The sequence below is a fragment of the Brienomyrus brachyistius genome, chromosome 2 (assembly GCF_023856365.1).
Source record: "Brienomyrus brachyistius isolate T26 chromosome 2, BBRACH_0.4, whole genome shotgun sequence".
Classification (NCBI taxonomy): Eukaryota; Metazoa; Chordata; class Actinopteri; order Osteoglossiformes; family Mormyridae; genus Brienomyrus; species Brienomyrus brachyistius.
Window position 1 is genome coordinate 13,248,773 of NC_064534.1, and position 70,892 is coordinate 13,319,664.

The 70,892-nt window shown below is 48.9% G+C and overlaps 3 protein-coding genes across 3 annotated transcripts in view; 1 reads left to right on the forward strand and 2 right to left on the reverse strand.

Annotated features, from left to right (window-relative positions):
- The first annotated feature begins 1,266 nt into the window (after window positions 1-1,266).
- Window positions 1,267-40,381, forward strand: bmp1a (bone morphogenetic protein 1a). The gene is made up of 20 exons (XM_048981531.1): window positions 1,267-1,701; window positions 14,866-14,979; window positions 16,024-16,158; window positions 17,701-17,818; window positions 19,126-19,304; window positions 20,823-20,928; window positions 25,766-25,890; window positions 27,278-27,393; window positions 28,614-28,716; window positions 31,081-31,197; window positions 32,048-32,193; window positions 32,624-32,819; window positions 33,640-33,765; window positions 36,362-36,522; window positions 36,675-36,855; window positions 36,960-37,085; window positions 37,278-37,405; window positions 37,971-38,184; window positions 38,324-38,574; window positions 39,449-40,381. Exons 1-20 carry the CDS (start codon window positions 1,557-1,559, stop codon window positions 39,581-39,583), a joined length of 2,922 nt encoding a protein of 973 aa, XP_048837488.1. The 5' UTR covers window positions 1,267-1,556; the 3' UTR covers window positions 39,584-40,381.
- Window positions 40,382-50,213: 9,832 nt separating this feature from the next.
- disp3 (dispatched RND transporter family member 3) lies at window positions 50,214-62,530 on the reverse strand. Its single transcript, XM_048981517.1, is given in 22 exon segments — window positions 50,214-51,928; window positions 52,253-52,425; window positions 52,632-52,745; window positions 53,558-53,717; window positions 54,867-55,012; window positions 55,495-55,621; window positions 55,706-55,887; window positions 56,158-56,288; window positions 56,861-57,024; window positions 57,294-57,430; window positions 57,725-57,877; window positions 58,007-58,168; window positions 58,444-58,605; window positions 58,831-58,922; window positions 59,012-59,151; window positions 59,576-59,736; window positions 59,920-60,054; window positions 60,370-60,506; window positions 60,753-60,972; window positions 61,796-61,964; window positions 61,966-61,986; window positions 61,988-62,530. Coding segments are annotated over 22 exon segments (3,411 nt in total). The 5' UTR covers window positions 62,159-62,530; the 3' UTR covers window positions 50,214-51,574.
- A 7,821-nt stretch (window positions 62,531-70,351) lies between these two features.
- Window positions 70,352-70,892, reverse strand: part of si:dkey-32e23.4 (dynamin-1-like protein) — a 16,718-nt gene continuing 16,177 nt past the window's right edge. The window contains 1 exon segment of the mRNA XM_048981692.1: window positions 70,352-70,892. This exon segment is cut by the window's right edge and continues 1,448 nt beyond it. The gene's annotated coding sequence lies outside the window, so the exon portion shown is untranslated.

Consider the following 70,892-nt stretch of genomic DNA (forward strand, 5'->3'; position numbering starts at 1 on the left):
GGGTGATGATTTAAAAAGCATATATCCCTAATACTCGTGAGATCAGTTAATCCGAGGCATCACTTAATAAAGACATCAGAGAAACACTGCACTTCCGGGGGGTGGAGCACAAATAAAATAATATAGTATTATGTTATTACTCATGTATTAATTAACCACAAACTAAGTCTTAGTCACATACTGATCTCATGCTTGTTCATCATTAATGAATCATGATGCATCCTTTATCTCAAGCAGCTACTATATTTACTAAATCTATTCGTTCTGTAAATCTTTGTGAACTAGCAAAGGAACAAATAACGAATGTAAAATACTTCTCATGTTTCTACATCATTAATGAATTATGACATCTTTAATCTGAAGTAACTACTATATTTGTTCATGATTTATACTTCAGTAGTAACTGAGTTATTAAGCGACATCTGGAGCGAGACCCTCTTGAATAAATGTGCCCGTGGTTTGCACAGATTTGTCTTAATTCCTGTTTAAGTCCACTTATCCAAGTGTGTTGGGGATAGATTCATATCCTCCAAAATGACTTTTTAGTCGGATTTACTAAAATAAATATATGTGCACTCGTTCCTCGTTTATAAGTAACCTTTATGGAAAATAAACTTTTAAGATGATGTTATGATCAAGGGTCGTCAACCTGTCCGTACACGGGCAAACTTTTTTAGGCTACCTTTTTGAAATCAAAACAGTAGTAAAAACGGCATTTTATTCAAAATGCCCGTCAAAAGCCGGTAATGCTGTTTTACCCTTGGTCAGGCCACGGTAATAAACAGAGGTAGTATGGAGAGAGAGCGGCTGGTTACTGGGCTGTCCCGGAACTTCGCGAAAAGAAACACAAGCAAAGTCCAGTCGGTAACCTGCCGGCTCTATACTCAGCGTGTCAAGCCCCGCAATACCCGAGTCTCGGGAGATTAAAGGTTCCCCGTCCCATCAGACATCATTGCGGCCCCCGCGATGGGCAACTTCGTAAATCAAGTCCGCCGCTCGGAAATTGATCAAGTAAATGTTTCTATTTGGGGAATGTGGGGGTGGCGGCGGGTCCCGTCCGTACTAATACAGGGCCGCTTTGTATGACCTCCCCCCCAATACCATTTAGATGCATTACGACACCGCCGCCTTCCTCACACTCTCCAAACGTTTTACCTGATATAATAAGCCCGTGGGCTGGGCTCGCATATTTTTGTCGGCGAGTCAAAACTAGTCCGGGGGCTACATGGTGCGGGGACCCGAGCCGGGGAGAGGAGAAGCCGAGCGGTGCCGTGTTGCGCTGCGCTGCGCTCCAGCAAAGTTTGCGAGCGCTGCCCTGGCCCCATGCCCGGTTCCGAGAGCGAATCGCTGCCCCAGAAGCAGGACATTGTGAAGAGGCTGAGCTCCGCTTTTTAAAACCCGCCCTCCGGAGAGATCTCATTTCCCCCAAAACCTCCCATTTTTCTCTCTCTCTCACTCTCTCTCTCCCTATCCCTCTACTAATTCCTCCTCTTCTTTCCCCCCCTTTTTTAATTTCTTGTCTTTCCGTAAAAAAGCGGCCCCCACTTCGCAAAGCCATGGGCATCGCGACGAGGTGCGCCTTCCTCCTGTCCTGCCTTCGCCTGCTTTCGGCGATCGATCTGGACGAGGTCGAGCCGAGCTACTATGTGGAAGTCGCGGCTACTTCGGATGCCATAGATTACAAGGATCCCTGCAAAGCTGGTAAGCTTCACGGACCGTGTCCGGTTCTCTTTTTCCCATCTATTTGCAAGCATCACTGGCGACGAGAGCCGCCGTGCGTTTTGTTATTTTATGGTCACTGAAGAAGTGACATCGGCGAATTTTGCCTGCCATGCAAAAAACCGAAAACGAAAAGCGGAGCGATGAAAACATTTCGATCAGATCCTGCTCCGCTTGTTGTTTTTAATACTCCGGAGTTTCAACCACTCCGGAACAAACCTTTTTTCCCGAGAAATCACTGCATTGAATCTGATATTAGTTGTCGTGGCTGAAATAGTTAATGGTTCGGGGGAGTGGATTGTGATAACAGTGAAGTAAACGAGATGTTCTGTTCCATAGTTTAAAGCAAGAAGAAAAGTTTCCGACACTGCATTTCCAAAGTGCAAACGTCAAGTCTGAACTATTTTATAGCTGTTTAGACCCGTCTTTCCCCGGGAAAACACACGTACACGGATGTCAGACTCCGCATCGGAGATCCAGTCCGATTTATCGACTATAAATATCGATCGCATAATAAATTATAGACACGTATAGAAAACAACTTTACAAGAAGCCCCTATGGCATTTCTCGTAGTTATAAAAATCTAATATCAATAATGAAAAAATATACCGGCCTTAAAATTGATAACTAGGGAGATATTCCCGGAATAGAGTAACCTATGATGGCTCTGCCGTCAGGCTGTTTGACACAGATTTCGACTGTAAAAGTGCGATGGCGTGTCTTTGCCGGTTCCGCCGACCCAGGTCGCCCTGCTTCCGCGGTTCCCGAGCACCAGGACATGTGGGCTGCGATGGGGGCGGGGGGGGAGGCACCCAGTGACGGGTTTAATTTCCGTAGCAACGATCCGTGGTCCCCCAGTGGCCCGGTCTGCATGAGGCTAATTGACTATACTTAAACTCATTAAATCTGGACTGGTAGATATGCAGTCGTTATTTTCACACTCGCCCGCAGCAGTTTGATCCGGTTCCGAATAATGACTTGGAGTTTGAAGTGCGCCCGAGTCCGCACTGTCCCCCATGGTCGATGCTGGGGAGAAGCTCGGTGCCGCTTAGTCTCGGCCGTCAGAGTATTACAGCATTTAATAAATGCTTCCCGGGGCCACTATTTCTCCCTTCTCTAGTGATTCAGAAGTAATTTCCACGCCGTCCCCCTTGACAGGGAGATGCCTAACGAGATGGTCCACTTTGCGCAAAGGGAGATTCTGGTCTCAGTCTGTTAGGGGCCCCTTCCCCTTGTCTGAGTTGAGCTTCCTTTGGCCTGAATTTTTGTCCTCATTTGTAGGCAATGAAAACCTAATCTATTAACGTTTCTTTTTTTTAAGAAGGTTGAACAATTCTGGGTACTTATTTGATAATAAGTCAACCGATGGCCCAGATATGGGGCTTCTTTGTCTACAGTGAATCAGGATTATTATAGTTTTCAAATTTACATTAATTTTTGTTTAGTTTCCATTTGGATTTTCATTATTACTTCGTTTTTTTAAGTGTATGAAAAGTTTTAATTTTTATTGTATGAACATTTCTAGTTTTAGTTTAGTTTTCATTTAGTTTCAAGTATTAATTTTAGTTTCCAGTGCTGTGTTTTGGTACCACCCTGGAAGTGATTCCCATGTTTTCAACCTGCACATGAATCCACTAAGGAGAACGTGTGAAGCATTTTGTTTTCTTGCTTTAACACTCCCTTCCAAACTCCTCTCCTCTTTCCTGTAACACCATTGTGCTTTTATAACCATGAAGGACCAGGCTTGTTGATGCTCCCAGCCCCTGACTGGGATATGCACACAGCTGATGGGATTTGACCGATTTGTAGAAAGGAGTGCTTACCTGAGTGTCTCCCAGTGAAGCCCATGGGGGAGATGTGTGGCTTTATAAGTGATGCACCTACTTGATAATCTTGAGAAAGTTCCTCTTCATGTTTGTGGAGTTCAGGTGTATTCATAGAGTATAGTGAGAGTTGGCTGCATTTGCTAACCATGGGAGAGTTGGGAGTGAATCGCGGAGCTCGTGCTTTGGTCAGAACAGTTTTTCTTGGATAATCTTAATTGCCCCCCCCCCAAACATTAATTAAACTTCTTGTGTAAACTTTTAAATTTGTGGGATTCTTCCACTTAAGGAATGCACTACTACTGGTGCCATCTACAGTAAGATACCTGCTTCTGTCAGAAACAGGGTCATATTCAAAGTAGCCCTGTGGTCATTTTGTATGCAGAATAGATTTACAATTTGTTGGTTAGTCTCAAGTAGACCCTGAGTCCACCCTTCACTTATCAAACACATCGCCACCTTCTGGGCGCTTAAGATCTCCATCCACCATGATGGATTTTATTAGAATCTTTTTCGTCGTCTAAAACTTTTTTTTTTTCCCTGCGTAATTCTATATGGTTTTAGTTTCTATTGTATTGGACATTATAGTTTTTCTTTTGTTTTCGTTGGTAAACTGCCATTTCTATTTTTATTTCGGTTCAAGAGAATATTTTTCTGCTGATAGTTTTCGTTTTTTTGTGACGTTTTTCGTTCACGGTCATAACACTGCCGTGAGTGTCCCGTGGAGCGGTGGCGGACGAAGCTGATGTAGTACCGTAAGCAAACTCCACCACATAGGAATCTTCAGTTTCTCTGTGTTTCAGAAGGTATACATTGGAGCGTTGCGGGTGTTAAGTCAATGCCCCCTCAGAAAATGCTGCTAGCAGTGTTACCTGTAGGCTTGACTGTCCCTGCCATGGAACATCGGCCACATGTAGAATAACCTCTTACATTCCCACTGAGCTGTTCCCTATTCACACTTACCTCCCTAAAGCTGAGTTTTATTAATAAGGATCAAGTTCTTTTTGAAAGCTATTGGTAAGGCGTAAAGCAGGAACATTTGAAAAGTACTAATGCATCTTAAAGCTATATGTGTGGAGAGATAATGGTTTCGTTTTGGTAGTTATATTATGGATTCTTACCTCTCTGTACGCTCCAACGCTTCATACAGTCAATACTTAGTCATATTTGCTCTGATTTGCTGTGCAAACATCTAATCAGTCATTCTGCTTGTGTTTCTTCAAATGTTCAGGTATAAATAGGTGCCTCGGAGTTGCATATTCAAAGATCTTTTTTATTGACGGCGTGTTCTGTACTGATGTTTTTCTGAGCGGAGAAGAATGTGTTGGATTGTGTGGTGAAGTTTGTCCTTCTTTTGGATCCCCTCTGACAGATTGGGTCCATGTGGTGCTGTTTCTCCCCATCTGTTCTGGTGATTTGTATGGCGAGGCTGGGTTTTGGCACAGAGATCGCGGGCAGCAAACGTCAATAACAGTGTTTGCTGTCATTTAAAGGTCATGGGAGCCCCTCTTCCATGCCCTTCTGCACTCATTGTTTGTGTTTCCCAAAAAAAAAACCCCATCTACTTCCATCATGTCATTCTTGCACAGAGAGGGGTAGAATGAGAGAGTGAGAGCCGACCAGGTTAAATAAGGTATGTTCCTGCAGTAAAAGGTGTTACACTGAGATTGAATGTTAAGGCTGACAGTGTAAACAGTGGATGATGTCTCTGGCATTTTCCCCGTGGGACCTGTGTGGACTCCTCTAGACGCTGAGGCAGGTTGTCATGTGTCTCCTTCACCCCAACGTCTTCCACATTAAGAGTGTCCCATTTCACCTTGGCCTGATTCAGCCTGTCGTCTCAGACTACAGGCCTTCATCTGTTCTGCAGATGGTCGCCACGCTGGTAAAGTGTTTAAATCCCTAATTTCTTTTAAATGACTACGCCCCTGCCCGACACCCCCAGCAAATCCCCAGACCCACTGAACTCCCCTGTTCTACCCACTGGCGTCCAACCCCCACCCTCCCGACTCGCTCTATAGTGCCCCATGCTCAATAATCAAATCCAGGAGAAGGTTCTCACCAACCTCTGTCTGATCCGTGAGTGCCTGTAAGCTCACTCAGGGCATCTGGTCTCAGTGCGGGGGGAGGGGAGGCACAGGATGGTGGGGTGTGTATTTGGTTCGGATTATGCTGTGCAACAGTTCACATAACATCGTGGCTGCATCTGGTAAGAACGTGTTCGCTCAGTACCGCCTCTGTCGTACCCGTTGCCCTTTCAGGTCCAGCTCAGGGTTTTAGCAGCGGTTGCCCTGGGCTGTGCCTGGTGATGTTGATCCTCGGAAGGAGCAGAGGCTCTGTGGCTGTGTAATGCGATTACGCGTCAAATTAAGCAATGCGCTTCCAGGATGGTGAATCCCAATATGCCAGGTAGCAATCAGCTTCTAAAGTAACTGTGTTATGAGTCCGCGTCATTTTTATCAGTGTTGTTTAACCTGGTGGTGATTGTGTTTATTACATCGCTCAGCAGGCTCTAAACCCCCACTGGATAAGTGCTGGTGGAAAACCAGTGACTTTATGTTTAATGCACTGCCACTTACACTGCTGCACTTTGCAGTCAGCTACATTTCTGCTGAAAACATTCTTGCACAATGGCTTCACGGAGAGGAACAACAAATGTGCTCCTTCGATCCCTTAACTGCTTTGGTGCTTGCAGTTGATATCACTTCGTAAAAGGAATCTTTCTTACAGTTGCCCGTGATACATAGATTTCTGAATTGCTACACGTGGAGCATGTGTTCACTGAACTAACAACTCATATAATTATACTATTCTCACCTGCATATTAAGGAAATTGCATTCCTCCAAGCAAACATGTAGTTATAAGTGATCTTACATAGACTTAGTCTTTGTGTAGTGCCATCTTGGGCACGAGAGAGCTCTTGAGAGGAAGGTATTTCAGCACGGAAGGATGCTTGCTTGTTGATGGGAACAGTTGCAGAAAAAAGTCTTCACGTTTTCAAGCTGCAAGATCACAGGAGAATAACTCGCTTTCCCCTTCGAGGATATCTGCGCGTACAGGTGCAAGTTTCACTAAAGGTTGATGTCTTGAAATGTCAAACTGTTTGCCTGTTTTGTCGTCAAACTTCATAGATACAGAATGTGATAGAATAGAAGCCTTAGGTGAAGGCAAATGGCAACCAATATCAAGCAGTATTCCTGTGTCTGTTGAGGATACATGTTAACATTTTAAATCTGACCCAGCAGTGTGAACGTGCATGTGTGCCTAAATTCGTGCGCTATTAGACCAAATGCTAAGCTCCTTTCCATCCATACCAGGCTCCAGTAATGTGCTGTGGGGGATATCTCGTTGTGGATCATCCCGTCAGTCTTGGTGACCCCTGTGGGGCTTTGTTTTGGTCCCACTCTTAGCCTCTCTTAGTATCATTTTGTCACGGAGATGATAGTACCGTTTGCTGACTGACAGCACTGGGTCCAGTGAGGCTTGGTGGCACTGACACAGCGTTGGTGACCTGGATGGGGGGCATAAATCCCTTGAGTGTAGAACTGTCCAGTTGTGCAATGCAAATTTAAGTAGGACGTCTGCTCTTTCTGTCATCCAGGTCATATTTTGACACACCGTCATTGTCTTTAGACGGTCAGCGGCTCCCTCAGCGGGATATTATCATCTAAGTAAGAGGCTTTAAGTGTCCACAGGGTGACAGAAATCATATTATATCTGCTTATTGCATACGCTGCAATGTTTGGTTTTTTTGTTGGTATTGGTAGTGGGAACCTGGGGACCGGTGGCGAAACTCGGAGGTGTATTTTCTGCAACAGGGACATTATCAGTACTGCAGTGTAAAAATGCCAGAAGCAGTGAAACAATTGTGGGCTTTCGGAGGTGAAGGTTGAAAGGATGACCCACAGTGTACAGCTCACTCCTACGTATCTGCAGCTCTAGCGAACTCGGGGAGTAGAAATCTTTCTGCGTTTTGTAGGAGAAAAGATGCCTCCTGAAATCGTGATGGAGTGGGGGATGATTGATCTTGTCGATGTCCTTTTGATCTCATTGACATCCCGGGAATCCATCTGGATCTCTTTTCGATTCGTTTGATGTTATCCACTGCCTGGACTGCAGAGGCAGCTCATCGCTTCCAGCCTGTGGTTCTGTTTTCCTGCCGATCTTCACGGGCCAGATTGTGGGTCACCCTAACAGGTGAGTCTCCGTTCAGATGTGTCCCTCCCCCATGTTGGCTGCTAGCCACCAAAACCAGGGAGCGATGTTGCCTTTGTGGATCTGGGTACTCAGTCTCTTCACATGTGCGATAAACAGGCGCCTATGTGGCTCCAAAGAGCGTCAGAAGGCTTTGAGCTGCGCTACCACTTGATTGACGAGGCAACACTTGCACTCAAGATGTTTGACGTGACTGGCTTCTGGCCCCTGCAGTGAACCATTAACCTCCTAGGGATCTCCAGTCAGCTGTTATCTGACAGCGGCTTCCAGCATGCGACCGGCAGCTTCTTAAAACAGCTGTGGAAATTGGCTCTGAGCTGTTGTGTTGCGGTTTATTATTTTATTTTATGAAGGCACGTTTGAGGTCCGTGATGTTGCTTCTCTTCTTTAAAGCCCCTCGTTCTCACATCCGCAAGCAGGGCTGTTGTAGTGCTGTTCTCGACAGTGTTTGTTTTGCTCTGAGGCGACTCGGCGCAGACCTGGGTAATTAGGATCTGTGAGTACTGGGCTTCTCTGCGTCTTGAAAGATGTGCATGGTTCTTTTTAATTAGTCTGTGAGAACCACTCGGACTTTAAAGTGCTAACAGTGATTACAGAGGCCTGGCGTATTGCTTGTTTGAATCACTCAGTTCATGCCCAATTATCCAAAGATAAGCCGAATGCTGGGCTGCCATTCTCCAGCATAATCACGTCCGCTGTGTATGTTGTGATATTGTCTCGCTGATGAATTCTTCAAATGGATGGACATTACTGGTTACTTGGAAATTTTTAAGGCTTTATGTAAACCCTGTCTGCTCTAGATTTCAGAGGAATCTCTGTGCGTTTTCTGGCTGCGAACGACGCTCTTGGTATCAATAGCGTAGCTTGCAGTCTTTTGCAGAAACGTGTTCGCAGTGTATAATCTGTTTGGAGCTGAACTGCCGGTTCAGAACACACAGTGTTTTCATAATGTGGTATCTTAATAATAAATAATTATAAATAAAAGTCAAGAAGGGGAATGTTCGAGTTTTTATTTTTTTAATTTTTTGGCCTAGATCTTACTGTTTGGGATTGTTATGGTAAACATTTGCTGTAGAAACTGTTGCAGCTTATGATTTAACCATGCGGTAGAGCAGCATTTTTCATAAGGCTTCTCCATCTGTAAGCCCTGTTCTCATTGGCTTCTGAGTTGGCGGAAATTCTTTTTAGACCTGGACCCAAGTATTTTTAGTTAGGATAATGACATTTCTGAACTGTGTATGGTCATGGCAGACCCCCCTCCCACCCCTTACCACCACCTCGTGTGCAAGAAGCTAACAGCACACAGGCATTTCATGGCTTCAGCCCAACCCGTCGTCAGGTTCCATCTAAATATAAATGAGATGTTTACATGTGAGCGCCCAGGTAAGTCAGGGTGTGGCCTGGGCATTGTCATGCGGGCCTAGAGGCCGGGCCAAACTGAATGGAGCACCATTTTAGCTTTGGTTCAGCGGTCTGTTCTGAGAGAGAATTATAAACACTTTGGGGGTTTATAGCCAATTTGCACTGGGCCAGTGCCCTTGTAGCCAAGCGCCAAGCGGTGGCTCTTCATCCTGATTGGCTGACACAAAAATGGCCAGAACATGACTGGCATCTTCATTACAGGCTGTGTCGTGAATCAGGCCGCTGGCTTTTTGACGCCTGGCTTCATAATCGGGCAGAAGACGCTGATTGATAGGAGGACGGGGAGGCAGACGCCCAGAGGTTGGCTTCAGGGTTCTCAGTTATTATTCGCGAGGATCTTCTGTCTCGCTGTGTGACCAGACCACTCTGTCACACCATAGTTAGGGGCTTCTCCAGGCCACCTGGTGTGCAGAGGAAGGCCTGGCCAGGCACCTCTTTGACAGCAACAGCTGTGTCCTTTGCATATAGGTACAGCTGGACGGTTTATTTCAGTCTGAAAGTGTCATCAGGTGAAGGCAACACGGCTTTTTTTCCTTTTATTTATGGTGGTAATAAATATGAAGGAAAAGCAGCATTTTTTCTGGGAAATGTCTGGGTGTGTCGTCCATAAATATTCAAGGCTACGACTCTGATTAGCAGATAGTGGCCAAAGTCTGCTACACAAACCTGATCCTGAAGCGTGGCGACTCCAACATCTCCACCCACGGGGTTTTGCGATGGGCACCATGTTACCCTGTTGTTATCTGGTCCAGTATTACACTGAAAACACGCCGGTAATGGAGCAGCACCGCTCTCATGCCTCACGGTCTTCACGATGTCCGTTGTAAGAAAGCAAATTCGAGAAAGCTAGGGTTTCTCTGGGCCTTTAAATTCCTTTGCCAAGATCTCCATACAGCGCAGATTTTGCATTTCTGTAACCCGTATAAGCCCTCGTGGATAAACAGTGCGGATGCTGAAATGCTGCCGAATCCACGACATCAGGGGCCTCGTCACAGCTGTCGAAATTTATGTAACGGGCAGATGGGGCAGCGCCAGGGAGCCTTATGCCGCGTCTCTGCGTCTCTCTATCCGCTATCTGACACTCAGCTAGTTGGCTTTTTCGCTCTTATCTCCTTCGGTCGTATTTAGATGTTTCCTGAAGTGTGCCTTGGAATATTACGCTTTTGATTAGTGACATCCATACGCTTCCGACTGACAGTCGTTGGTTCTTTTGTGTAATATTTCGTCCATCGGTCGCTACGTGTCTGTGTGGGTGAGCAGGGATTAAATCCAGATCCCCCAGTTTCATATGACTCGCCAGGAAAACTATGAAACCCTATGAAACACTAATGTTGCCTGTCGGAGGGCTGCTTCTCTTCAGCCTTGACCATCCTTGTGTGCTAGACTGAAAGTGTCGCCGTGGGAATGCGTACCTACATCTCGCTCACTCCTGTTATGAGGGGCCCCTACACGGGCCACTGAGGGGCCCCTTATTTTTATTTTATTTTTTTTGTACCTGAATATTGGTGTGTTTACACTCAATATCACTCTGAAATTTAGGGCAGTGCAAATTTTGGTCTGCAAAATGCTACCTGTCTTGTACTCTTCGTATAGTATTGAATTGCAGGTAGACACTGCTGGTCTGTAGCCTAACCAAGACTGGTTGGCTTCTCACTCTAGGAAAGTTCTGTCTTAATTGCTTTAAGCCCCATCGGTTTCATCGCGTTTGCTCATTGACAGTTTCACAGAACCCGTTCTTATTTTGAAGAAAAAAAACAAATGGAATAGATAAAAAGGAGGAATTTGAACTCTCTGCGCCTGTATAAATATTGGGTCTCTGACACCGTAGTGAGAGCCGCCTGAGGATCATCCCGCTCGTCAGTAAGTTCCCGTTCTAGGGCCGCTTCCCAACGGCCCCTTTTTTTCCATGATGCTGGAATGCGGGTCCAGCGATTCGCCTTTTGTGGGAGTGCAAATTAGAGGATCCCATTAACCTCTCTGGCATTCTGAAGCGTGTCTCCAGGCCTGCCTGCTCTCTCAGGCTGAGATTTACACCTATTCTTGCTGCCTTTTTCAGGAGCCTAATCCTGCTTAACCCAGCCATTCGACAACAAGCCCCCCTTGACCTTTGGGGATGGCTTTTTATTATATGTTTTTCCCCAGACGGGGACATGGTGGTCTTCTGCCAGCTGCATATTTTCCCGTTGATCTGGAGAGCGAGAAAAACAGCTTAGCCAAGTATTTTTATGTCTCTTTACTGCTCTTTTGCTTTTTCTGTCCCTGGTTTTCGGATTTCTTTGTGGTGAAATATCTGAGAATGATCATTATGAACTTTGGGAATACTCTGTAGTAAAGAATTTCAGGAATACTCTATAGTACAGAATTTCAGGAATTTTCTATCTTACACAATTTCAGGAATTCTCTGAGGTAGAGAATTTCAGGAATACCCTATAGAAGAGAATTTCAGGAATTCTCTATATTAGAGAATTTCAGGAATACATTTTGCAAATACTACTTTATGTACTTCTGTGCCTTGTATGCCACCTTTATGGACCTGACGGCAGGATGGACAGGGATGCTGTGCTAGATTTGGCTCCCAAAAGTTGTCTATTTACCCAGACAGTACCCTGGGCTCTCAGACGACAGCTGCTCATGGAGGGCTGTGTGTGTGTGTGTGTGTGTGTGTGTGTGTGAGATAGAGAGAGAAGTGCAGGCATTCTCCTCCCTTTCCTGGCATGGTGGCGGTATTTGACGTTTCACGCCTCCCCTCCCTGTCCTCCCTCACCAAGCTGGCTTCCCTCCCTCTTCTCTGGTCCAGACATTGGGTTCCCCCCCCCCCCTCACCCCCCAGGCTGTAAATCCCACGGATATGCTGACTTTTGGGGCTGATCTGCACCATGGCGTCAGCCCCCACCTGGATGGCTTCCCAGGGGCTGTATTTATGGAGGGATCTCATAAAGCGTGCCTGCGTGTGTACCCCCCCCCCCCCCCCCCCCCCCCCTCGGAATGGTATCCACGCTGTGGGAATGGCTCCGTGTATCCGGCACTCGCGTCTAGCTGAATCAAACCACTCAGCAATCAGCCACACACTTTCTTTTTATTTTTCACTGCAGAAGGACATAAAAATCAGCCTTCCCTGCGGAGCCTCTGCACACAATGAGCGTTTGTCGACATTCTGCGAGCGCGGGCAGAAGAGAGCGCTTCCGCGTGGTCCGCCGTGGACCTCTGACCCTGTTCTGCAGAGATCCCACTCTTCGGGGGTGTTGTGGTCACGTTTCAGTACAAAGCATGCTGGACTTACACCCCCAGTCTGTAAAAAAAAAAAAAAACAATAATTTGATGCACTAGCACTGCTTGGGTCTTTCAGCTGATTCAACATTACTAACTATATATTATAATTTAAAAAATGACTCTGACGCTCTTTCCATCCATGTAGGTCACACAGTATAATTATTCATGTGTTTAAAATGCGTATATAAGGCTGATTGCTGCAGAGTGTTATTCAGGATCACCCCACACTTCACCTGGCCAGATCCTGCCCGGTCGCTTGCCACGACACCCAAACCCAGTGCTGTCTGAAGGATTTGACTGACCTGTTGCCTGTTGTTACACGACTGACACAGATAAACATCTAAATGTGATTCTGCGGCTGCTGAGGCGCCCATAACGCTGTCTGATTAGGAGGATAACGTTTCACCTTTGCTGTTGTTTACTTAATGGACAGTTACCAACATCTGGTGCTAATCTCTGAGAAAAAGGATAATTTAGAGCCTGGAATAAAACTGTCGGGGTTGGGGTTCAGCGGGTTCAGTGGGGCCTCTGGTATTGTTCTGTGAGTGGTGGATGCTTCTTTGGGCTGGAGTATGGCTCACATGCCAGCCAGAAGGGGGGGGCGACTCGCACGGTCGACAGCATCAGTCTTCCTGCTTATCCTGTGAGATACCATTTCCCCTTGAGCCCTGGGACTACCTGGCTGAGAATGGTAACTCGTGCTAAATTCTGCATTCGGTTCTCTTCTGCTTTCGGTTCTCTGCCTTCTTTTCTATTCTGCATCCTGTTCTATTCTATTCCGTGTTATGTTCTCTGCATTCTGTTTTGTCCTGCATTGTCTTCTCTGCATTCTCTACTTCTCTGCCTTCTGTTCTATTCCGTACTCTGCTCTCTTCTGTCCTGCATTAAGGGTTACCACGAGCCACTTCTGTGGGAAGACGTCATGCTGTTCTTCAAGAGCTGTGGTCGTCTGAATTTTTATACCACGTACCATTTCTGAAAATCTTATGCTCTCCGTGTACCAGTGTCAAAGTTGTCAGCCGTGGCGGGGGAGGGGGTGGCAACTAAATTTTTCAACCAAGGTTTGCCAGACAATCTATTTGGGTGGGCAAGTGATCAGCCTGTAGCACCTCCCTAACTGTTTGCCACCGTTATGACTTACACTTAAATACACCATTACTTTCGCCTGCTACTGTATGAAGCTCATGCAGCACCGTAGTTTGAGAACCATTGTTCTAGAGTATAAATTTTAATGACTGGCAGCTGATTCACCTTGTGAGGGGAATTACACAGGAAACACTTACTGACTAAAGCAATTAAGAGCTGAGGTACGGGGGGGGTAAAGAGCCCACCCCTGCAGCCTCATGCATTATTGACCACGATTTCCCTGAGAAATTGTAGGCAGAGAGGCCAGTCCCATTTTTTGTCCTTAAAAAAGCTTCCTTTTTTATAAATTCTTAAGGAGAGCTGCGATGAAACAGGGGGCCGCTTCCCGCTGGCCGCAGTAAATGAGACCTGATTATCTGACGATGGTGTTTGACAGGGATTTTCGCCTGTGACTCTTCACTTGTGAACTGTCCCACCATTGGATTGGGTGGGGCGGAAACAAGGAGCCAATCACGACGGGTGTATTTTGAAGCGGGAGGTGGGGTTTAGTAAATGGCCAGCCACTGTTCTGCCTGCCTCCTAAGTTGGTTGCTAAGTGCTACGTAGCCGCACTCTGATTGGATGGTTAAGGTCACATCTGACTTGTAACCATCCAATCAGAGTGCGGCTACATAGCACTTGCCAACCAGCTTAGCAGGCGTATTGCCAAGAAATGGTTAACCTGTGTCATCACCTTATCAAGCGTTCTGCTCTCACAACCTTAACTCTTTCTGAAAAGAGTCCAATTTTCAGTTTGAACTCTGAACTTCAAGGCGAAAATATTTCCTCGCTGTTGCTTGGTAAACGGCAACAAATTTGACACAACCTACCAGGCAGGTCTGAATGGTACCAAAAGCTGTCACTGCGACGTTCCACGTCTGCAAGCTAAAGGAGAGACACGGAGGCGCTGAGGGCTTTCATTATATAAGAGGATATTGCAGGATATTTGCACTAGCATGAGGAAATGACAGGCTGCATAGTTATTAGAACAGATGGCGATGATCACGGTCGTGCGATGGAATGCCGGCTAACGGCAGCCTCAGGAAAATGTCACGCATTTCAGTCCAGTGCTTCAAAGTAGACTGCTCGTGGTGAGTGTGTAATCAGGTGGTGTTTTGGCATCACTGGAGTTAATGAAGGCGGTGGTGTTAATGTGCAGGTGCCCTGTTGGGGAAATGCGACTCCATGCCTGTAGTGCCATGGAGGAGCTGGTGAGCTGTAAATGCAGCGTGGCCTGTAGCCATGCGTCCGTAAGGTCCTTCTCTCCTGTCTGTCATCACGCCCAACAGCTGCCTTTCTGGGAGACATCGCTCTGGATGAGGAGGATCTGCGCATGTTCCAAGTGGACCGCATCCTCGACGTGGCCCAGCGGACCATCCAGACCCTCAATCGCACCTCTGCAGGTGAGAGCAGGAAGTTCTGTGTCTGCCCCTGAACCCCACGCCTCCACACCCCACTGTCCGTCACACTGCAGCTTCACTTACAGCGAGGTGGGCAGAGCAAACTGCCCCTGTGAATGTGTCATAAGCAGGTAAGGGAACGAGAGGGAGGGGCCAAGGCCATCATTGCTCAAGTTCGGTCCAACCACGTGCTTGGAAAACCAGATGGGTCCATGTGGAAAGACCACTCCCACTCCCCATAGTCCAATGACTTCCCAGACGTGTGGATCTAAAAGAGAAGGCTCTCCACGTTGTGTGTCCAAATGTTCCACGAAGGCCTGCTCCATGCCAGCCGGTGAAATCAGCAGCACCTGTTCGTGGCTTCCTTCCAGAAGCTCGTAGGTGGTAGCCCCTGTTGTGGACCAAGCTGTTTATCACCATCCAGCCCAAATCGTTAGGAGAAGACAACATTTATCGATGGATTACACAACACACCTCACGCTTATCACTCATTATTCCACATCTTGAGGCAGAGGGTCCACCGTGAGGGTCTTAGCTAGTTGCGGCTCAGCGCATGGCCCATCTCCCATCACCGTGGTTGCGGCTGCTGCATTTCCTGCACGTTTTCTATACTGTATGTCTTCAGATTCAGGAGGTGGGTAAACAAGCCCTATCAGAACATGAAGGAATGTTTTTCATGTTTATCTCGCTTTCTTTTTCTTCATCGTGGGTGTAAACTAGAGAGTGAGCCAGTGTTTATTGTCAATATCTGTGGTGTGTGTGTCTGTGTGTGTCTGTGTGTGTCTGTGTGTGTAAGTGTATATCCCAGACAAAGGCACATACAATGTATCGGCCTGTTGAATATCTCGCATGCGCTGTCATAAACAAAGTAATAAATTGTGCCTTATATTATACACTAGTGTTGTATCGACTGGCTGCCACACAGCCCGACCTCCTTAAATGAGTGTGTGTTTCTGCTACGGGGTGGGCTTCTCTCCATGAGGCAGGGTTTGAGTCTATGCAGAATCTCTTCGCCGCCTCATTCCTCTGCTCGTGTCGTCCATCCAGCTAATGAGACCTCTCAGGACAGCCCGGCACCAGGTGGGTGGTCCTTACCCCGCCGGAGGAGGGCGGCGACTTCCCGACCAGAGAGGGTGTGGCCAGAAGGAGTCATTCCCTATGTGATCAGCGGCAACTTCAGTGGTAGGTAGCGGGGGTGTGTCACGTGGTGTCCTACACTTCACATTCGAACCCCGGCATGTGATCGTCGTCCCTCATTGTTTCTTACTGTATCATTTTTAATAAGGATATCAATCTAGAGTAGGTTTTTACATGGCAAACAGTGCGGAAATGTATATTACCTGGTGGTAAAGCAATTAATGGAACAAAGACTAGTGTAGATAAGACCTTCCAGCTTCCGGCAACAGACATGCCTACTGTTGGTTAAGGAGGGTCCGGTAGAGAGGCAGGCGTCTGTCTTGCTTTATGATGGCTGTAACCAGCCCTGTCTTTAGAGCAGATGCCCAGTGACGGCCTTTTTTCGGCGGCGGTCACACCTGTCATAGTGTGTTAGTCTGCTTTCCATGTAGGGAAACGCATGCATCCATAGCAGGCAGCAGATTCAGAGCACCTTGTGAGAATGAAGAAGAGCTGCACGTTTACATCCCGTTTCCCATGATGCATAAAATGCTGAAGGTCAAACTTAGGGTCCGTTTGGAATCATGTATTTACACAGCATGTGGTGAATTTAGCTAGAAACCTACTACTCAGCCGTCAAAGCAGTGCTAGCAGTTAAGCGTCCATGAGAACAGTATGCATGCATCCAGACACGCTGAGCTCTCCATCCTGCATATTACTTGACCCGGATGTTTACCAGTGATGTAGCTTGACCCCAGAAAATATTAAAAACTATGAACGGAAGAAAATGCATATTGAAATCAATTTACATAAATGGGTTATATTTTCTACTTGAATTTGTACTGAGGCATGGCTTCCTCTGGCCATCTTGACAAAATTCTCCGACCAACAGTGTTCGTTGTCACTCCAGTAGTCTTGTTCCATAGTGTAGCGTCCATCGGTTGTGCACTTTGGAATTTCACCAAGAGTAGTATGTTGGTTGTGTGCTATTTGCCCATCGATACTAAGGATGCAGACATGCTGCTCATTTTGCATACTATATTTCGCTTACTATATACAAAACAAATATGCAGTTTTGCGTGTACCCTAAATGTTGTTTTATATTTCTCATTAGGGTATGTGTCTCCATGCCTACCTATGGCATAGATTCTACTCTGAAGTGTACATCAGCCTTTAGTCTTTAGCCCAGGCTTAATAATAAAAGGTTCTCATTTATGACCAAAAATGTGTAACCAAAAAATGTGACTGACAGGAATCTTCTATGCGTCTGTGGTGTAGCAGATCTGTGACACATGCGGTCTTGTTCTGTCAGGTCAGGTCTCTTATTTTATTTGCATATTAAACAAAAAATGCTTTTCATGAGATATTGACTTTGATTGACTGTGGTATTTAGTAATTTAGACAAAACTGTATGTGTTTAGCGAAAGGAGGTTTAAAATACCTCTGAAGCTCGGTTGTTTCCATGGATTCAGCTGGTCTCGTATGGCATGATCAGCGGGGACGTGTGTCTGCGTGACGATGGGGCCGGGGGGGGAGGGGGCTGCCAACGTATCTCTGCCATGTCCTTGAAACTCTAGCCCCGTGGCACCAAGCTTGTCCCTCCCCCAGGCAGCCAGAGGGCGATATTCCGGCAGGCCATGCGGCACTGGGAGAAACACACCTGCGTGACATTCATCGAGAGGACTCAGGAAGACAGCTACATCGTCTTCACCTACCGGCCATGCGGGTGAGTCATGCGGGTGATCCGTGCGGGTGAGCCATGCGGGTGAGTCATGCGGGTGAGCTGCTACTCTCTGCAGCGCCCCTTGCTGTCTCTTTATCTCTGAGCTTTAAGTGCGTCCGCTTCCCTGCCCTCGCCTTGGCCCCTGCTCACCCTCCGTGCCCGAATCACACAGCGTGAGCTGCACTAATTGCTTTGAGTTTGTTTTTCTTCCTTCCTTCAATCATGACTTGGCTCCCAAGTGACACCCTCTTCCCTTCAAACTCCCCACCGCCCCCCCCCCCCCCACCGCCCCCCGCGCGCCATTCAGTGTTCCGTATTCGGGCTGGTCTCTGGGGGGGGGCGAAAAAAAGTGAAGGCAGTAGAACAGAGTGGGGCGGGGGGTGGGGGGAGTGGATGATTTAAGCTTGGCCCCGCGGCGACTTCCGAAGGGAAGCCCATGGCTCGGACGCGATGGTGACGGCACGAGCTCAGGCAGCAGCTGCGAGCGGCGGGGAGGTCCGCTGTGCGAGGCCCCGGCTTCGGCCCCATCTGTCCTGTGCGCCTCGGGAGAGGCCGACCGGGCTGGCGGTAAATTACAGGGTGGCAGGGTGGGCCCACAGGGGGGAATGGGCGGAGCCTTCCTGCTGATGGCCCTCCCACACCGGCTATCTCATTTGAAGTAAGCCCCCCCCATGGCCATGTCCCTCCACCACTGGCTCGGGGGGGGGGGGGGATTGCTATGCTTTTTATTACATCCCTCACGCTACAAAACCCTTGAGAGAAATCTTTTATTTTTTCTTACTCCCTAAAAATAGGCATATTTGTCTTTCCAGGGCGTCGCTAAATTTATCGTAACCTATGAGTGTGAGCACCCAGTGGAAATAACAGCTCTGCTGTGTGTTTTTTTGTTTGTAAATAGAAAGCCCACATTAACCGTTTATAGTGCAGTGAGCATGCAGTGAGCTTGCAGTGCCGCGCTAACTTATCCCCCGTATCTTTAAATACATGTCAGTTGCATGGTTCCTGTCAGACCTGCTGCAGACTGACTTTCAGTTGGTTTGTTGAAACACCTGCAAAATCAGGACAGGACTTCATCCCCTGAGGTTTTAGTGAGCTGGGGTCTGGGGCGGATAGCTTGTTGCCATGCTGGACACTAACTTAAATCCAGGTTCATCTTTACTGCCGGATAGACGGAGCCCAGAAGAGTTTCGGCCCCCTGAACCTCCTGGACGCAGATCCACTTCTTTAACCTCCGCCATCTGCTGCCCTTTGCACCACCCTCTGTTTCTGGCATCTCTCTTAACGGAGAGCCTTACCTCCCCCCTCCCCAGGTGCTGCTCTTACGTAGGCAGGAGGGGCGGGGGACCCCAGGCCATCTCCATCGGGAAGAACTGCGACAAGTTCGGCATCGTGGTGCATGAGCTGGGCCACGTCATCGGCTTCTGGCACGAGCACACCCGACCCGACCGGGACGACCACGTCAGCATCATCCGGGACAACATCCAGCCAGGTACCTCGTGGGGGGGGGGGGGTAGGGGGCGGGCCCACCAGGAAGCCTGACCTAAAGTTCACAGTGTCCTCCTGTCAACATTTGCTACATTTGCACATTTATTTGCCTCCGTCTCAAAGGGTAACTTGAATCCTGCTCTCCGGATAGTCGAGGAGAGGGAGCCTGTTTTATTCTCTGTGAGGTTGACCATAAAACCAAAAAAAAAAGAGGCTGTAGTACTCAAAATAGGAAACCCTATCCAACCTATGCCCAATAATTAGAGCCATATACAATTAAGAGCAGGAATGTAAGTACTATGTCTGAAGTTCCAAGGGGGCCTTTATTTTTGCATGTGCTCTGCAGGTTGATGTAAAGGAAAAAAAAATAACAGTCTGCCTCAAGGGAAAAGGCAAACTTCTAAATACATTTTGCTTTTTTTTTCCCCGTCCCTTCAAGAACGACGTTAAACTGATGCAACTTTGAGCCCACAGTCAAAGATAACAAGTGAACGTGGGGAATGTCTGTGACGATAGCATCCTATTTAACATCCATGTGGAGCCGATATGCTACAGGAATGACAACATTGTTTGCTGATATCAGCAGCTGCAGTGTTCCACTGCATTGCACTGCTTTGGTCTCTCCTGTTGGTCTTCTGTTCCAATCAGAATGTCTCCAGAACTAGGAGTTTAAGGTCACAGTAACATTTTCTATGAAGACCCTTTTTATAATGCACCATACATACCTTCAATATGCATTCTAGTGCATTCATATAGTGTTACAAACATGGCTGTAAATATTTATCAAAAGGCATAACACATTATAGTCATGGTTATTATGCATTATGACTGCTCTATGAAGCTTTCGTCTATGCACTATAAATATCCACGCAATGCATTCGTATTAGAATTGAGGATGCTTTGTACTGCATTATGAAGATTTTTTTTAGTGCCTTATAGATGTGACCTTCATAGAGCAGTCATACTGCATAATAATCATGGTTATAATGTGTTGTGCCTTTTTACAAATATTTATGGTTGTGTTTCTAGTACTTTATGAATGTGCTATCATGCATTATGAAGGCATGCATGATGCATTATGCTAACTGCTTTAAGTGAAGTGTTACCAAGGTCACTTCTTGTGTTGCCTTCTAGCCGCTATCATTTGTATATTGCTGTGGCTTTAGCATTGGTAACAACAACACACGGTGCACTCACTCGCCCTGTTAGTTCCTTGTGTATGCGTATAGCTGTAAGGTTCAGGTAAGGTCTTTGAAATGCCTCGCATATGCTGATAGTTGGCCCAGGAGCAGTGCGACAGTGAAGCCCGAACAAGAACTTACAAGTTCCGGTTCAAACCCCAGAGGCGAAGCTGAAGCAGAGCTAGATCGGATCTGCAGCATTCCTTAGAAGACGTCGAAAGCAGATAACATTGGTGAAGCCCAGGGTGTCATGGGACAGAGATGGTGATGATTATTCCAGGCTGAGGGCCCCGTTCTGATGCAGCATCATGCCGAAATGTTCTTGTGTATCTCCTGCGCAGGACAGGAGTACAACTTCCTGAAGATGGAGCCCGGGGAGGTGGACTCCCTGGGAGAGGTGTACGACTTTGACAGCATCATGCACTATGCCAGGAACACCTTCTCCAGGTAGGATGCCAACATCAGTGTGGGGCACCACTTCCGCTGGAGGGACAGGGCTACGCCGGGCGAGAAGGTCAGCAAGCGGCATGTGGCTGTTCTGCTGAGCTCCCTTTGGCTGCTGAAATGCGCCATCTTTACTGCCCCTCCCCCCTACCGTTTTATTACGGCTTTTTGTAGGGATTGGGTTATTCCGGCTTTCCACCTTTAGGCTGCCTTGTCTGTAGCCGTCTCCCTAATTGGGAGACTTCACGCAATGCAGCCTCGTAATCCTCTTTCATGGTCGCTTTCCATAAGTTCATCGTTAATAAGGCTCTGCATGGGGGGGCTTGCCTTCCCCTCACTCCCTCCCCAAAGGCCCAGTCGATGCGCTGCATGCCCGGTCAGACTCATTACCGCACGCCATCCTACAGTCGAGAAACTGCTGTCTCTCTCTCCTCCTCCTTTTAGTTTTTCTCTCTCTCGGTTCCAACCCGCCCGGGCGTGACCTGTTACACCGAGGCCAGCGGGTCTGTGGGGTGTCCCCCGGGAGGCCTGTGACAGTCTTTGAAGTATCTGCCAAATGGTTCTTTGATGGATCAGAACAGCATAAACCTAATACCCTGCGCGGCACATTTCGCGATTCGATCCGGTTCGGTTTCCGCTCCGAAACCTGACTGCTGCTGCAGCTCAGTGCGAGGTGAACTATCCCACTGTGAAAAAGTGTACAGTTTCAGCAGCCAGGCAGTTCTCTTTGGGTCTTTCGGCAAACACAGCATGGGCAGTGCCGGCTCTAGACCAGCTAGGCCCGTCCCACTTTCCTGCTTGTCTTTAATGAGGTTCTGAAGACCCGGATTGTCAGACCACTTTCCAGAGAGGGCTGCTTTTGAGGTGTCGATGGGAGTCAAGGTCACCTCAGCCTATGGTGCTCTGGCGCCAACCTGCTGCCTCTTTCAACCGCCGGGCTCCTATTGCCTGGGGGGGGGGGGGCTAGTAAACGCACACGCTGGCTGATTACACCGTCAGCAGTCCCCCTGGCATATCATCCTGCCTGTTTCACCTCTTTCATCTTTCATTAGCCTGCTTGTTAAAGAAAACGCTTCCTTTTCGTCTTCTGTGAATGGCCTCATTATAGCGCGACTCTGCCTCGTCTTCCTTGACCGGAGCTAACGGCACCCAACGCGTCTCTTTGTTTGTTGACTGCCGTTGAGTTTCGCAGCGTGTTGAGAGCTATGTTGGCTTGTTTTTTTTTTTTTCTTTTTTTCTTTTTTTGTTTTTGGCATGGAGAGGAAGCAGATCCGGCACACATACGAGGCTTGACTCACCCACAAGACGGAGGCTGGACAATGCGAGCTTCTCACCGCCTCGGTACATCCAGTGCCGACGGACACGTTTCTTGGACACGGTAGAGGGGGGGTGGGGGAGGGGGGTGGATGAGGCAGCGGAGGGCTTTACTCTCACTGGTCTGCGAGACAGGTTGTGCGTGGGTATCGCTTCTCATGTCATGTGACCAGATCTGAGCTCTGCTCCTCGTCCCATCGCATCTCCCAGCAAAACCGCCGCCCGCTTTTGGCATGCGACGGATCGGCGGACTCATGTCGTGTGATCACGTGTGGCAGATCTGATACTCTTTCCTTCCGCGTCTGGCGGGTGGGAAATGCCTGGGACACTGAGAGCTTGGCTGCATAATAGAAAACGGGCCGCTCAGCAGTCTCCTTTAACTCGGCCGTCAGTGGAACGCTGGGTCCTCGGCGTGCCACGTGATGGTTTATCAAACCGTTTTATTCCACTGTTACCTCATGCAGTTGAATTGTAGACAAATTTAAAAGCATGAGACTGGTGAAACAAACGCAGGAAATGCGGCCTTTAAGGTTAACGGATTCATTTTCTGCGATTTGTTTTCCATTAGACATCCCAGATCAGGGTCTCTGAGTTCCCTAAACGAGGGACATGAGCATGTAGGTCAGCCCTGAATGGGAGGCGGTCGCTCTCTGCGCCTTGTGTCCTCAGTAATCTAATGCCGCGGTTTCCTGCTTGGGGTGGGCAGGGCCCTGGGATGGTATCGTCATCGTCACGACGCTGCCCCCAGGCCGGAGAGCCCCCGCGCGCCAGCTGACCTTGCCTCTCCGTCTGCCCTCACTTGAAGGTTCTGGAACTTTCTCACAGATGGCAACTGCGTCAGTTGCTGAAATGTTCTGTGGCGTGAAACCGGTTGTTTGAGGTTTTGGGACAGCAGCCTCGGCGACGAGGACCTTGATTCGGTTCTTTTTTGAAATTCACTTTGAATTTATACATTCTGCATGGGTTCCCTTGGTGCAGGAGCAATAAAACAAAAGTTTTAGTTTTGCTGTTGAGTTTTCTTGGTACTGGGGTAAAAAAGAATCCTGTCAGCCCATTATGGGAGTGTGGAGTGGTACACTTTTAAATTTTAATTATTTTTATGTATATATATATATATAATTGCCTCATTGTTACAAATCAAAACTCCCGGTTAGCCACAAGTCTGGTGCTGGGATACAATGTGAGTGCAAGCATCCGCGTGTGCGTGGGGGGGGGGGGTTGTTGGCCCAGATTGCAGCGATTACTGCACCATTCAGATATGAGAAACAGCTGTCTGTACTTGGGGTGGGGGGGTTGTTCTCTCCTCCCTATTTTTCTGAGGTTTTGTTTTCTGATTCTGCCGGGCTGCCTTCCTCCCCCTCTTCGTTTGCAGCCTCTCTGTCTGGTTTGCTGCCCCAGGCCAGCTCAGAGTTCGTTTCTGAATGTAGGATTCTAGGGAAGTGCTTTCTGCAGAATAGATCCTGCAAGATGCAAAGAGGCCGAGATCTGCTGTAAAAACCATCCAAACCGACTGCTGTTAGGAATAATTGTTTTGGTTCTTTTATGACCGAATAAATTTTTTTCATTCTGCAGAGGAAATGAGTGTACATCAGGCAAAGAAGAAAAAAACCTATAAGTGTCTTTTAGCAGTATGTTTGAAAATGGTATGTCTTTCATTGCTGATGCATTTGTGAGTTTCCCCAAGTTTTTAATTACATATTTGTCAGCGAGTCAAGGGTCAAAACTAGCTCCCAGACGCGTTAGAAAGCTGAGCGCATTTCATCAGAAGGCGGCGTGCTCTTCTGTACTCCAGAAACAAAGAAAAACATTCAGTACACGTTCCCTGGAGCGCTGTTTGCCAAAGGAGTTTGCCAGCAAGGAGGGTTATTATAAAAGAAGCCCCCACTGTTTGCGTGTGTGCTTGGCGCTGTCAGCATGCCGGGCCTGGCCATGCGGAGACCCCCCTCACAGCGCAATTACACAGGCGCATGCTCTCGCTTCTGTCACCCCTTTATTTGGGACACAAAGGGGTCATGCAGCGGCACCTAAATATAAGCTTTGTCTCTTGCCTGTTATCAGTGCTGTCACACTTATTAATCGCTAGTCAGTCGTACTGTTTCGCCTTTAAATGCCTTTGAGTTGTTTTTATTTATTTGTTTATTCGTTAATTGTTTCTGTTAGGCTTGTTAGCGGTTAGCGGTCTTTGATTTGTGGCATTTCCCCATGCTCGCTCTGGCCTGTGTGGCCACATGCTCTGGCTGCAGGTGTTCTGTGTAGGTTTTGTACCATAAAATCCAGCCCCCACCTCAAATATCCAATCCTGAGAAACGTAACAGACAGCCACCACTGAGGGGGCAAGAATTACAGCTTCGGATCACGTCACCCGACCCTTTTCAGGTCCGCCCATACGTTTTCCGGGCCCCCACTACCTGGCGTGGAGCCAGATCAAATAAAGATCGGCCAGCGCGTTCTTTGTCTGCGTGGACGCGGGCCGGAGCAGCGTTCGCTGGCAACCGGCACCGGGCTTCTGGGAGTCGACGGGCAGCGCTTAAACTGTTAGCTCAGGCTACTCTGTTTGCACATGCCCGCCGTTGACGGGCGGGTCTCCATGGGAACGGAGCTGGAGCAAGCCTTCGCTCGCCGCTGCGGAGAGAAAGGAGGGACGATAAAGTAGCAAAGTGTCAGGCGAGAAAGTGGAGTGAAAAGACCTGATGGGGTTTTTTTTTCTGTACTAAGTGTTCTGGGCCCTTATTCAAGGAAAAAGCTGCAGTTGTTCGAATGTACTTGAAGTTCTAATGACTGGATAATAAAAACAGATCTGTGGCCACTCTCATCCTCAGTACATTTTGTGATTAGGTTCCCGGTACATCAGGAATTATCAGTGAGAACTGGAAGCATGATAATGTTATTGGGATGAGTATGTTTTCACCGCAAAGACACACTCTTGATTGGCGGCTTCAGTCAAAGATGCGGCTGGCATTCCTGTATGTACCACTAGGGTACCCTTGACCTCCCTAGGTGCATTGTTTATGATTGCAGTGCTGTTTTTTTGGGAGACCCCCCCCCCCCCCCCCACTCCAAACGAAATGCTCTGCATAGCAACGGGCCAACCCCGCCTACAGTTCATCAGGAATGCACTGGATCCTGACACGATGGCAGCGTATAAGAGCGATACCATCCTGTTTTGTTTATTTGAGGGATTCAGAGGCCGGCTTCCTCCTCTGCGACTTCGGGGGGGCAGCACCCTGCGGGTGGCTGCTTTGAGGGAGACTCCGTGTCTCACTCCCTCACCATTAAACACTTTTACCCACTGGCCCCGGAGCATCTTGGCTTCCTTTGCAGATACGGCTGTTTGCCTCCCCTCAACTTACACTGTTACATTGGCCTGATGTCAAAGTGAAACCCAACCCCAGCTGGGAGTGCTGCCCACATACCAGTCAGGATGTGCATTTCCCAGCCCCCTCTGTCTCATGAAAGGTGTACCTTGGTGTGAACTTGGCCTGTGCCCCCTTCCCCCATGTTAACCCTTCGTTCTTCTCATGTGCAGGGGTATCTTCTTGGACACCATTTTGCCCCGTTATGACATCAATGGAGTCCGGCCACCAATCGGTCAGCGGACAAGGCTGAGCAAAGGAGACATCGCTCAGGCACGCAAACTCTACAAGTGTTCGAGTAAGGGCCCGCCCTCTCTCCTCATCTCTTCAACATTCGGGATTTAATGGATTTTAGACTGAAAATCTGGGGACTGCAACCACTAAGGTACTATCTTCCTCTCATCCCACCCCCCCGCTGGTGACATGCCCTTATTTGGTAAGGGCTGTATGTCTCCGAACAAAGGATCATCTTGACTCCTGAAGCAGAGGTTGCCCGTCCTGAAATAGCTGTTTGTCTGCCATTGATGTAGTGCGGTTTCCTGGGTTACAGTTACTGTGCCTCTTTGGAGGAGTGTAAACAGTGCCTTGGGATGGGAAGTTTCTCATCACTTATTCCCAGAAGAAGGTAATGGAACAGCTGTCTCTTGAGAACAATGGGATAGGATCGCTGACGAGGCCTCTTCTTCATACTCCAGTCAAGATGTCAGCCCTTATGGGAAGCTGTATGTCCTGTGTCAGGCCTCTCCAAGTGTGTGATAAGCAAACAGATGCCATGTTTAGACTGGGAATAACGTGGCCTTAAAATCTTACAGGGAGGTCCAACAAAGCAAAGTGAGTAAAACTCGATGAATCTCCTCTAGACCAGCCACCCACAGGGCTATGGGGTGTGAAGGTGATGCACGCGGTTACACACGTTGAGTCAGAAGCAGTTGCCTTGGCACCTGGAGCTCCTTCTCCATGTGACTGGAAAGAAGCAGCGTGGAAGCCGTATCTGTGGGAGACCTATGAGGGGCTGGATGATGTGGCTCCAGCTCAGGGGGAGGCCAGGGGGTTGGTGTGTCCCATGAATCTGCTCTCGGCCTCCGGTGGAACCGGACCGCTCATAAATGTTTGTTTACACACCCGGCCTCCTCCTTCCTGAGTTCTCGCTGGGGGAGCGGCGACAGCGGTTGCGATGCTTATCACAGCTGCGGAAACCCAGGGGGCGTGAGTGACAAGTGGCTGGCGAATAATTCCAGAAGCGAATCCGGGTGACGGTTCGAGCCGTCCTGATCCGTCCTCCGGGGACTGCGCTGTCCTGTCATAGATCCGAGCATCCAGAGCTCCATCGCGGAGCTTCCCCGGGGGCTGCAGGAAAGAAAGATAAATGGAATCGCAGATTAGGTTTTACCCAGCTGGTCCAAACGGACGAGTGTTTATAGTACAGGGTGTGCTAGCACCCTACTCTTCTGCTCATTCCCCGTCCTTGTCTGCAGGATTATTGTCAACAAGTGATCATTCAAGGTGGGTTCCTTAGTTGGGAGGCATTCATTTTCATAGTTAAACAGCCCGCCCATATAGCAGTTAACAAGTCTGAATGCTAGGGATCATTGCTGGGTTTTACGAACTGACAACCATTTTCCTCCGTGGCCCAATGGACTAGCGGTCTGCCTCCCTCACACCCTCCGTGTCCCATGTCTGGCCAGGGTGTGGAGACAGCCTGCAGGACAGCAGCGGTAACTTCTCATCTCCCGGGTTCCCCAACGGATACTCCGCATACCTGCACTGCATCTGGCGGATATCGGTGACCCCCGGAGAAAAGGTGGGCAGACCCCGCGCTTCGCAAAACCGCTTGACGACACTCCTCTCAGAGATGCGTGGGAATGGCCAAATGTGGGGGAGCCTCTGTGACTCCAGAGGCGTTTTCACACCAGAGTTCCGGAACCTGGTTCCTGGTTACAAGTGCCTGGACTGTCTCCACCGGGGACCTTTGAAGCTCCTGGCCACTTTGTTGTGTCACTTTCACACGGCACAAGAGAACTGGGACCTTTATGCTAAATAAGCATGGGAGACGTAAGAAGCTTGCAGGTTAAACTTCACACATAATTCCAAAACTGCTCCACCATCCCAAAACCATGGACAATGAACAAGTTGTTTTAAGGCATTCGTCAGTAATTTGGGGGGAGCGATTCTGTTCAAAACGGGACGCAGCATTTTAATTTATTCATAGGACCTGTGACAAGTTTATATTCTGTTATTACATCTGGCCGGTACATAGATCTTTTGGTTTCTACAGAATAAAAAATGGTGTTGCGTTTATCTCGCTAATGAGCGCTGACAAGTTTCAGCTCTGGCACCAGCGATATCAGACAAAAGTATATTGGAAATATAGAAACACAAGCAAAAAATGTATTCATTACATGTGACTGAACTACAAGAATAATTCTATCTTTTACATTTTTTTCTCCACTACTTATATCTCTTTTCGCTGTATGTCCATTGTAACTTCCATGTAATCACTTCCCCTGTGTAATCGCCAGTGCTTGTGATCAATCCGCAAGCTACCACTATAAGCACCTCTCCCGTAGTTTGACCGAAAAGTACCTAGTCTGGAGTAGGTACTAAAAACAGCTCTGGAACTGCCTCTGAAGAACTACAATCAGGCTGAGTTTCAGCGGTGTGAACAAAAGCACCTTGTGGTGTGAAAGAACCTAAGATCACCCTTTGGTATCTAGGGAAGCCACTCATCTGAATGTATGCTATTATATTTTATAGATTTTATAGATAGATATTGTGCATTATTTTGGGTTGAATGGCAGCTTAGATAGTAGCATGTCTGATCCACAGCTGCAGTCTTAGCCCTATGTTGTAGCTTCCATTGGTTGGGGGCTTATTGAAAATGCCTGTGTGTGTCTGAGTTTGTTTTTGTTCTAGATCATATTTCGTTGAGGCGTTGAAGAGCAGCGTCGTCTCTTGTTCTTGGCGGATGTTTGTAGCAGACCAGAGTGAAGCCTCTTTAACCAGAGTCTCTTGGTTTTTAAGATCATTCTGAACTTCACCTCCATGGATCTGTACAGGAGTCACTTGTGCTGGTACGACCACGTGGAGATCAGAGATGGCTACTGGAGGAAAGCCCCGCTGAAAGGTCAGCTGGCGTGTGGGCGGGCCACATATACATTGCATTGTCCACCAAATGTCCCCACAACGTGATAGAAACTTCACAAGGGGAAGTCTAGTTTTATAAAAATCTGTGACTGCAATCAAAAAAATTAAAATGCCAAAAGTCTTGTACAGTGGTACCTTGATTTGCGAGCATAATTCGTTCCAGAAACGTGCTTGTAAGCCAAAGCACTCGTATATCAAAGCGAATTTTCCCATAAAAAATAATGGAAACTCAGATGATTCGTTCCACAACCCAAAAATATTCATATAAAAATGATTAATGCAAAATATAAACTAAAAATGCATAAAACAAATTAACCTGCACTTTACCTTTGAAAAGAATCGTGGCTGGTGTGAGGGAGACGAGAGAGAGGAGAGGAGGAGGGTTATTTTGTAGAATGACTTTCACTATAACTAACGGAATCACTGCTGTCTGTTGGCTCACTGGAATCTTTTTCTTTTTGTGCGACTTTAACAAGGAACCTAACCAATGACAGCTGCCTTTGCGTCCTTTTGAGGATTTCGTGGAAATGTGACATTGCATTGCTGTTAAACAGATTCATCACTCGCACTGCTATGCCCTTATTCGGGTGGTGCTTTTCTACAAAATTTTGACTATATGAGTGAGGCACGCTGACTGAAACCAAGCATGGGAGACAATTACCCACGATCCAGCAATCAGAGAGAGAGAGAGAAGAACCATTGGTTCAGTCGTGATTACAAGACGCTCCACATACAAAGCGTATACGTAATACTCATATTGCAAGACTTCACTCGATTATCAATTCAACTTATTTTAAAAATTTGCTCATCTTGCAAAACACTTGCAGACCAAGTTACTTGCAATCCAAGGTTTTACTGTATTTTGCTTGGTTACTTATTGTTAAGGTTAGGCCTGGGTAAGGGTTAAGGGTCAATGTTGGGGTTAGAGTTTTCCCCATAGAAATGAATGGATGGTCCTCAAAAAGACATGAATACTGGTCTCTTTGTGCGTGTGTGTATATATGTGTGTATACAGCTGTACACCGCAGCCTTTGAAAACTGGCTTTTAATCATCTTTCTATACGTTTGAGGCTTAATTTTCCATGCTTTTTAACACATCAATAAGAGGGGAGTGACTTTATATTTTCTTTCTACTGAATTTTATGGGCAATGTTTTTTTTTTTTAAACACATAATTGCTGACATCTTCATTTGTTACTGTAGTGCTCGATTATTGTCATATTAGCAAAAAATGATCCGATGACACACATTGAGGTTATGTTATGTTGATATTTTGGCTATTAAATATCAATATTGGCGAAGATGCGGCCACAGTAAGATGAACTGGCTTCAGAATCATTCTGTCAGAGGAGCTCAAAAAGTACTACAATTCTCACTGCAGATTTTACTGCAGCACTGGATCGATGCACTTCAGTATAATTGCTTTAATAATATTAATGTCTCCCTTGCCGTACAGCATTTTACACGGCAAACTTTTCAAAGCAGAAAAACAAAATGTTATATAGGGTCCATCCATATTCACGTTGCTTATCCAGTGCAGGAAGTGTAATCACAGGACACCATGCAGTGAAATACCAAGTCCATCAGACGGTATATACACACACACACACACACACACACACTGTGGAACACAGGAAGAACATGCAAGCGCCACACAGAGAGCGAGATTCAAATCCTCAGCCCTGGAGGTGTGAGGTGACAATACGTCCCCACTGAGCCACCGTGCCGTCACACGCTGGGAAATGTGACAGAGTAAATCGCCGTAAAAATGACGGATTACCTGCCTTTTTATGGGGATACTTCAGGCCTGTCACACTGTAACTGCTGGACTGTCCAACAGTATTTTATTATTTTTAAATGATTTGGCAAGTTATCACAACAGCATATGAAAATTCATCAAAATTGTCAAGCAGGTCAGTCACAAGTAGACACGCTGTCATAAACAATACAAATTTTACTTTAGATTAATTTCTCTCTGACAGCAGTCTTATCGTTTTATAACTTTAAATTCTTTACTTTCCTTAAAGTATTCATTTCATAAATCAGAAAATCCACTTTATTATAAAAAATTTTGGGTAATGTCATACCATCACTCTGATTTAAGATTATCACGTAGTTTCAGGCCAGATGTCTGTTTGGGAATCGTATTCATATAAACGTTATAAAAGTGTGTTGAAAGGTGCTTTAATATTACACAGCTTTCAAACTGTCAGCAGTCTATAATTTTCTCACTCCAAATGGCGGGTCTTTAAAGAGACGGTGAGAAAGCTGTCAGTGTGGTGGTGCTGCGAGGCGAGTCTGTGATGCCGATGACCTCCAAGGTTCTCGCTTCTCTGCCTGCGCAGGGCGATTCTGTGGCGACAAGCTGCCCGATCCCATCATCTCCACCGACAGCCGGCTGTGGATCGAGTTCCGCAGCAGCAGTAACTGGGTGGGCAAAGGCTTCTCGGCTGTCTATGAAGGTACCGGGCCGCTGCCCCCCCACCTCACCCTACACCCTCCATCTCCCTTCGAATTGCTCTTACTGACACTCCTAACCCCACCCTCTACGCCTCCTCCGCCTGCATACATTTACATTCACAGTTCTGTGTTCTGTGTAGATCAAAGAAATCAACGTCTAAATGATCTTCCTGTTGGAATAAAACTATAATATGTCTGTCAAAGGGTGTCAGCCGGATTTTCAGTATTTTCAGCAGCCATCCAATACATTCATGTATTTTTTTCACTTGACCACTAGCTGCCATCTTTGGCTGATAAATATCGCAATTGGTTATTTAACTAATTAAGTTCATTAATTCAGTGAGCTGGTGGTGGAGTTTAATGAATACATGGAACGGCTGAGGTGCCCCTGAGGAGAGGTTTGGGAACTGAAGCGGTGTTTATCTAACCATCCAAGCAGATATCTGAAACTTTTTGCAGGTCAGAAGAATTGCTGGTTAGTATTTATTGTGTTATCTTTAATGTGCATGTGCTCTGATGAGTAGATATACACTTACTCTCCAGATACATAACATAACATTTTTTCACAGTACTGTACTTTTAGTAATTCGGCAGACATTTTTGTCCAAAGCGTCATACAAGTGAGGCAAATAGCACATTTCAAACATACGTGCTGACAAGGAGTCGACCAGGAATGAGTGCATCTAGGCTGAGCATTTAATGAATGAGCAGTAATGATTGTAAGCAGCGTCAGAGAAGGAGCATTTCAGGCATAGCACGCATCTAAAGAGCCTGTTGTAATTACCGTTATCGTTTTGAAGTGCCGTTAAGCTGCCGGCCTCGGTGAATGCCCCCCCTTTTCCCGTCTCTCAGCCATCTGTGGTGGGGAGGTGAGGCGCGACAGCGGGCAGATCCAGTCCCCCAACTACCCCGACGACTACCGGCCCAACAAGGTGTGCGTGTGGAAGATCACCGTGGCCCAAGGTTTCCACGTGGGCCTGACCTTCCAGTCGTTCGAGGTGAGGGGTGCCACCAGATCGCTTTCAGAGTCTCCCTAGAGGCCAGTCCTGGTACTTCTCAGTGGAACCCATTAGGAGAACCAAAAAGGACAAGCTTATCAGAGTGACCGCTTGGAAGTCGTTTGGATTCAGAGCAAGAAAGCGTCAGTAAGACACAAATCTGTGTTCAAGGACAAAATTACATGATTCTTTAAATCTATAAAGACATTAAGCTACATATACATATACAAAAATACATATTTTTTAAAAATATTCCACTCATTATTATTTGGATAGGTCAACATTAGCAAGTGCAACATACAAATACAAAAGATGGACCAAAAGATTAGAGATTAGAGATTTTGGGAGCCAGGGTGTAAGGATGCGCCCCATTTTATTGGTGGATCCTGTACCCATACGTCTTCACCCTCCCACATACCCTTGTCCCCAGATTGAGAGACATGACAGCTGCGCCTACGACTACTTGGAGGTGCGTGATGGAAATTCAGAGAGCAGTACCTTGCTGGGCCGCTTCTGTGGCTATGACAAGCCTGACGACATCAAGAGCAGCTCCAGCCAGCTGTGGATGAAGTTTGTGTCCGATGGTTCCGTCAACAAAGCCGGCTTCGCCGCCAACTTCTTCAAAGGTTGGGGGCCAAAGGGCGACATGCTCGATCTCAGTGTCAATTTCAGGCGTCTCTCTTTTTTTCAAAAATCTCAATTTGTATACAGGAATTTCATTCCAGAATTTATATTTGACACCTTACTTTGTGTCCAAGCTTGTATTTATAGCCTGTCGTTGTTATAAAGGTTTTTTAAAGGTTTTTAGTCGGTTAAACTGTTTGACCTTTCATTTGGTTTCAAAACACTGGTCATTACCTGCTTTGGGTTTGACAAATATCTTTCATCTCATTTGTGACAGTTAAAGTTATTACTGAATTAAACTGATAGTATAGAATTGTTGCTACCTAATTGTTATGGTAATGAGGTTATTTTAATGCGACTGACAAATCAAAAAGAAATCGAAAGTAATAGTTGAATCGCAGAGTTGGGTAATTTAGGTCCAGAGAGTAAAAGTCCTGACCTACATTTTGTTTCAATCAACCAGTTGAGCATAAATAGTCACAGTCACAGAGTATTCAACTGGTTGGTTGAAACAAAATGCCAGTCTGAACCTTTACTCTGGACCTGAATTACCCAACTCTGTGGATCCGTCATAAGTAAAGGTGAGTTACTGAATCAGCAGCTTGGGTGGGGTGGATGAGTGTGGGGGGTGACTGGGATGGACAGGCAGCATGTCGTTGTGAGGAACACAGCGCTAACTTCATGTATCATATAGGGTCATGTGGCAGTTTGAGGTTGGAGGTCGGAAGTGTTGTTGGGTTGGTGGATAAAGCAGGGCTAGGACTTGCCTGAGGGGGGTAGGCAGGGGCAGCAACTCAGTCCTTGTCCCCCCTCCTTCCACAGAGATGGATGAGTGCTCCAAGCCAGACAACGGGCGGTGCGAGCAGCGCTGCGTCAACACACTGGGCAGCTACCAGTGCGCCTGCGACCCCGGCTTCGAGCTGGCCTCCGACAAACGCAGCTGTGAAGGTACGTATCCCACCGTGCCCTGGGCCCTGCTCGCGGTTTCACTGCGCACCCTGAGAGACCTCATAAAACATGGAATCGGTGATGACTCAGGCAGCTGGGAGTTACTGCTGACCTTTCCTTACATCGCACTGACTGGACCGCACCATCGCAACGCACCCCTGTGACTTTCAGGGTGCCGGCAGTAGCGTGATACAGCCAGTATGGGTCGCTGGTGGGTCTGTCCATCGTTAGCATTGCACTGTGTGCAGCCTTCACCGCTCTCCTCTCTCAAAATGTCCCCTCTGTCGGCATCTAGAGGAAATCCAGTGAAACTGCGTCTCAGGCTTGAAAGTGGCCCAGCTCCCGGTGGCTTTGGGGCAGGCAGGTATTGGAGAGAAAAACGGAAATGTGAAAAATAAAAGTGGTTTGCTTGACAGCCCAAAATAAAGGTCTGGAGAGCGCTTCTGCTATCTCTGTGAGAACTGAGAGGCTCAGCAGGAGCTTCTACCCTCAGGCCATCTGACTACTTAATGCTTAATTGGCAGTTGTAATTAAAGATTCACTCCTTACCCATGCAACATGCACTTTATTGGATCTATGTTGTCCATATCTTGTTTCCTTTACTGTTCCTTATTCATTACATGTGTATTATACTGTTACTTTTTGTCATATTGCTTTTCAGTAATCCTTACATATGGCAAGAGGTTATAGTTGGACCTTGCATGTGACAAATAAAACCCTTGAATCCGGAATCCTTGAATCTGTAAAGCAGTCCAGTAGAGGATGACTGATGCCCAGTGATGACTGATGCCCAGTGATGACTGATGCCCAGTGATGACTGATGGCCAGTGATGACTGATGGCCAGTGATGACTGATGCCCAGTGATGACTGATGCCCCGTGATTCCAGGAGCTCAAGGCGTGTCGGCTTGCTGTGTCCAGTAGCAGGCGGCGTGCCGACGCTCCCCATGCATCCTGATGTTTATTTAGCAGATGCTTTTGTGTAACATGACTTATAGCTGAAGCGGATGATAAATCACAAGCACACAGCTGCCAAGGAGGCAGCTTAGGTACAAATGCTGCTAGGATAATCTTCCGTTGACTGACCAATAACATGGGAATTAGAGCCAAACAAAATAGAGCTTAACGTCAGAAAAGCATCTCACCTCATCACATCGCCACATGGCGCCTCCTGGTGGTGGTAGAATATCAGACCATGGCTACAGAGTCTAGCTCAGGGCTGCTTCAACAGCTTAGCTTCAACATAGCTGACTCTAATACTGAGATACTACTGAAGGGCCAGAGTATCTGTATCAGGTGTGTTAAATTGCAGCTAAGCTTTGCAGGGTGGTAGGTCACCAGGAGCAGGGATGCGCAGCCCTTCTCTAGCTCACTCTGGGCGATCTGAAGGCGTTCCCAAGCTAGCTGGGAGATAAAATCTCTGCAGCGTACCCTGGGTCTGCCATAAACCCTCTTGCTCCCTCTTGGTTTATAAAGTCCTCCCTGTGTCGGTAGCTTGTTCCCACAGCCCTATTCATCCCGTCGTCACCCAAAGCTCATGACCGTAGGTGAGAATTGGATCATAGACCTTTTAAATTACAAACCTCATCGTATCACTTAACTCCTGCTTCACCACCATGGACTTCCTCAAAACTGCAGCCACCTGCAATATCCACCTGTCAATCTTGGGGGGGGGGCACAGCCCATAATAGCTGTCAGGGGCCATGTGATTGGGAGACGGGCATGAGTGGGACGGAGCTGAAAAACTATTCAAACAAATAAATCTGATTAGCTGTCTGATAGGGAGTAAATCTAAGTGCGGAATATGTTAGCATTTACTTAGCTGGTGCTTTTGTGCAAAGCGACATACAAAAGCCGCATTCAGTGCTTTGTTAAGCTGCTTTTTATTAAAAAAAAAAAAGAAGTATAAATACCATTCCAGGTTCTTTTTGAATCCCTTCACTTCTAATCGTACGCCTCCCTATCACCTCTCCGCGGTCCTCGTAATCCTCACCTCCACTGTTCTACGGTCTTATCAGGGCAAGTGGGTGGCCTCGGCCACCCAGGCGAATGTGACCCCCCCCTGCTGGGCATCCCCTCATATCTGCCCGTCGGTGATTTATGGCCCCGTTTAGAACTGCTGGACAGCGGGACACCAAAGATGAAAATCACCCCTCCGATAACCTCCCCATCTCAGATCCCTTCCTCAGAGATGCTGGTCGAGTTTGCCGGTTAATTAAAGTGACAAAAAAAAAATGCGGAAGGAAGTCGGAGAACTGAAGGGACACGTAAAGGTCGCGTGGTGGAGAACGGCGCGTCGTGTCAGAGGGTAAACGGGGTTCCGGAGCAGCTGGCCGTCACAAAGCACGCTCGCGTTATGCCGTGTGACGTTCACTTTAATTCGTTTCCCCGTCGCTTTTGTCATATTAATAGTTTTTTATACGCCTGTAATGAAAGTCCTTGTAGGATTAAATTGCATCTGTCTAGCCCAGAGCTCAGCAGTATACATGCTTACCTACTGTCTGGTATTTGTATGCTTGACTGTGTGTTATGCTGTTCAGGAAAAGAAGACATGTCACATATTAATGCCCTCGTGTGTCCCCCGACCCCGTCCACAGCTGCCTGCGGGGGCTTCATTACCAAGCTCAACGGCTCCATCACCAGCCCCGGCTGGCCCCGGGAGTACCCCCCCAACAAAAACTGCATCTGGCAGCTGGTGGCACCAACACAGTACCGCATCACCCTGGTGTTTGACGTCTTTGAGACTGAGGGAAATGACGTGAGAACCGCGCCAGTGTTGCTTGTTGGGGATTCGTTAGGGTGGGATGGGGAGGGATGGGGTTTTGTTTGCTCTGATTTCATTGGGCGAGGAGGAGTCTTGAGGGTAGACCGTGGGAGGTCAGTTGGAGCTTCTGGAATGCTCGTCTGCAGGTCTGCAAGTACGATTACGTGGAGGTGAGGAGTGGGCTCTCCGCCGAATCCAAGCTGCACGGCAAGTTCTGCGGGGCGGAGAAGCCCGAAGCCATTACCTCACAGTACAACAACATGCGCATCGAGTTCAAGTCCGACAACACCGTGTCCAAGAAGGGCTTCAAGGCCCAGTTCTTCTCCGGTGAGCTGACGTGGAGGTCTGGGTCAGGGGGACGGGGGACGGGGGACGGGGGGGGCGCTTGAGCTGACACTGAGGTCTGTTCCTACCTTCTCCTGCCCCCCCAGATAAGGACGAGTGCTCCAAGGAGAACGGGGGCTGCCAACACGAGTGCGTTAACACCTTTGGGAGCTACACCTGTCAGTGCAGGAGTGGATTCACGCTGCACGAGAACAAGCACGATTGCAAGGAAGGTGTGTGTGTGTGTGTGTGTGTGTCCCGCCTCTCTAGTACTGCACAGTCCTGCGAAATGTGAAACCATACTGGGGGCTATTTTTAGGAAATTGTCCTCAGTTTGCCCGTGCCCTTGGGGGGCTGTGGCACGGGGGAGGTATCTTGGGGGGACGGGACACATGGGGCTGACGCTGTGATTGTGTCCTCTGCAGCGGGATGTGACCACGTGGTGACCAGCGTGTCGGGTATCATCACCAGCCCGAACTGGCCCGATAAGTACCCCAGCAAGAAGGCGTGTTCCTGGGCCCTCTCCACCACGCCCGGACACCGCATCAAGATCGTATGTGTGCCCGCAATCCCCACCCTCCCCGCTGCCCACTCGTCTCCCAGGCATTCACGGCGCTGACGTGGCTCGGGCCACCCCCCCACCCCCCGACTCCCTGGAACAATGGCTTTCCGAATCTCGTTAACGTGTCTGCCTGTGTGAATAATTATCCTTATTGGCCCCCAGTCTTTGTATGCTGAATGAGGACTTTTGGCCCAATCTTTTGCATATTTATTTCTATTTAATGGAAATTAGGGCACAAAGATATGCTGTTCCCTTAAAATGACTGATTCTGTTACACACACACTCACAGCGCAGGTATGTGTGTGTGTGTGTGTGTGTGTGTGTGTGTGTGTGTGTGTGTGTGTGTGTGTGTTTGTGGCTGTGTGATGATACCCCTGGCCTTGCACCCTGAAGCTGTTCTAATTAGATGGATGGATGGATTAATGGATGGATGGATGGATGGACGGACCGACAGACAGACAGATATAAAAAAAAAAAAAACAACTATTGTCCTCTGACGCTAGACTTGTTGCCATGGCTAGAGAGTGAGGCCCATGTCCATCCTGTGTACCTCCAGGCTTTCAACGAGATCGACATGGAGGCACACCTAGAATGCGCGTACGACCACGTGGAGATCTACGACGGACGCGACGGCAAAGCCCCAAGCCTGGGACGCTTCTGCGGCACCAAGAAGCCCCAGCCTGTCATCTCCAGTGGCAACAAGATATTCCTGCGCTTCTTCTCCGACAACTCGGTGCAGAGGAAGGGCTTTGAGGCATCACACACGGCAGGTGTGTCCCGGGGATGGCCCGCCTCCTATCTGTCAGGCAGGGGTGTGACAGCCTTATAAGGGCGCTCCGGGAGTCACATGATGCCCCTGATCACCAAATCATAATTCACGTGCTCCTGACTCTCTATCTGTGTGACCAGAGTGTGGAGGTCGCCTGAAAGCAGAGGTCAAGACCAAAGACCTGTACTCCCACGCCCAGTTTGGGGACAACAACTACCCCAGCGCCTCCGACTGCCAGTGGGTGATCTCGGCCGAGAAGGGCTATGGCGTTGAGCTCATCTTCCAGACCTTCGAGATCGAGGAGGAGGCCGACTGCGGCTATGATTACATGGAGCTGTTCGACGGTGCTGACAGCAAATCTCCCAGGCTGGGCCGGTACTGCGGGTCAGGGGTGAGCTGCCTCCGCTTACGGCCATGATTCCACCCCTCCCCCCTCACCCCCCCCCCCCGAGCGGCTGATATGTTGAGGCCGACAGGCTCGTTACTGAGTCACCAACGCACTGGGGCCTTACCAGCGCCTGCAGTCGTAGGTCTGTCACATAATGCTAATCGACCGCTGGGGGCTTTCGGGTTCCGAACTCCATTTCCAAATATTAATTACTTTTACCAAAGTTTCGTCCCCTCACCCTCGATCTTAATCTGTCACGTTGTGACTGGAAGACAGCTCTCCTCGATCAGCTACAGGGGCTGATAAAAGTAGGTCGTGCCCGTCGTAATCGCTGATAAGGGCCCCGGGGAGGAGAGTGAGCCGGAAACTGAGCTGCGGTGGAGCCGCCGGGGGTGGGGGTGGGGGTGTCAAGGCATCAGCCGAAAAGGTTGAGGGACTTGGCAAAATACCAGCACCCATTACCGTGATTCCGCCAGGGGGGTCACACCAGAGAGCCTTGTGTTATCCTGACCCCGCGGTGGTTAGGGATCCCTGTGTTCGGCGTGGTCTAAGGCGCCGGTGACCTCTGAGCGCGGACTTAAGGGTCGCTTAAGCAAATTTTAATTTGCGGATGACCGGAATGTCCACCCCCCAAGGTGACTTTGACTTAACACCGACACGGGTCAGGAAACACGATTCCATGACTTTTAATGTGTAGACGGTAGCTTTAGTGACATGTTTAGCTTGTGCTTTTTTTACGGGAATGAGTTGTACTGGAGCGTATTGGCGATATGGCTAATGGAGCCGAGTCAGCATTGGTTGAGAGTGTTGGTGTACCTTCAGCTTAAAGCTGATTGGGGAGCAGCTGGTGACCTCATTCTGTCCCCGCCTCCTTCAGCCTCCGGAGGAGATCTACTCTGCGGGCGACTCCATCGTCATCAAGTTCCGCTCCGACGACACTATCAACAAGAAGGGCTTCCACGTGCGCTACACCAGCACCAAGTTCCAGGATACGCTGCACTCGCGCAAGTGACCTGTGGGCACTGGGCGGGGCCGCGCGGGGTGGAGGGGGGGGGTGGCCAGGGCCCAAGGGGAGGCGCCAGCCCGTCGCCTGTAGAAGCCCAGCCGCCAAGACCACCCAGGCGCGGAGGAACGTGCGTGGGACCACCGACTGCACCTCAGCCCCCTCGGGCAGGCCCCCTCCCCTGGACTGAGAGGAGTAAAGCCATTCAGCAGCAGACCTTGTTTTTAACTTTTTTTATGGTTCTGATTGGGTTGGGGGGGGGGTGGATTTCTGAGTTAGGTGGAGACTGGGGGGGAAAATCGATTGACCTCAATTTTTTTCTTTTTTTTCCTTTTTTTTTTCCTTTTTAAATGCCTCCAAAAACGAACATTACATTCACTCAGGATTTACAGGATCAGCCGGTCAGATCCCTGCTAAAGTCGGGCCCCCCCAGCACGCCAGGAGGGGGGGGGAGGGTCCCGGGGGGTGAGGCGTGGGGGGATGCGAGGAGTACACCTGCCCCTTCCTTCCTGATTTCTCCAGGATATACCTCCCCCCGCCCATCTGCCCTGTCGTTCCCTTCTGTTGGACTCGTATCCGTATCCGGATCTGTACCCTTGACCCTTAGCTTCTGATGCTGTATTTCGGAGAGTTGCATGTCTCCCCAAGGACGGACGCGGAAGGGAATGCGTGCAATCCCGCTCCCAGCACCAGCCTTTATAATTGGCCAGCCTCTGGCTCCCTGGCCAGGATTAATTTTCCTCATTATTACCCTTAACAAGGAAAATGAAAGAAACAGTTATCTTATTAAAGGACTAATAAATGAAATCTGCTCCCTGTCTGCTGGCTGTTGCTTCCCTGTCACTCAAGCAGCTGTCACCGTACTGCCACGTGATTGCAGGGGCGGCACTAAAGCCTTTTCTCAGAGGCTACGGCCTGTTGCTCACCGCAGCCCCGGGTAAAATTCATAAGGGCTCTCATTGTGTTACTGTTCTGTGTCGTGTTATTTTCGACTGAAGACGGTGCCATTTCCCTGTCCTTGTGTCCCCTCTGTTCTTCAGCCAGTGTCCCGAACGCCTAATGAGAGCCGTTTCCCAGACAGGGACGGGTCGGCCCCGCCGCGGGTCACAGGCAGGCCGCCGGCCCCCTTTAGAATTTGTTTCCATGGCGACGTGTGTGGCGCAACACATGTACTGTAAATGTGTGGTGGGGGTGGCGTCTCCGATCATCCAGGTGTAGCTCCTGACAGATACAGCAGCAGCTCTGCTGGGGGGTACACAAGTTGCTAGGAGACGGCCCCTTATTTGTAACCTCTCCATCCCTGTTCCTGTCCTTATCCCATCCCCATCCATTTCCCTGCCTTGATCCCTGTTTTGATGCCTTTCTTTGTGCTTCTCTCCTCCATATTAATCCTCGCCTTTATTGGCCTTTTCATTGCCCTATTTCTCATATCTTTATTTGCATACCACCCCCATTTTATTCTTCATTTATCCCCCATTTATCCACATCTCTGCTCCTCCTTTTACTCCCGCCCTCATTCCTGTCCCTTTCCCCATCTCGCCTTCCTCCCCTTCATGTATGGGATCAGTCTTGATCTAACGGCCCCTCGCCTGCTGAATTGCACGCTTTCATTTCTCCGATTCCCTGTTTTTTTATTTTCTTTGTGTCGCTATTTTCCATGAGTCATTGCCTCCTTCATTGTCGCTTTCATCTCCAAGGGTCCTGTTTGTAGTGGCTGCCCGGGACAGGGCCATTCCACAGTATTGATTCTCCTAAAACGTTCCTCAGCCTCAGCTTGTATCGAGCTCAATTTGCCACGGCGATAATGTTCACGCTAAAATTTCAATACGGGACAGTAGGCAGCTTGTTTGTCTGGGCGACTTCCAGCCTTGTTGAGCGATTACATTTATTTTTATTTAACTTCCTCCGTCTCAGCCTTTGTTTGCCCCTTTGTTGAGCCGAGTTCTCAGCCCCGTTTCCATTTCTTCATCCCGGTCGATGCTGATTTATGCGCGACCTGTATGCCGCCTCCCTGTTTCTCCCCTCGGCTTCATTCTGTGTATAATTCCTCGGCACGCTCACCTCATACCCGTGTCACACATTTCAAACCGCTGTCAGCACAAACCGCAAATAGAGGAGAAGAAAACGGGGGAGTGTGCTACCGGGAAAAAACACACAAAAAGACCATGAGAGACTGATGACTGCTGTTGCCTCGGCTGGAGCGTCTTCGCGTGTCCGTGTGCCTCCTCCTCATTCTCCAAGACGTGTTTTTCCAATTACTAAAAATTCCAGTTAGTCGATGTTGCCAAGCATCTTAGCTCCCCGAAAAGATTTGTTTTAAATTTGTCCTCATTAAAACATTAGTGGTCTATTTACATTTATTGTGCTAAAAGATATATATCCAAAATTGTCACTCCATCAAGTTTATGTAAAACTTGATTTGTATGTGTGAAAATGATGAGTGTAAAATAAGCTCCTGTTACTCTTGCATAAATTAAGTTTGTCTAAACATCAGTTTCAATACGTAACTTTTTGGTATGATGATGATTATTTTTATTATTATTATTATTATTATTCTCTTGCTTAGGGTGGCACTTTTGATGATTGCCTTTTGACTGTACCAGTTTGCTTGTTTGTCAAGCTGATGATCACTGGTCATTAACCTGGCTGACAGGTAGCTAATTAAGGACCTTTCTGGAATTTTCCCAGTCAGCCAGAAGGTTCTGCGTCCATGTGCTTCGGCTCAGCACTGGCTGCTGCAAACTGCCAACGTGCTGACCAGTCAGGTCGATAAGCGGCATCCTTGTGAGAATGATGTCGGTTCATTTTTCTTTCTCTATTATTTATGTGTTTGTTTATCAAATCTAAACAAATGCCTGGCCTTGGAGTGGAATGTTTAATGTGCTTTGAGGTATGAAGTCTTGAGAGGGAGACGGCATCAGAGTTTAATGACATTTTAATTGGCTCTGCCTGTTCCGCATTGTACGCCGGCATCCGTAAAAGCATCGAGAAACACCCTGTGCTTCACTGCATTATGAAGGTAAGCCCCTCGGTTAGGCCAATCACTGTTTACCAGCAAACGTTTACTTTACATCAGTCTCTTACTCCAGGCTCTCATCTCCTGTGCTTGTGCTTTCAAAAAAAATGTTTCTGACAAATGTTTCGTACCTCTGCCATCCAAATCAGCTATTTTTTCCCGCAGCGTTTGTCAGAAATACCTTCCCACTGCATACCAAATGTCTTGGTGGAAACTCATTTTAAGCGCCATGAAGTGAGTAGCTTCACAGTTGAGGGGGAATCTAAAGGTATCCCATAATAACATTTAAGTGGATGTTCACCTATTGGTATTCTAAAGGTGTCTGGAACATTGAGAAACTCCCTCATGGATATGTGTGTAAATGTTTAATAGATATTACCCCTATAAACTACACTGCCAGTCAAAACTTTTTGAACACTTGGAGTTTCCTGCATTTTATTACAGTTGAAGTACTATCGGTGTCACATAAAAAAGAAAAAGTGGCACAGAATGGCAATTAATTACAGAAAAAATATTCAACAAATGACAAACACCACTTATGTAGTTAAAAAGGAAACGGGCTAAATATTAGACTCATAAAAATGGCGGTCTTCTACTGTGATTATTGCTGAATAAACTCTATTAATTTTATTAATTAAGGATTGAAGGTTCTCTTCAGCACTGCTGGAGAAGTTTGCACAAATGATCAGCGCAGTTGGCTGTGTTACCTTGGCTGTGTTGGGGAAGTTACTCACGAAAGTAATTCATTAAAGACAGAGGTGGTGAGTTCAGGTCTAGTGCAAGGTTTTGTTTCAGTCAACCAGTTGAGTATGAAGAGTTACAGTCACAGAGTACTCAACTGGTTGGCTGAAACAAAACCTTGCACTGGACCTGAACTCACCACCTCTGTCTTTAACGAATTACTTTCGTGAGTAACTTCCTCAGTGCTGGTGACCTTGATCTTTATATCCAGTTATCAGAAAATCTTTCCAAAAGTTAAGCTAAAATATTGGGTGTTAAAAAACTCCAGACTGTGTATATTCTTACCTTTTGAAGTTCCACTAAGTCTACAAGCTGCTCATCCACTTTCAGTTCTTTGATAGTGGGTTAAATATCTGTATGTCTAGTCTCCAAATGCAGTGTAATTGAGTCTTTTTTTAAATTCTACCTCTGTGCTGTATTTGTGGAGTTTGCAGATTTGCAGGCTTCTTCCCACAATCCAAAAGCATGTAGTCATGCTACCTGGCACCTCAAAATTTCCCATAATTCGTGTGTGTGTGTGTGTGTGTGTGTGTGTTGTGTATATATATATATATATATATGCCCTGTGATGGCATCCCATCCATGGTGAACCCCTGCCTCATGTCCTTTTCTTGTCTGAGATAGGCTGAAGACTAGGCCTGCATAACATGCGATGTTAATATCGGCATCGCATGTCATGCACAATCAACTCTCAAATCAAACGGACTGCTACTGTCAGCTGGGTTAAGACCATCAGTTAGGTTACACTAAATCATATTTACTCAAAGAAACACAAGACTTGGTAAGCTTTGAAATTCGAACGATGTTCGTTTTCAAGATTACCTAGTTTGTTGAAAAAAATAGTCTGAAGTATATACCACTCCTGCTTTCGCGCGAGTTCTGCATGCGCTGTCTAACCCAATCAAAATCATTCTCCTCCTTGCTGTCAGACTCACTCATAGACGGCGTGGAATGTTTTTGAGAAATTTAACAAAATGAGTGAGGTGGAGGAGAAAAACGAACAAGTTCTGGGTCCTGTGTTACAAAATGATGGCCGGATTACTTGTCGAATTTAAGGTACCCCTGTATAAATAGACTCTGTCTTTGTTCAATTACATTTAGCCCAGACTGCCTTAAATCTGACAAGTTATCCAGCTCTGCGATACAGACCCCTGGTCATCAAATGACTTTTGTCTTTTGCTTTATGGAAATATTTCAGATCTCATGGAGACAACATTGAGCAAAAGTAAGTGGTTGGGAGACGCGGCTCTTTGCCTGTTGACACCAACTCATGGCAAGACTCCCAACTTATTTGACAGACTCTGGTGGTAGATGATAATTCTATTTGGCTGTAGTTAATTTTGGGTATTTTCTTGTTCGTTTTACAATTATTGCAATATTTATTGCGAACAATTAAATATCACAATGTGAATTTTCCCAATATTGTTCAGGTCCATTAAAGACCCTCTCCAGCCCTGACAGGGATGAGCAGTTTGAAGATCTGCCTGTCTCTCTGCATCCTGTAAGCACTTATCGACTAAATCATCTGGAAATAAGTTACCCTGGGAAGCTTAAGGCGTGGACACGTCCCACGCAGTATCCCCCAGGGACCCGAGGGAACCGCCCCCCCACGGATAGACATCTGCAAACTCTCCACGAGCACAACCGAAATAGGAATCAAACCCACACCCCTGGGGGTGTGAGGCTGCTGTGCGCCCCACTGAGGCAGCGCACCTCCCTCACCCCGCTGTTATTTATTATTAGTGCCGGATTGACATCTCTTTAGGGCGTCTCCTGCCTTGAGGGAAGCGGCTGGATGGACAGCTCCTTATCAGCCGGCTGTTTAATAAGGCCCTGGGTAATAAGGCCATTTCCCCAGTGTTAACTACCCGCTTTCTCACCATCGGCCCTAATTAACCAACCTGCGAGTCAACTGTGCCAGCTCAGTGTTTCTCAAACCGTTCTGGGACCCCAAGAGAGTCCACGTTGAGTGTAGGGAGAGAGCAAAAGCATGGACTGGCTGGAGGTGCCCGTGGACTGGACTGAGAAGCGCTGGCTAATTTGCTAACTGGTTGAATCTATATAAGCTAAACTATCTAAATACCCGTTCACGGAGGGTGGGAACCTTTGTGTGAATGGGCAAACACTATGTATATTGAATGTGTAAATATAATATGCATTCCCCCATAATAAGCTAAGCGAACGCATACAAGGCAGACAAGCGATTAAACTGGCCTGCACCATCTTTTTCATTCAGATGTGTTTTCTGAGGCTAGATGTGTTTTTAGCTTTCCAGGAGCGTGTCTTTCCCTCCCAGCAGCAAAGCGTACCTGACTAGTGGAGATGAAAGCTGGCTGACTGCCTGCAAGTCTTTCATGGGGGGAAAAATATTCCCCGACTGTTAAATCAGCATTTCTCAGTCGCCGACTTGCGTTCGCCATGCGGCACGGGAGCCTTTATCCCGGTTTCCTCGATTAGGCTGCTTTTTTTGATGTCTACTGGATATCGATTTGAACTTGGCATTTGCTAAAAAGGCGTCTGCTTGAATCTTGTGTAAAATGCATCCAAGATTAAGCTATGGAAATCTGTCATGATGCACATTTCCAGTGATGCTACAGTATTGTCTTCCCTTATTGGTTGTGTCCTGTTAAATGTGTGCACTGACAAGGTCCCAAGGGTAAGTAGGTGCGTCGGTGGGTGTAAATTCCGTAAGGTTTGCTACGCCCTGGGTGTTGTTTTTTGTGGGATTTATGGCTGTATAATCCTGACTGACTGGTCGTTGTCTGGGCTAATTCTGAGCAGATTTGGTCTTTCGGAGACCTTGATTAAGGTTGTTTTTTGTCATGTGACGTGTTCCTAAAGTAGAGGAGTTGCGTAATAGCATTATAGTGACGTGTGAGTCTTTCTGGACCAGGACTCACAAACATTGGGTCTGTGTAGGGTTTGCGCAAGAAAGGAAGTACGTCTTAGCAATATGCATGACGACAGTTTTTTTAACAAAGCCTGAAGCTGGAAACATTTTTATGTTAATTTTTTTCCGTTTTTTTTTTTTCGCTTGTCGACAGTCAGAAAGACCATAGTAGGGTTTTCTAAAGAGTCCATTTGGGTGATGTGACAGGTTATTATATAAAAACAAGTCTGACCACAAGGCTTGATTTTTTTAATATATATCACAGACATATTACTTTCTGTCTCAACTGTGTTATTAACAATAACGTCACGGAAGGAAACATGAAACCCGTTTTGGACGTCACAATCTTCTCTGAGGCGTGCAACTTCGCAGCAGCCGTCCTTATGAACATATTTGGCTCCATCAGCGTTTGAGGTGCTCCAAAATCCCTGATTTGATGAACGAAAACAGTTGACCTGCGTTCTTCATTTGTGGACATCTGGAGATGTTTCCTAAAATATTCTCAGCTTTTTTATTTATTTATTTTTTTTATTTTTATTTATTTACTCTTTACCATGCCATTGTTTGTGTATTTATGGTGTATCTGTGCAATTCGTTTTTTATTAAAAAAAAAAATTCGTTTAGTGTTTTTTTTTTTTTTTGGCTACATGCTTTTCTGTCCTGGAAGGTTTCTTTGATAAACAGAAAATCTCTAGATGGATGGGTTTTTTCACAGAATTCATCCGGGGAGGTCATGCGTGACATCAGTGGGGGGAAAAAAAAGATGCGGCAGTAGGAGAAGAGGCTGAGTGAGGATGTTTATATTCGGCTGTTGCATGATGTTGCAACATGATTATTAATACAAGGCGGAATGAGGTCCCGTAATGGAAAGGCAGCAAGGAGATGAGGCAACGTGAGCCTTGTAAAATATTGATGGCGCCCATCTTGCGTAAAGTCAGAGGAGCGTAAACAGGGCAGACGTCAGCCATAAATCGCCGATGGCCTCGGCGATCGAAACTGCAGCCGCCCAGAAAAAGCACAGCATTGCCAGGGCGGTGCATGGCCTCAGACGTCAGTGGCTGAAGGCAGAAGGAAGACCTGCGTGTCGGTGGAACAGATGGAGCGCCACGCGCGCGCATTCGCTGCCTGTTTTTGACATTTTGTTAACTGAGCCTGCATCCCGTGACCTGGCAGCAGTGGAACAGCTTGAAATTCTTGCCCCCCTGACAAAATGTCACCTTGGGCCCCCCTGTCCAATTTTACATATAATGTAACATATTCAAGGGCCCAAGGGCATAACTTTGGGTTGAGTTTTGGGAGGTTGAGGAATCCACATTTTTAAGGGGGTCCAGGGGGTTGTGTTGTCTGGTTTTGATTATTGGAGGGGGTTACAACCCCCTAACCCCCCCCAATCATTTACATCCATGCAGTAGTCCCTGTACAGTGCTGGACTCCCTGACTCTCTTGTGCTTTAATTCAGCAGCTGCTTTGCGTATTACTCCTGTCATATAATGCATGACTGCTTTACTGCTATTGTTAGATATTAGGGCAATAGGTATGTTTTTGTTTCCTCCCCCCTCCCCCCACTTCACCTCAGTTTCTCTCAGGACCACGGGGTCCAGATGCCTGTCAGGGGGCGGGGCCTAGCAGATATCACGTGACGGTGATGAGGAGGACTCTGCGCTGACCGGGGACGGGGTGCAGACCTAGAGGCGCTGGCTTTGGCGGGTTTGATGGAGCCTCACACCCACAGGAAGCTGGGCTGTCCTCCGACTGCAGCCACCAGCCCTGGATATGGGCGACTCTATTAAAGTGACAGGCTGTAATGACTTCCAAACGTTTTTGACAAAATGCGGCATTATGCCAGTCTTTCACATTCACATTCAGACATTCAATTCACTAACTTTCATTTCTGGGGATGAATGTGGGACTCAGGGAAGCTTCCAGAGCTCGTGGTTTAAACATAAATAGGAGTTTTAAATATTAAAATTTTATGCAATTGTTAAAAATATGGTCTTATTCCCATGTGTAGACACTTCCAGGCATCACACTATTAGCAGCATGGTTTTAACTCCATAAATCCTTCGTTTGTGGGGGTGAGATCAGGTTGTATTCAATATAGTGAGGCACAATCCCCCCCCACCCCCCCAATCAGAGCAGTGCTGCAGTCTGCTGAGAGGCAGTGGGATTATCTGTAGGTCAGTGTAAGATGCAGTATCAGTATCTCCTCACTTGTATTCTCGCCCTCATCTCCGTTCTCGTGCCCTGCGTCCCCGTGAGCCGAGCTGCATTCCTCTATCCAGCACATTGGCGTTTGATGATGTCGGGCCCCGTCTGCAGTTAGAAGCTCAGGTGTCCTGGCTAATAGTCGCACTTCCCGAAACCCTGATGCTGATGGGTGAAAGTAAGCGACAAGTAACAGCTCCATGTAAATACGGTAGCAATTTTTGAGAATGAATGTTACAAAGTGTTTCACAGGTAATGAATCGAAGACAATCAAGCATTAAGAGATGGCTCGTGTGTACAAGAAGACGCTGTTTAAATGAGTCCACGCTGCTGACTGATGTAACGTCCATGGGCAGGATGTTCTACAGCCTTGGAGAAATATCACCTGAAGCTCTGTCTGCCCTGGGATTAAGCCTGGAGCTGGAGAAGACTGAACTGAAGACCTGAGGGTCCCGTTTGCCGAGTTGGGGATCAAAGGTCACAGATAGAAGTCAGCTCCTGGATAAGAGCCTAATAAATAAATAAAAGAATCTTAAAATCTATCCTAGATTTTACTGGCTGCCAGTGCAGAGGTGCCACAGCAGCAGAAATATGTGCTCTGGAGCTGCTTAATAGTCTACAGGCTGCATTTTGGACCAACTGAAATCTCCTCACTACTGAGGTGTGACTCGCCTGAGGCGTGACGTGGCCCGGAGCATTTATCTGGACGTCATCTGCATCTCCTGGACACAAATATACGCCTGGGTCATCTCAATTGACTTCATATATCTGTAGATTGGCCGTATTGATAGAGTGATGATATGATGCACACTATAATTAACATTGTTCCACAGAGATTAGGCTGCTTCTGTAGTCCTGCCGCGTTCAGCTCATCTCAATGACATCGTTTTTTTCTTTCCCTCTGTATGTATGAGTCTATGATAGTTGCATACAGGCAGGTTAAGGAACAACAGAGCACTTATTATAACTGCTGCCTCACGCCTCTGGCACCCGGGTTCGAGTCTCTGTCCTGGCTCCATGTGGCTGGAGTGTCGTCATGGGGTTTCCTCCCACAGCCCAAACCCATGCCATGGTGTGTATGTGTGCCCTGCAGCTGGCTGGCACCACATTTTGGGTTATTCTTTGTCTTGCACCCGTAACTTTCAGGATAGAATCCGGATCCCCACGACCCTGAAGAGGACAAGCGGGTTTTGTATTGTACGCAGTTGTTCCCTATGGTGTGGGTCTGATGGTCGAGTCAAAAAAAATAATAATTTCAATCATCTTACCCCTCCTTCGTGTATGTGCATCCCAAGAATGGCTCTGGGCTCAATCTGACACTGTCGTGGCTAAGTGGTTATGATGGATGGATGGAAAATCGAAATCGGCTCTGAAATTTGTATGAGTACCACGGAGGGTTTCGCTGAATGAAAATACGCATCAGTAACGCTGTGCTGGTCACGCACGTTCCTCCTCGCGCACTAACCGATCTTGCAGGCGGCTGGGATGTTTTACTTAATCCTGGACTGGAACCACGGGGAGCAGATGGCCATGTGGTCCCTGGACCGGGAATCGGGAGAACATTTAACCACTGCTATAAATCACCAGGCCCGTCGCTGTGATTAAATCCCTTAACCTGAACGGCCACGTTGGCATATGTGAGATGAAAAATCCCAGAATGCAGCTGGGTAGCGTCTGTCAGCTTCTTGCCGACTGATGGGCCAGGCGGACACACAAACGGTGTGTAGAGCTGATAGTTTTTAGGATTTACGATGACACGTTCATTTCTCAAACGAGAGCATGTATTTATTGACCTGGTTTTATCTCGTTTCTTCAAATCTGAGCAACTAGATGCATGATTGGCTTCACAAAACGGGAGACTGCAATGTGCTTCTCAAGATCAGGTGTTCAATCAAAATTATCGTTAATATCAAACATTTTAAAGAGGTCTTAGCAGTCAGACATGATGTAAATACACATCGATAATGTACTCGTTCAAAATACTATTTTTAATCATTTTTTAAATCTAGTTTCACATATATTTGCCCATAACTGACCACTAAACACAGACTATGTGACTATGCTGCCCTGTTTAGCTCTCTGCACATGTAGGTAACGCTCTCAGGGGCTTGCTGTCAGTTTCACACGGGGCCTGATGCTCTTGCGGTCCGACCAGATCTGGGTGATGGTATACGCCGGAAGGTGGTAGCCCGTGTCCTTTCCATGTTCCTATTCGCAGCTGGGCCACAGAAAGGGAGTCTTCGGCACCGTCTTCAGAAGGATGGGTGCCACTCCAGAAAGGTTGGTATGGGTCTGGTCGCCGTGGTGACAGAGTGGTGCTGTGACATCACAATGCTAGCGCGTTAAAATGGGTGTCATTCATTCCAGAAATCAGGGTGCTGGACCTCGCTATTGGATGTATTATTTGGAATTTATCTGTCTGCGATCCAGCACAACCTCCCATCCCCTTTCAAAGCTGTTTAATGTCACACAACTGCAACCAACATTAAAGGGTTGGGGGGGGGGGGGGGCTGGTCTGTCAGGTAAATGCTGTCTCCCTCATTCCACTTTCCACTCCGTAAAAATACAACCCCCTTAAAGCAAGGGTGGCCAATCTTATCCACAAAGGGGCGGTGTGTATGCAGGCTATTGGGACAACCTTTAGGTCAGCTGTTCAAACCCAGGTGTGAGGAACCTTCAGCCAATCGGGCCTCTAATTAGTGACCTAATTAGGGAGTTGCAATGAAAACCCGCACAAACACCGGCCCTTTGCGGATAAGACTGGACACCCCTGCCTTACAGCATCCGTAGGAAGAGCGCTCGAGGAGCCCTGTCAGCACTCGGCGTCCGTGTAAATGGTTCGACACCCAGCTGTTCGTGTCACTTTTTCACCCCTACAGACTGAATTCACAGAATTCAAAGTAGCTTGCCTCTTGTCCATTGCTCTTGGAATATCCTTCAGACTGACGAAACTAGCAAAACAACAAATTTATATATAGTTTTTTAAAAAAAACGTCTTTTCAGTCCACCGAATAATTTCTGCCAGCTCTTCCGAAGGCCTTGATTGTACCATGATGGGAATAAAGACAGTCATCAGACACCCACGCAGTCGTCTTCAGAGCATTCACCATAATCATTAGAGGCCCCCCGCCCCCCCCCAGGGAGAGGGCTATGTGGCGTACCAAGCAATCGGTCCCAAAAATTGGCTCCCCACCCAGCAAAGTGCAGCCCCAAATGCCCCCGCCACGACCACAGCAACGATGGCCTTCAGTACGGCCCCAGAGGGCCTGGAGAAGCGAGCGGGCCCCAAGGTAGCCAGCAGGGCGGCGCTGACCGTGAGGGTGAAGAGAATTGAGGCGGCCGTGTTGATGGCCACAATCTGACCGAACTTGGCGAAAGGCACGATGACACAGAAGAAGAGGGGCACCGTGGAGATCACCGTGGTGATCGCACTGGAGACGATCGCCACGCCGACATGGTCCACGGCGAGCATGGTGTGGTGCTGCCGCAGTTCAGTGGTGCCCTGAGAATGTATCAGAGAGAGAGAGAGACAGACAGACAGACAGAGAGAGAGACAGGCAGAGAGAGAGAATGAAATCCCCTCATTTGTTAGTCTGTTATTCTGGATTCCTAATTTTCCATTAATGAATGGAACAGCATTAGAATAACAATGGGGGTCTTCTGGCAGCGCCTACAGTCCTGATCCAAATGGATCAGGATCAGGGGTGAGTTTCCTTAAAGCATCACAGCGCTGTGCTTTGGAGAAACTGATTGAAAAATGGTGGTTGCTGGCTGGCCTAGACAGGGATAGGACAGGCAGGGGAAGGCGGGGAATAGGGCCGCGTACCATGTGGTGATTGGCTGCCTGGGAGCCAGTCTCTCCGGCCAGCAGGAAGCCCTCGACCAGGTGTAGGCAGTAGTCGACAGAGGAGCCCACCAGGATGGAGAGGGAGATGGCCTCCACTGCCCCCATCTCCCAGCCAAGCCAGTACATGACCGCCACCACCAGGCAGATGACACCTGCAGACAACCGAGGATATTAGCCGCTTGGTATGTGCCTCCGTAAGCGGGTGTATCACCGAACGTGCAGAAATGGTTGGCAACATTGTAAAATGCACCTCATTTAGGCAACATACTGACTAATACATAGCTATACAGGTAAATATGCACCTATGTGTTTAGTCTGGTGTAGAGTAACACACAAACACATCCAGGGCGCTTCTTACCCAGAATAGTGAGGAGGATGGGCAGGAGGAGGAAAGGGTGAGAAGTAAACACCGACACAGTGCCTATGCAGATGGCCAGGGACAGCAGCAGACTGTAGAGGGCGCTCTCCACACCTGAACACAGTGCATGAAAAATGCTGAAGGCAGGACAGACCTCAGGCTTGCATGAAAATGCAGACGGCAGTGGTTATGTAAATGTCTTTGTGATTAGCGGAGGCGATCGATACTCGTAACGCCCGACGGGCCGTCGAAAGCTCAGCGGCTTGCAGGAGCAAGGCGAGCGAATCGCAGGTTTCCTGCAAGGAGAGGCACCGCCGTGTTTCAGTCCCAGGTCCTTGTCCCCTAAACCCGCCCTTTGTCGATCACTTATTGTATTAAAAGCCAAATCGTTTTTTGGGCAATAGTTTTTGGCACTCGGGGGAAAACGGCACTGGAGTGTGTTTGATGTCCAGGTACAGCTTTAAGAGACTGAGCAGAATTTTAACAAGGTTGCAGACTTCATTAATCATGTTGGCACTAATAACACTGTGGTGGCAGGGGAGAGGGGGGGGTCTCTCAAATGGTGAAGCTAAGTGCATTTTAAATACTTAAACGGAAACGCTAGGGGCTCTTGGGTGATTTCATATAGTAAGACAGTCATCCCCAGCCTAGATCGGCCCTTACGGCCCTGTCATTAGCTGTCGATTCCTTTGTGATGGAACATAATCAACGCTGTCTTATCTGGGCAGAGGAGAGGCCTGTATTAGCCTGCTCACTCCACTGGCCGCTACTCTGGCTCTTCCCAGGGAGGCGGGAATGTCAGCAGCTAACGGAAGGAGGCGTGAGATCCGAGTGACACGCCAGGCACGTAAAGTAGCTGATTAACCCTGATTTCAGCGGATGGGGCTGTACGGAGTGCCTTTCTAAATATAAAACTCTCCACTTGCCCAGAATCTCCATGAAGATCTGCTTCCAGTGTTCACAGGTCTGGAATCCATGGCGCAAGGCGGAGGATGCAGGGAGGGAGCTGAACTGCTCCTGCAAGAAGGACTCCCACTGCAGGAAATCCGAATGCGTCTGGAAGGAGGACTTCCCCTTGTAGGTGGTCTGGGAAGGCAACAGAAGCCGGTCCAGCGGCTTTCTCTCTTAGCCTTACGCAGCGAGACTCAGAGTAACAAATCCTGTCAAATCAGGTGAGCTGTAGCTATGTCTGTCGGACAATTTTCAGTACTCAAATGAATAATTCTTCCTAAGACTTCCTAAAAACTAAACCATTAATTTTGTTATCCGATACGGTGAGTCAATCCCTGGCAACTTAAGGCACAAGGTCACAGAACACTTCGGATTTGATGACATGCACTCATGCACTGCAGACAATTTGGACATGCCAGTCACCCTGAATGTATGTTTTTGTATTTCAGGAGGAAACTGGACTATTTGAAGAGGTTCCACACAGTGAGGGTAGGATCTGCACCCTCCACACACAAGAGTGGGATTTAAACCCTCAACCTGTGTGCCTGTAATCAGCAGGTCACCGGTACGAACCCAGCCTCAGCACGTCTGTGGGTCCTTGAGCGAGGCCCTTAACCCCCCAGCTCCCTGGCCCTTAACCCCCCAGCTCCCTGGCCCTTAACCCCCCAGCTCCCTTGGTGCTGCTAGGGGTGGCTGCCCTTCACAGACAACTTACTCTACAAAAAGCAAGTTGAGGGAGGCGTAAAGACAATTTCCCCATGGGGATCAATAATTATCAATCAATTATTATTATTATTATTATTATTGTTAGTGTTATTATTATTATTAACCCTGAAGGCATGATTGCATATAACCATATTTATAAACAAAGTATTTCTAATGCGAAGTATGACTTTTTAAAATTTACTTTCACCTGTATTTGAAAATTGAGAATTAAATCAATTGTAGCTTGACAGCTTGACAAAAGGAATCCATGGGCACAGGCTTTGATCTTTGCTTGTGTAATCTGCTGTTACGCTTTAAGATGTCTCCAAAACAGCCGAAAGGATGATGATAATTCTCATAATGACCTTTTTTTTAATTGAGCGGAAAAAGCAGTGAGAAATCAGTAAGGCTTATCTGCTCGCTAAAGTGTATCCTCAGTGTTTTGTTGCAGTGCTTTTCATGCCTCGTATCGACAGAAAATCTCATCCACGGTGTGCCCTGTGCCCGCAGATGCCAGGGGGATGCTATATGTGTGACCAAAGCAGATCATCTAAGGACACGCTCTGGGGAAGCGCTTACCGATTCAAAGGCCATGGAGAGCCAGCGCACGGTGCCCCCCTGCATGCCCACGGCCCCATGGGAGAGTTGCCCAGGCAACAGGTTGGGTTGAGGCAGACCTTGGCAGTTTGGATGAAGCAGGGGGAGGAGAGAAGAAAGGCTGTTTCCTGAAAAGCAGACCAGCGCTGGCTGTCAGAGTAACAACAACAATAACGATGATGGCAACAAACAGAACAATGATAATAACAACAGCAATATAATTATTATTCTTGTTGTCGTTGTTGTCGTCATTGTTGTTGTTAGTGCCGCCGCGAGGGATATAGAGCCCCATGAAAGTATATCATACTGAACCCCCAACCCCGATCAATCCAATTATGTTTTTTTAGGACTCCTGTCACTCAAGGGCCCTTGAAATTGTCCTAACTCCCCCCCCCCCCCCCACCCACAGCGTCCCTGGTTGCTCCTGCTGTCGTTGCTTTTTATCCAAAGCTTCTCAAATAGCTTTCCTCCACACTCTTTCCTCAGCTGGACGCCTCGGCACATTAATACTGATGTTTGGCACCTCAGTCATGAATAGAACAGCAGGACTCTTCCTGTAGCTGAACCACCTGCTGCGGCTCTGGGGGAGGGGTGGGGTGGGGGGGGATACCTGAGGGTAGGCACTGGGCTCCTCCAGGCTTGACTAGGCGCACATTGGCACTGATATCCTTGCAGAGCTGGCACAGGTGCCCGATCTCTTTGAAGAGGTCAAAGTCGGGGTCGTAGACCACACTACCCTGCGGGGAGAGGGCTGTCATTAAAAAGGTATCGGGTATAAATGTAGGTGACCCTGGTCTGCTGGTGTGTGTGTCCCCCCTCACCATGTCCCCAATGACGTGGTTGTCGGCTCGCTGGGTGCGGTTCACTCCCAGAATTCCAAAGACCACGAACACCATGGCACCGGTGTCTACCAGAGGGCGCACTGCCGGTCGCCCACATCCACCCCCTCCGCAGGGGTTGAAACCTGAGGTTTTTGAAGCGCTGATTGGCTTGGGGTCTGGAGCTGGGACAAGATGAAAGCCCTCAGGAATATACCGACTCTGATTAATCAACGAATTAACATACTGTTTATTCTGCAGCTTTATTTATTTGTTTGGCATTCATAAGCATAACTCAGCACAGGCAGATCACGGCTGTTAAGGGTAATCTGATGCTACGTATGATAAAAGATCAAACGCATGCATATGCAAAGCCTAAGTAGTCACTAAACAGGACACCGCACGGTCACCGGAGCCATTGAAGCTTCCCTGTGTAGACAGAGCGAGTGGCATACCTGCAGCCAGGGGGGTGTAGAAGGAGCCCTTGGTGGGTCCGTCAGGCCCAGCACTGATCACGCAGCCGGGGGGGGTCACACACACCCTGCTGGGGTAAGGGCTGCGTCTGAGCTGGGCAAAATACAGCTTTCTAGGGGGAGAGAGAGAGAGAAACAGAGGGACAAAGAGAGAGTAAGAAGAGAGTAAGAGGCATTTGGTTAATGTGCCCCGCAGCTAAAACGTGTCACTTTTAATATTCTAATTTATTACTTCATTTAACAGACGCCCTCATCAGAATGCCCCAGATCTCTGAGATGACCTGCGGACGCCCCGCTGGGGGTCACCTCCATCCACGCACCTCATTTGTGTCACTTAATTACTCGACAGACACTTTAATCTGATGCGACTTGGCCGCCTGGCTGAACCTGGATGCTTCGCTGGGGGGGGCTTGCGGTTCTGAGGTGTGCCCTCAGGCTCTCTCCTTCATAAGCCCGCTACTGGCGGTCAGCTGCTTTACGAGCTATGACAGCCGCTGCCGGGGGCTTGTAGTGTCACAGAATACCCCCCTTCTGCCCTGGGGGTAATTTGTGGGATAGACCTCCCAGGTCCGTAACTACAGCATTGCTGTTTTAAGTCCAAAATGATCCTGTAGCAATGTGACTATAAGGAGATTCAGCAGCGCACTGGGCGGTTAAAAGCGGAGCCAAGAGCGTCTGCCCCCACCTGCTGTGCATCTGCTCAGCCGAGGCCACGTAGAAGCTGAACTCAGGCGCCCAGCCACGGCCGGCGTCGCAGGACTGCGATGTGATCATCCAGCGGGGGCGGCCTGCGTGGGCCAGGCACACCGTCATGCGCGTGCTGAAATTGCTGTGGGGGCCACTGAAGGCCTGAGCAGGGGAAGATTGAGATTGAAAGGAACACGTTAGCTTAGCTTTTAAGATGCGATGTGGTCAAGGTCCGGTGAAGGACTGGCAAAGCGGCCGGCAGAGGAAACCCAGCATTTACCGTTAGAATTCACTGAAAACGCAGCAGGTGGGAAAACAGTTGTGCACTAAGAGAGTTACGAGTCTGAGGTGAGGCAGCCTGGCTTCATTAGAGCCCTCTGTTCTCCTTCCTGCCACCCCGGGAACAGCCTACCGGCCTGCGGTCGGCTCACCTGAAAGGAGGGCACCTCCCCCTGTCCGGAGGTGAGCGGTTTCCAGGGTGATGGCACGCTGGAATTCAGGGAGAAGCGGTACAGCGTGACAGTGGTATCCGCCTCCAGCTTCGACACATATATGGTGAACAGCTTGTCTGTAGCAGGGAATGGGAGACACACCCCATAGCACACTAACTACTGAATGCCTGTTAGTGTGGCTGAATCAATATAACGCAATGCCCAGCAGGGGGCATCGTGGTTAAGGAACTACACTTGTGAATGAAGATTAAATGAGACTAAATTAACCTTTCAGCAAAATATCTGTTTAAATAAAACTTCAAAAGAAAAAATGATAATAATGAAAAGAGATTTTTAAGCTACGCCGTGAGAGAACATATGATGTAACGGTTTATCCGAAGCTGGAGGTGCAAAGAGGCGTCCATCCCAACCTGTCTGGTGGATGGCGGTACTGTGTTTGTCCGTAATGTGTCCCGCCGCAGTGCCCGGGTTCCAGAGGTGCCCATCGCGGTCTGAGCTGGGCGCAGTGTGGCACGCAGTGCGGGCCGCACTGCGCAGGGAGTGTGGCTTCTCCATGAAGAGGCCTGTGTGAGGGTTTGACATGTCACCGACACAGGGCCAGGTGAGGGCACGTGCAGGTCTGAGATGTTCAGGCATGACCTAACTGAACTGTGCCGCGTGGGGGGAGACCGGGGGGGCCGGAGGAGCCTTACCCGAGCAGGTGTGGCAGGAAATGCCCTGGGCGCTCAGGTTGCTACGCAACCCCAGCAGCGTCTGCAGGTTGGTGTCGGGGCGGAAGAGCAGGGGGGCGTGACTGGCGGGCTTCAGCAGGCAGCAGAACCCAGCGGTCACCACCAGAACCAGGACGTATAGAGCTGGAAGATGGCACAACATAACTGAGTACCAAACAGCGGTCACAGTCATGTCTTCGGTTTATGGACCCAAGGGACAACAGTTACAAATCTCCTTATCAAAGCAGATCTTTTTCTACTATACTGTTACCCTACAACAGTGTTTTCCAATCCAGGCCTCAAGGACTATACTGGGAGCTGGGAGGGAGCAAACGAGGACTGTCTGGGGATCCTCGAGGACTGGGTTGGCAGATAAGCAGATAAGAGGACGAAGGGAAGGATAAGGCGCTGTTACTGACCTATAATGACCCTGCGGTTCTCCACTACAGGCTTGGCCACCCAGCGCTGCAGTGCCCCCTGCAGGCCAGAGCACACCATGCCTGCTCCGCCATGTTTAGGGTTGGGAGAAAATGTCATCTGAAGTGACACCAGGGGGACATCAGACTCTGGATCAAAGAACCCTGTACGTCACACGGGGGGGGGGGGGGGGGGGGGGGGGCGGTAGTCACTAAAATATGAAGGTTTTCTTTTTTGCAGTCCTTTTGTAAGCATTTTGCTTGGCAACAGCACTTCTAAATGTCAAAGGTAATCGACAGTCAAATGTGTTACTTATATGTTTTAAGTGCCTCCCTACACTAAAAGAAAATTTTATCACAGGGCCTTCAATCTCAGATGGCCGCTCTCACCCGAATCCATGTCTACTGACAGGAGGGCAACGTCGTCATCCTGGTCTGACAAGGGGGTGTAGCCCGTCGGTTGCCCATGGGGAGGGCAACACCTGCACAGGAAATGAGGAAACATCAGGAGATGCCGGCGTGGGGTGGTTGCTGTCTCAGCCAGGGCAGGTGGGGGGGAGGGGGTGCATACCGCGGCAAGCAGGCTCCCTCTCGGCACTCCAGGCAGCGGCTCCATACGCCGAGAGCAGCAGGCATCATCAGGCAGACCCACAGCCAGCAGCAGCTGACGATCAGCGCCATGAACAGGCCGAAATCCTGCACTGCCGGGATCTGAAGGCGAGCGCACACACACACACACACACACACACACACACACACACACACACACACACACACACACATACACACACACACACACACACACACACACACACACACACACACACACACGGGAAACACTTCAGTGGGGGACCCGGCTCCTTGCACAGAAAGCCATCATCACAGTGGGCCCTTGTGCTGCTGAGTGTCCCATCTCCACGGCGCCGAAACGGCGGGTGAAAATTGAGGCAAATCAAAACAGCCAGGGGGGTCACGCTCAATATCATATCACCCTGATGCGACATAATTCATTTCCCATTGAGGGAAAAACCACCAAAATAAATGTAATAAATGAGATTCTAATGTGCAGTCTCATCACAACGGCATGTTTGTTCCTTCGCCCCGTGTTACCCCCCCCAGTCCCTGCCCCCCGTACCTGGGAGAAGGCGTTAGCGGCGTAGGCAGCGGCGGTCGTGAAGGAGGTGAGGAAGGTGGCGCGCCCAGCCGTTTTGAGCGTATAGACCATGCGTTGTTGGGGCTGCGTCATGCGGAAGGCCTGCCGGAAGGTTCCGATGAAGACGAAGACGTCATCTACTCCTGAAGACCAGGGCGTCCGGGGGAGACAGGGACAGCAGGATGCGGGGGCAAGGGCACAGGATTATGCTCTTTTATGCTGTGTCCTGGCTCATTCCCAAAGGGCCGTTAACGTGCTTAATTAAGTTAGCCGAAAGCCATGTGGGCGGATCCTCCAAGGGCCACTGGAGACGGACTGGCACTCACCGATGCCAACGATGACAAATGCCGCAACACCATTGAGGATACCCAGGTAGCGGACACCAAATGCCACATGGTACAGGAAGAGGGCCAGGAGGCAGCTGAGGCCGATGCTGGCCAGGCCAAAAAGCGTCAAGAACGCTGCAGGGAGACAGGGGGGGCGTGTGGCCAGAAGGGGGAGCCCCACGTTACCACCTCCACGAAAAAAGTCTGACAGCCCGTACAGATGCTTCTGGGTGGATCGACTATGTTAATAGATCTCGACATGGAAATGCATCAAAATATTCCAAGGATAAAACCACAGTGAATCTTTTTCAACGAATGAACCTGCCGAGACAGGTGCAGCATATTTCACAGTAGTTAATGGACTGTTGAGTGGCTGGGAAGCAGCAGCTGGGGGCTGGCGTACCTCGGATGGTGGATGGATGGTGGCGGCGGAGCTGTGGAAAGGTGTACCTGAGAAGGAGGTCAGGATGTAAACCAGAGCGGCGATGCAGACCCCGCTAACCAGCGCCAACAGCATGTCATTGTGGAAGGTACGCCTGACCTCGTCGTCAAACAGCTCCGTACCCCCGTATAGCACCTTTACCTGGCTGAGAGAGATCGGGGGGGAGGGGGGGGTTCTCAGTCACACTCCCTTTAATAATCGCAGCAATGATCGTACAATAAGCTTCCCAGCTGTGCTCATATACCAGCAAAAGTGCCAGTTTTAATTGCACATCTCTAAAAATACCAGCCCGACAAGCCAGCAGCATGCAAAGCAAATCCTCGCCATCCTCCCATCAACGTTTCCAAAATGGCAGCCACGAGCCAAGCGGAGCCAGGGGCTGGGGGCCAACCTGGTGGACTGACGGGCGAGGATGTCGGCGTACTGCACCACAAAACTGCGGAAGCGTCGCTTCTGCTCGTCCAGCCGGTCCTGCAGGGAGAAGAAAGAGGGCAAAGGGGCGCCGAAGTGGATCTCACTGCGGAGCAGGCTGCTGCGCAGGCGGCTGGGCGTCAGGCTCTCATCCACGTACCAGTAGAACTGTGGGTGGGTGATGGCCAAGCTCAGGGCACCTGTAGGAATGGCAGGCGGAGCTACCGCTGTGACCACACTTCAAGAGGGATGATAGCCAACACCAATCCCAACATTTACCCCAACTATACTTCTAGCACTCATCACTGGACTCACTCCAACCTGATTCCCAAAATGAATCCCAGCACTCATCCCAGTACTCATCCCAGTACTCATCCCAGTACTCAACCTGTGACTCACTCTAACATTCTCATCCAAACTATGCTCTCAACATTCTTCCCAAAATTCTAAATAATACTTATCCCAACACTCTTCCTAGCAGCATTCATCCAACCGTACTCCCAGAATTCTTTCCAAAATGTACCACAATCCTCATGCTAACCCTGCTCCCAGAAGTCACCCCGAGACTCTTCTAAAACTTCCACCCCGTACTCATCCCAATACATTTTGCATTTCACGTTTTTATTCAGCAGACACCTTTGTCCAAAGTGACATACAAGTGAGACAGACACAGCCAGCATCTTGAGACACTGCTCCCATTCCTGCACCGTATTCCATCAGCATAACAGAAGCTTGTCTCCTATCATGATTTTGGCTCCTTAAAAGATGCATTTATCTACAGCACCCAGCATGTATTTAAGTTGCTATTCTCACCTATTTTCACTACTGGGTGTATTTCCTGGAGCCCTTCAGGGCAAAGACTTTTCTCAAGGGTAGTCAAGCTTCTTGACACTGTCACCACCTGCTTCCCCAGAATAAATTTTAAATCCAACTCATACACATACACAGACACACACACACGCATGCACAAAGAAGGAAATATAACTGCAGACAAGGACACCCTCACTCACGCTCGTTACTCACCGCTGATATTGGCCAGGTCTGGTCCCATGCCATCATAGTAAATCTTGCCCCCTCGTTCGCTGGGGAAAAGGTAGGAGAGGAGGGAGCTGGGGGGCGAGCAGTAGGAGGGACCCAGGGGGAGGTCCCTCAGGATCTCCAGGGGCCTCCAACAGAATTGCCGAAAATGGGGGGTGCTGCACAACCAGGCGCTCCCACCTGGTGGATGGTGCGCAGACGCTCGGGGGTGAAGATGTTGGCATCGTCCTCGCCTTGGGCCAGGAACACCAGTTCCATCTTCCACATGGCTTGACTCTGCAGGTAGTAGAAAGATCCCCCAGCAAAACGAGGCACCCCTGAGCAAAGACTTTCCCCGTCCCGCATCATCCTCTGGGTCCCCAGATTTCAGTTCTTCTTCCTGCTGCGGCACTTCCCCCCGCTATGCCCTTTTCCATCGAGTGTTTTTCATGACTCTTCACCTCAGTGGCCTCTTCCCTCGAGCCTCCGTTCCCGTCGTGTTCCATGCCAATCCCTCCGCCATCAGCTTGCTTTTTGTAGCCTTTAAGGGGCCCTTTGCTATTTTGCCCCACCCAGCCGCTTCAGCAGCAAGTCCCTGAGGGCCCGGGGGTGTCGACGTTGTCCACATCGCGCCTGTGTCTGTCCCAGGACCCCAGCTGGCTCTTTAGGGCGATTGTGAGGGCATCAAATCGCTGTGCTGACGAGTGGCTCCGTACCTCGAAGGCGCTGTAGGAAAGGTCGATGTCCAGTGGGGGGCAGTGCAGGAACATGTAGGCGCAAAGGGCACAGGGCAACAACACTCCAGCCCCAAGGATCAGGATACACATCCAGACCTGAGTATACACCCAGCCCATAGCTCTCCATATTCCCCCAAAGCCCACTGTCCTCAACATGATCGCACCTAACGGGTGTATCCTCGAAATCTTCCTCTTCCTCCTCCACCTCCTCTCTGACACCCGGGTCAGCCAAGAGTAACAAGGGCTCATCCTCTGTCTCCATCGCCGCCCCTGTGGCACAGAGAGGAACACTCACGCAGGGGGCACAGCACTGAATCACCACCTGTCTGCTCTGCACCTTCGCGGCCGGCAGCGGTAAGTCAACATCGCGGCAGAATGTGAATCATGAAAATAACGCTCGTTAAAGGGTGACGAATCACTGTCGCGAGCACACAAGGACGAGGGGGTACATTAGGCTTGCCTTGAGGCAGCTTTATTTGTGATTGGGTGGGGGGGGGGGGTAGACCAGAGGGATTTGCAGTTAGGCTGATCTGTTTCTCCACGGCTGCCCCCCCCGTAAGACTCCCATTTAGAATGCGCTGCACAGCGTACCAGAGAGTGCGTACGAGCTGCTATCTAATTGCTCTCGCTCACACTCTCGCTGAGTGCTCCACGGGAGATCTCTGTAAGCTCCCGCCCGGTGCATCGTGAGCGCATTTAAACTCTGTGAAATGCGCTCAGATAAGATTGGCTCGCCCGTCGGTGTCAGAGGTGCAAAGCTCTGCAGTCATGACAAGATTCTACAGAACTAACAGACCGCTGGTATCCTGCTTGAAACGCGGAAACGCATGCGAGCTTTGGCTGACTTCCTGTGACATGCTAAACTGCCTGGGAAGATTGGACCTAGGTGGGGAACCCCCCCCCCCCCCCACACACACACACACACACACACACACCCTTCTGCAGTAATTTTGGGGGGTCCGGTTTCCCTCTCCACTGTGTCAGAAGTGTGGAAAGAAACTGCATGGCTTTCAGGTCCCCTGGGATAGTCTGCCAGCCAAGAGCCACCACTGCCTCTGGCCCCTCAGAGGGCAAACTCATTACTCAACTGGAGGTGTTCGGGAGGTGGGCTAGGCGAGGGTGGGGGAGGGGGTGTGGATGGCGATGGGCCCCCCCCCCCCCCGCCCATGCACATCCCATCTCTCTGGGCTGTAGATATACACAGTGAAGCACCTTTTGCTTTTCCCTGCGATAAATGGATAAGAGGATGTTCTCCGTCTTTGACGAGGGGGGGCGTTTGGCGGTGCGGACTGCGGGAGCCGAGGCCTGCGGTCCATCTGCACACCATTCATCACTCTGAGCTGAGCTGGTGCCATTCTTACCCGGCCTGCACAATACATCCCATCCAAACAGCCATTTGCACACCCGCGGGCACACAGTCATAACGCGCTCTGAAAATGTACCACCGGGACGAAAGCCCACAATCCACGGCGCCGCGCTGATAGGTGCGAGGGTCCCGTGCTGGCAAAGGCACGGCCTCCCTGGCACCGTAATTACTCAGGAAGCACAGCCGGGATGGGGGGGGCATGTTTACAGGCTAAGGAAGCGAGGCTCCCACAATCTCTCACATCCTGTTCTGCTTCTCACCTTTGGAGGGGGAGAGTCTATCAGAGTCTGTGCAGATGAACGGTGAGGAAATGCAAGGGCCTGTTTAATGCTCCTCACGGCCAAACCCCGTGCGCTGCGATTCGTGGCTGCGAGGGGGCCTTTACATGGGGGTGGGGGGGGGGGTTCCCCACATTCTGTGCCCATCTGCACAGGAGATTTGAGAGCTCTCTCATCCCTGGCGGGGGGCATCGTCCAGGAGCCTTTATTGGCTTCTATAAATGTCCAGCCATTCGACAGCGATGGAGACACCCGTTTCATTAAGGCGAGCCAAAGAGAGACATACAGAATTTATAACGGTCAGGCTCCCCTGTTAGCGCTTCTGTTGGGCCTTTATCATAATTTTATATATATATATATATATATATATATATATATATATATATATATATATATATATATTACACGTGCGTGTGTGTTTTTTCCATCTCAGAGCCCTGGCAGCAGCTGAGATCTGTAGCGTTTGCATTTAATCAGATGCAGTCAGATGTGAAACGGCAGATGGATGTTTGCCATTATCTGGCGCCGGGTTGTACGGGGAAAGCGGGGTCCCGTGGTGTTAACAGCGGCAGACGTCCGCCTCCCGCCACGGTGCCCTTGGTGTGTGTCACTGAGGCAAGCGTTGGCCCCCCCCGCCCCCATGCCCCTCCCCGACTAACACTCGGGGTTCGTCACTTGCCAAAGGTTGCGTATAATTATCAGCTGTGCTTGCGCGTGTGTGTGTGAGCGCTTTACGGTGAGGTTGCGGGTGCATAACCCTCTTTATGGATAGGTGCTAAAAATAGACACCTCTCTCCCTTCTCCAGACTCCCCTCTCACCCTCTCCTCCCCCTCCAGTATAGATTTCTCACTCCCCCGACTGCCCCGCAAATTTAATTTGGTGTAAATTCACAGAATCATGGACGCCTGTTTAATGGGGCGTTAATCTCAATCAAGTGTCTAGGGAAGACTCAGACATCTGATATGTCCACCCCACGCCCCCCTACCCTCTGAAGCATGAGTCACTTAGGTGAAAGTTCAAGGCACTTTGGGGTGGGGGGGTGGAAAAGAAGGCCTTGCACCAGGTGTGGGTGTAGATAATGCAGCCTTTTCATGGACATTTCGGCATGCAAAAGCCAGTCCCAGTGAAAACAGGGTGAGCCCTAGATAGGCAAAGCTGTGGGGCCACGTCCACTCTACCCGAAAACTGCACCTTAGTGGATGAGCTGCTGCCTGTCACTGATTGAATGGATGGACACGGACCCCCCCCCCCCCCCCCCATACATACACACAGTGCTCTGATGCATCCATCAGTCTGCTCTCTCTCTTACTGCCTCCCACCGAGGAAAACCAGGCACTCTTGACCTGTAGCTCATCGACAGCCATCACCTGCCACCATCCCTGTCCATGTCACTGGTAAGCCCCCAACCCATTTATCTTTCCAAGGCTGGTTCTCCAGTTCCCTGCTGGTACCGTCAAGAGCGGTCACCCACAACGGATCATTTTGTGTGTAAGTTCGGACTGCCGGCAGCTGTCTGTCACGCTGAAACACGCGTGTGTCTGGCAAGGAAGTTGTGCGCGAAAGAAACTACTGAGGAAGGAAGAGCGGTGGTGGGGGGGGGGGGGGGGGGGATAATCGACGCATCTTACCTGCCCCTGACAAGAAGTTGGTGGGGGTCCAAAGTAACGTGGGATGTCCGGTACCGGTCTGGTCTTCCTCGGGGAGTCTCAGCCACTGATCCTTTTCGAAGCCGGTTCTGGGATGTGGGCTCAACTCTGTGTACTGAAGTGGGTCTGCTTCATATGGTCCAGGAAGAGCAGGAGCGCTATTCTGAGGTTCTCGGCTGGGATCCTCTGTTGCTGACTGCGAGGCGAAGCAGCGCACTCTCTACATTTCTTCCCCTTATTCCTTCCCTCTGCCCGTGCTCTCTCCTCTGCTGCTGGTTGTCCGGGCGACGGAGCGAGTGAGCGAGCAGGCGTGAGTGTCAGTTCTTTCACTCTTTCAGCGGCTCTCCTCTCCGTTCCTGCTGCTTTGTTCACGCTCCTTTCCAGACTGGCTCACCAATAAAAGCCAGGGAGGGAGGGGGCGAATAATCCCAAACCTCAGAGAAAGCCCAGAGGCGGCACCAGACTCTTTCGCAGACGGCTGTCAGGCGGACAGAGAAGATTTCAAGGATGTTTTCCCATAGTTTTGCTCTCCCTTTCAGCCTCCCGCTGCAAAGCCACGGCGTGCAGACAGACAGCAGTGCTGTCCCCCCTCTTATTCACAGAAAGGGATTGGTATAGTCTAAACACGGCATTTGAAAGAAATGAGGGGAAAAGAGAGGGAGCAGTGAAAAGGGGGGAGCGAAGTAATTAAATAACGGTGAAGATTAGGTGAAGAGGAGGAGGAATAAAATGCACAAATGATGCATTTGGAAGCTTCTGCTGGACAGGGTAGAACTGAGGGTAGGATCAGGCTATTCTGGCCCCAAGCAACAGAGGGCAGCAGAGGGCAGCTGTGTGGTCCTCATGTAAGTGTGAAACCGAAGTCTGCTTGCATGCCTATCCATCACAGAGAGCGTCGTGGTGCCTCCACGCTGTCAGCCCGCTTTCCGTCAGGAAGTCTGTCCCTGAGTGCGTCACCATGTGTTACCATGTGTCACCCGCCCTTCACACAGCTACTGCCACTCGTCAGTCGCCAGAATGGCTAATGATGCTAATTTTAGCTCAAAGGACATAAGGTGATGTTGCTACTTAGGATGTATCTGGCACTGAAAGGGTGAACAGCTTTAGGTCAGGGGGTTATGTGTTTGTTTGAGTATCGGCAGGCTCACCCATAAAAGGAGAAGACTTTCAGAAACCTGGATACTGGGGGGGGGTGTTTGAATGTGGATAATTGTAGCTTAGTTTTGGAGAACAAGTGCTATTCAGTGTCATTTTTTATGAGTCCAGCCGTGTCTCTGTGCGGTCCTGGGTGTCAGCAGAGCGTACAGCTGACATGGACCTCAGCGCTCAGCCGTGAGGGATGTCTGTAGTCCAGCACTCAGTCATACACGGCCGCTTACCCGCCTCCAGGGCTTTCGTGCTGAGGTCCGCGTCTCCAGCTGAATGCGGGATCAAGCTGCCCGTTCTTCTCTTAACGTCCCGGGTCCATATGGGCCCAGGTGTGGCGTGCAGGTGTCCCAGGATCCCGCCCCCCCATGCCCGTGTGACCTGCCAGTCTCGGCTCTCTGTTTACCCCCCTAACGCCCCCCTCCCCGCAGACTTCCTTTCTATCGGGACGCTAAACGGCGGCGGCGCAGAAGCGGCTGACATTTAGACTCCCGGCGGCATTTCCAATTAGGCCGCTTGCTGTGTGGCTGGGGAGAGGGGGCAATAATGGAGGGATGGGGGGGGGGGCAATAATGGAGGGATGGGGGGGGGGGGGGGGGGGCAGGGAGCGGATGAAGCGAAGTGGTCGATGCGACGTGAGAAGCTAATTGTCGCGCTGGCAGGCCATGCGAGAGGGGGCCCGCCGTGTGCCACTGTCCTCCCCGCTATGCGAGTTCACCCCAGGGGGGGGCGGGTGGGTCACCTTCCCACAAGCTGATACCCCCAGGAAACGTACGCCTGCCTGCCTCCTTTCTCTAGCACTGAAACCTTTCCCCGGTGTCTCTGTCCGTCTAAGTGGCGCCCTGCCTCCCCATAATGGCCAGCAAGCAGCCTTGCGGTTTAATTGAACCGAATAAACTTTTAATGACATGCGACCGCATGCTTCTCTGCAGCCGCAGATGGAGGGGGCAGCAGGAGGATGCTGGGAGAGGAGTGCATATAATAGGCTGGGAGGGGCCACACTGACCCCAGCCCAACGTAGAGGGTTGAAACCAGTAACCAATCCAGGACGGGTGGGGGTCTGGCGGGGGGGAGGCGCCTTATCTCCGCACACAGAGCTGTCTTCGCTTTTGTTCTTTTGTTTACTGCTAATTCTGCGTGCATCATTGGGTTTTTTTTTTCCCTTAAAGCATTTCTTCGTATTTCTCTTTGCGTTTTCTTTTTTTGATGAATATTAGCCTTGACTGGGGCATTGTTGTGTTTTATGAAAATCACCCCTCGGATCTAGACCCCCCCCCCCCCCCCCCCCCCCCCGTTTGTTCTCACCACTGACAGCTGGCCTCTGGAAATAAATTAAAACAAATTCAAGTTTCTCTGTCTACAAAAGAAAGAAGTAAATGCTGCTGAGCACCAGTCAGGGGTTTGCAGACTGTCACGTGACCTCTCACTCCCACGGGTTACGGCTGCTGTCGTCGGAATCGCTGCAAGGCAACCAGGTTAACCATTAGTGTGGAGTGGCTGATCCAACATCCTTTGGGGGGGGGGGCATTCTCTTGCATCACCCAAACTAAAATATAGGGATACTGAGGCAATTACACCACTCAACACAAAATGCATTGCCAGGAGGGAGTAGCTCTATAATACATACTGGAAAACCAATAACATCTTCTGACAAAAAGAATGCAAGCAAAATTAAAGGATAATGATTTTAGGGTAAAAATGCTTAGGTTACCATCATGCTGCAATGGGGGGGAAATGGCTTAGATCTTGCATTTTCACTAGAGCTGTCTCTCATGGTGCATTTTGTTCCCATGGACCGGGAAGGATGGAAAGGGGTGGATTGCTATAATTTACTCTGGGTATTTTCTTTTATTCCTACTTTACTATTCCCACCAACGTTAATCTCAATAATGCCGCCGCGGCTTATGCATAGATCTGTCACTGTATTAGAAACATTAAGCTAGAATTAATTCGAACAAATAGAAGAAAATCACCAATGAAGGAGCAAAAAAAAAAAGACAAAAAGAAAATGCAATTCTGCTGGGGGGCGGGGGGGGGTGAACGGGAGTGAGAAATATTCCAGGAGGCTGTTCGCGAGCCTTTCTGGCGCAGGCACGGTGAATATTGTTACTGGGCTAGAAATGGGGCCATTTTTAGTATCTGCTGCCCTCTAGACATACGTGAAAGAATATGACTATAAAACAAGACGCAATTAGACAAGGCCAAGAATAAACTCTTATTTCCCTGGTCTGATATAATTACTGCGTTGAATATAAATGGCGTTGATTATTCTGAACTCCGTTGGTATTTGTGCCATGATTGCCCCCCGCTGATGACACATGGTATTTCCCGCGTCTAACGCTGTCCAGCGCACTCGGGGATACAGATTAGCTCCCATCGCCCTTGTTAGCCTAGCGAGCAGCGCTGGGTGCAGTTTCACGGCCCTGTCCCTTAGCCTCCATGCACCGATCGAACCATAAACGGTACCCTGCATGACCGGGTCGTTGGCGAACATGGCCCAGGATAAGGTCTGGATTTTGGATCCCAGGCTTTTCAGCCGGACGATTGGACCATTCTTTCGCTTGATTGGATAATGATTCTTGTTCTCCGGCATATCAGAAACTCCAAAACTCAATTGCGACTGATTAGATTAGGAAGGACGCATTGGACACCCGCAGTGCTGCAGCGCGGTTCAGCCCGCCGAGCCCGCTGGCTGCATGCCGGTGCCCCTGCGCCCTGCCCTGCTTCCCCTCATCTTAATACGCCCGGATCTGACTGCCTATTTGCTTTGCTCAAAATCATTGCATTTCTATTAAAAGTTCTCGCTGCGGCAGACAGCAATTCAGATGTGATTAAGCGCCGGCATTCTATCCAGGGAGTGTCCACGCATACGATGCGGAGGCTTGCGGAGAACAATAGCGCAGCAGATCTCATTTCCTGCGCTGCTCGCCGGGCTCCACTCGTGATCCTTATCCGGGTTTACAGATATTAAAAACCCGAGATGATGGACAGCCGCTTCATGTCATGCCTGCTATCTGCTTCTTATCCCTGGCATATGTGGTGTGAGGTGCAGGCCCTGGAGATATACATTCAGAGTCCGTGCTGCAGGGGGCGACCATGAGAGGCACATCGTCTCAGACTGGTGAGTATCCGGCTTGAGAATTTCAGGCCTCCTTGCAGCACGCACTGTATTATGGGATAGAGATCTGCATCAGGTCTAACTGGAAGGGCTTTCAAACATGATAAATGGATGAGGGCTATGTGCACCTTGACTACTTCTAGGGATTTGGTGTAAAACAGAGGTCACATGGTGTTTTTTCCTCACAAAGCTTTATTTACTCTCTCCTCTACCCATGACACAATGGAACAGGCATCGTTATACCAACTAGGACTACAAAAGTCAGCAGGCAACATTTCCAGGCAGTTTATTAAGTTACATATTAAATTAACAATAGAAAACATACAGTTACTCTCATACACACACAGATGTACAAAAAAAGACGAGTTTGCAGGTGTTTAGCTCATCTTTCCTATCACCATGACAAAGGCAATGGTTTTGAGAGTGGGTTTGGGTTACACAATGGCTGATTTTCCTTAATTAACAAGCTTTAAGAGTGACACATTTTCAATCAGCATACAGATCAGCATCTCCTGGAAGTGTGGCTTTGGGGACAGGTGTGGATGATTAGGACTTACTGGTAGAAGCAACGACTGGCCCTAAATACATGCAACAGCCTGATGAATTAGTTATTCTTCATTTTTAGATGACAAAGGAGCAACGTGATTGCTAACGGAGGGACTGCAACTGGGACGGAGCGAACGGTGTCGCAAATCAACACTATAAATGCGGCTGGAGGTCTACGCGGCGCCGATGGGCTCTCCCGTCTCCAGGTGGAACGAATTATGGTACGAAGGATCCGGAACCGGGGCTGCAAGGTGACCCTCGGCTA

What these genes read in the sequence shown, in the direction of transcription:
- bmp1a (XM_048981531.1), top strand. Translation starts at nt 1,557, where the DNA reads ATGGGCATCGCGACGAGGTGCGCCTTCCTCCTGTCCTGCCTTCGCCTG. An exon ending in GATCAGCGGCAACTTCAGTG is followed by an intron (nt 16,159 to 17,700) that starts GTAGGTAGCGGG and finishes TCCCTCCCCCAG; the next exon opens with GCAGCCAGAGGGCGATATTC. An exon ending in CGCCGCCAACTTCTTCAAAG is followed by an intron (nt 32,820 to 33,639) that starts GTTGGGGGCCAA and finishes CTCCTTCCACAG; the next exon opens with AGATGGATGAGTGCTCCAAG.